The 72,089-nt window shown below is 29.7% G+C and overlaps 1 protein-coding gene and 2 non-coding genes across 3 annotated transcripts; all 3 read left to right on the plus strand.

The window, feature by feature from the left end:
* Positions 1-20,906: 20,906 nt before the first annotated feature.
* On the plus strand, positions 20,907-21,014 carry LOC112535537. Its single transcript, XR_003079648.1, has one exon. It is a non-coding gene; the product is annotated as a small nucleolar RNA R71 (small nucleolar RNA).
* Positions 21,015-32,401: 11,387 nt separating this feature from the next.
* LOC8275042 (phenylalanine N-monooxygenase CYP79D16) lies at positions 32,402-35,034 on the plus strand. Its single transcript, XM_002523392.4, has 2 exons — positions 32,402-33,596; positions 34,147-35,034. Exons 1-2 carry the CDS (start codon positions 32,544-32,546, stop codon positions 34,774-34,776), a joined length of 1,683 nt encoding a protein of 560 aa, XP_002523438.2. The 5' UTR covers positions 32,402-32,543; the 3' UTR covers positions 34,777-35,034.
* A 36,570-nt stretch (positions 35,035-71,604) lies between these two features.
* Positions 71,605-71,712, plus strand: LOC112535538. The gene has a single exon (XR_003079649.1). It is a non-coding gene; the product is annotated as a small nucleolar RNA R71 (small nucleolar RNA).
* The last annotated feature ends 377 nt before the right edge of the window (positions 71,713-72,089 follow it).

The following is a 72,089-nucleotide window of genomic DNA, read 5'->3' on the forward strand; positions in this document are numbered from 1 at the left end:
ATAGTGATCCCTTACTGTCCTAAATAAAGTAAATAACTTAAAAGATAATTATCTAATAATTACATCACAATTACTTAAATCCTCCTTCTTAGGCCTTAATGAATTCGACTAGACCCAACCTATTGATAGCCTACGTGTCTGATTTCGAGCCTTTTACAGCCACAGTCCAATTAAAGCCCATTAGTGCGTTTTTAGCTTAAATTCTCATCTTTCATAATTATTTCCTAAAATTAGATAAGAAAACTAAAGTGAGGTAAGAACACATGTTTTCACCATATTATATATCGAAATATACCATTAAAGCTCTAAAATACTCTTAAATATATATATACAATTTGGACCGATCAACACTTTGTTATTTTTGGCTCCTTTATTCCACATTGAAAAGCTAAAAAAAAAGAAGTAGTTCCAAGGTTATATATATAGTGGGCCTTCTCTCCTTTTCTAAGTGTTAAGAAAAACAATGGGCCTTATATTTCTATGGCCTAAATTGTATTTCTCTTCTTTCTCTTCTTATTAATAATTCTTTGTAATTCTATTGAATTAAAAAATATTATTTTGGTAGTGCCCGAGGAAGTAAGCATAATTTTTGCTGAACCTCATTAAAGTTCTGGTGTTTTTTTTCTTATTGTTTATTTAATAGCTTATTTGTCGATGGAAACTAACCCGATTTCCACAACAATTGGTATCAGAGCCAGGTTGCTGAGTGGTTGCAGTTTAAATTGATCTTTCATATCATAAAAGAATCTGAGTCATTCCGCATTATATTTGAAAGCTATTAAATATAGATTGAAGCAGAAATGGTTGACGGTGAAAATACCTCTACACCAACCATAGTAGTAGCACCAAATTCGTCAATTTCAGTGAGAAATGCAGTGGCGAATTCCAGAATTGTGGTGGAGATATTTGATGGTACCGGTCATTTCGGTATGTGGCAAGGTGAAGTTCTAGATGCCTTATTCCAGCAAGGTTTAGATATTGCCATTGAATATGAGAAACCAAACTGTATGGAGGAGAAGTAGTGAAAAATAATTAATCGATTGGTATGTGATACAATTCGATTGTGCTTGTCCAGAGAGCAGAAATATGCATTCTGTAAAGAAACTTCTGCTAGTAAATTGTGGAAAACACTGGAGGAAAAATTTCTGAAAAAAAGCAGTCAAAATAAACTCCATATGAAGAAAAGATTGTTTAGATTCACATATGTTCCTAGTACCATAATGAATGATCACATAACAAACTTCAATTAGCTTGTTGCTGACTTGATGAATTTAGATGTGACATTTGAAGATGAAGATTTGGCCTTGATGTTGTTGGGATCTCTTCTAGAAGAATTTGAATTTCTTGAGACTATTTTACTCCATGGGAAGGCTGAGGTGTCTCTCAGTGAGGTTTGTGCTGCTTTATATAGTTATGAATTACGAAGAAAAGATAAAAAGGGTAGCTATAGTGGTGTAGCGAAAGCTTTGGTAGTGAGAGGCTATTCGGAGAAAAGAAGTAAATGGAAGAAGGGAAGATCGAAGTCCAGAGTTGGTAAAGACCAATGTGCTTTTTGCCGGGAAAAGGGGCATTGGAAAAAAGACTGTCCGAAGCTAAAAGAAAAAGCCAAAGGAAAAGTTGTTGCAGAAACAAATGTAACTGAATGTGATTCTGATCTTTCATTAATAATGATGCCATCAACCAGCAATTTGGGAGCTTGGATTCTGGATTCAGGTTGTAGCCACCATATGTGTCTCAATTGGGAGTGGTTTTCTGATTTCAAAAAAACAGAGGGTGGAGTTGTCTACATAGCAAATGACAACACTTGCAAAACTGCTGGAATTGGTTCAGTTCGGTTGAAGAATCATGATGGATAAATTAGAATTCTGACTGATGTTAGATATGTGCGGAGTTTGATAAGAAACCTTATTTCTTTAGGAGTTTGGGCAAGAAAGGGCTTCACTATTGTCATTAAGAATGAAACTTTTATCTGTAGGGCACTTGTTGTGATGAAAGGTGTTTAGCAAAACAATAACTTGTATTACTATCTTGGTAATCCAGTTATTGGTACAACAGCTGTAGTTTCTAATTATAATCAGGAACTAGAAGCAACCAGTTTGTGGCATATGCGCTTAGGACATGCAGGCGAAAAATTCTTGAAACTTCTGGCAAATCAAGGATTATTGCAGGAAATGAAAATCTGCGAATTGAATTTCTATAAACATTGTGTCAAGGGGAAACAAACAAGAGTGAAGTTTGGTACTGCAATCCATAATACTAAGGGTATTCTGGATTATATTCACTCAGATGTATGGGGACCCTCCAAGACAGCTTCAATGGGAGGCAAACATTATTATGTTTCCTTCATTGATGATTTTTCCTAGAGAGTGTGGGTGTACACTATGAAGACAAAGGATGAAGTGTTAGGAGTTTTTCTCACCTGAAAAAAGATGGTAGAAACTCAGACGGGCAGAAAGATCAAATGTCTCCGAACAGATAATGGAAGAGAGTATACAAGTGATCCTTTTATGAAAGTCTGCCAAGATGAAGGTATTGTGAGACATTTCATTATTAGAATTATACCACAACAGAATGGGGTGGCATAAAGAATGAACCGGACTCTACTGGAGAAAGTTCGATGTATGTTGTCCAATGCTGGGTTAGGCAGATAGTTTTGGGCTGAGGCTGTAACATACGCGTGTCATCTCATTAATCGTTTGCCATCAACTGCTATCAACGGTAAAATACTTTTAGAGGTATGGTATGGAAAACCTGCTAAAGATTATAATTCCTTACATGTTTTTAGTTCCATTGCATATTATCATGTTAAGGAATCAAAGTTGGATCCGAGAGCAAAAAAAGCAATTTTTATGGGATATCATCAGGTGTAAAAGGATATCGCCTATGGTGCCCAAATTCAAATAAGATAATCTTCAGTAGAGATGTTATTTTTGAAGAATCTACTATGGTAAAAAAAGTAGAAGAGCAGGAAACAAATGGAGCTTCACAGCAGGTGGAGCCTTCTCCTAAACAGGTGCAATTTGATAGTAGTAGAAGTATTGAACCAACAATAGATCAATTTGATAAATCTACTCCTATAGAAGATGAGGAGTTAGAAGATGAATCAGGTGATGAAGTAAAGGTTCTAGCACAAGAACCTTCACGGCAACATGAGTCAATTGCATTGAGTAAGCCAAAGAGGAACACTAGAAAACCTGCTCATTTTGAAGATTTTGTAACCTTTGTGTCTTCAAATGTCAATGTTCCGGCCACTTATATTGAAGCTGTACAGAGCTCTGAGGCAGATAAGTGGAAAATGGCTATGGAGGAAGAAATGCAATCCCTTGAGAAAAATCAGACGTGGAAGCTAGCTAGTCTATATAAAGGAAAGAAGATAATTGGTTGCAAATGTGTATTTGCAAAGATAGATGGATTTCCTAACAAGAATGATGTTCGCTACAAGACAAGATTGATAGCTAAGGGCTATGCTCAGAAGGAAGGGATTGACTACAATGAAGTTTTTTCTCTAGTGGTGAAGCATTCCTCCATTAGAATATTGTTGACCTTAGCAGCACAATTGAATTTGGAACTATTTCAAATGGATGTAAAAAATGCATTCTTGCATGGTAATCTGGAAGAGAAAATCTACATGGATCAGCCTGAATGATTTAGGGTTGCTGGAATAGAAAATTTGGTGTGCAAATTGAACAGATCGTTGTATGATTTGAAACAGTCACTGAGGCAGTAGTACAAACGATTTGATAAGTTTATGATGAGGCAAAAGTACAAAAGAAGCAAATATGATCATTGTGTATTCTTGAAAAGGCTATATGATGGATCCTTTATCTATCTTCTCCTTTATGTTGATGATATGCTTATTGCATCAAAGAATATAGGAGAAATAAAACAGTTAAAGGCTCAACTAAATCAAGATTTTGAAATGAAGGATTTAGGTGAAGCAAGAAAGATTCTTGGTATGGAGATAAGCAGAGACAAAAAATTGGGGAGACTTTGTTTAACTCAGAAGAAATATCTGACAAAGGTACTAAAGCGGTTTGGAATTGATGAAACAACAAAGCCTGTCAGTACACCACTTTCTTCTCATTTTAAAATCAGTGCTTCTCAATCTCCAAGGAATAATGAAGACCTGACATTTCACAAGCAGTCAGAGTTGTGAGTAGGTATATGCATGATCCTGGAAAAGGATATTGGCAAGCTGTGAAATGGATCCTCAGGTATATTCAGAATACTGTGGATGTTGGATTAATGTTTGAGCAGGATGAGAAGTTTGGTCTGAGTGTGGTTGGATATTATGATTCTAACTACGCAGGTGATTTGGATAAATGTCGGTCAACTACTGGTTATGTGTTTACACTTGCAAAAGTACTAGTTAGTTAGAAGTCTACTTTTCAGTCAACGGTTGCTTTGTCTACAATAGAGGCAGAGTATATGGCAGTTGCAGAAGCTGTAAAGGAGGCAATTTGGCTTCAGGGATTGGTGAAAGACTTGAGAATTGATCAAAAGCACGTCAAAGTGCATTGTGATAGTCAGAGTGCTATCTGTTTAGCTAAAAACCAAGTCTATCATTCAAGGAGAAAGCATATTGATGTTCGAGAGAAATTCTTGAAGAAGGTGAGATACTTCTTCAGAAGATCCCAACTGCTGAAAATCCTGTAGATATGACTACGAAAGTAGTAACTGGTTTTAAGCTCCAACATTGTTTGAACTTGATAAATGTTTTGAAAATTTGAAGATAGGCACTTCAAGCACATTTGGAGGCATTGCTAAATTTGTGATGAGAGAAAACAAAGAATGTTTGATTGGGCTTAGGAAGTCTCCAAGGTGGAGATTTGTTATTTTTGGCTTATTTATCCTACATTGAAAAGCTAAGAAAAGGAAGAAGTAGTCCAAATGCTATATATAGTGGGTCTTTTCTCATTTTCTAAGTGTCAAGAAAAATAATGGGCCTTATATTTCTATAGGCTAAATTGTATTTCTCTTCTTTTTCTTCTTATTAATAATTCTTTGTAATTCTATTGAATTAAGAAATATTATTTTGGTAGTGCCCGAGGAAATAAGTATAATTTTTGCCGAACCTCGTTAAAGTTCTGGTGTTTTTTTTCTTATTGTTTATTTAATAGCTTATTTGTCAGTGGAAACTAACCCGATTTCCACAATACACCTAATATTAGGCTGATACATATTTTAAAAAATTGACAAATTTGTATCCTAATCATAAAACCATTTAAACCAAATTACTATCCTAAAACCTAGCCTAACCCAATTCCAACCCAGTTTCTTTAGAATATAAGATGTCACTTTATCTATTTTTTCTCAATACATTTAAGCTTTTTAAACAGAAAATAAATTCCTAGATCCATCTTGAGCCTAAAGCTCTCGTACTATTTCAAAAGGTAGAGGATGTCTTCAAGCTCGTATTTCTATTCTACATCGTATAGCTCAAACCGATCATGTTTAAGAAAGATATAGGCTCACGTTGATCAAATAAATTATATTGGCGGTCTCTAAATTTTACACTTTATAATAAAAAAATATCACATTTTTTATTTATAATTAAATAGTTGCTACATTTTAATTTTAATAATACCGATCTGGCACACCTAGAAAGTAAATTACATATATAATCAATAAGTTTTACACTTTGTAACAAAAATGTATTAAAATTTTAATTCATTATTAAAAAAAGTACCATATAGATATCTTTTAAGATGAAAATTTATTAAAAAGATTCGATCTTAATTTGAACTAGTTATAAATAAAAATAAATTTTATATCGTAATAAGTTATACATTTTAAAATTTTATCTTAAAAAATCTTTCTCTATATAATAATATTTGTATATATATTTTAAAAATATATGTCATGCTATTTTTTATCTTATTGTATTATTTTTTGTCTTATTAATCATATTTGTATATTATGACAAGATATTAGCGTGCCTTATTTCTAGTTGCTATTATTTCATCAATAAAAATAAATATTAAAGTAAAAAAAAAAATTAGTATTCAAACCTTCATTAAATTATAAAATTTTTATAATTATAAATTTTATTTAATTTCAAGTGCATGAATATAAAAAGATGTTAAATTATTAAGTATATTTTTAATAACTGTCTCAGGACTAACATAAGCTGCGTATTATTAGAGGTCGTTAAAGATCATCGGAAGTGATTTAGGGTAATTAATATATGAAAGGATATATATATATATATAATTAGTTTTTTGAAAAATATTTTAAATATCACCAATAGAAAATGGCTGTTTTCTATTTTTAAACGAAATATCATTGTTTTTAGAAAATGGCTGAATGTTTTTTGACCCCAAAATTCTTTTCATAAACTTTTTAAAATGTACTAAAAACAAAAAAGAAATTGAAAATGCTTTTCTAGAATATATTTTCTATAAAACAGACAAAATGCACGAGTTACAAAAGCGCATAATATATTTTTCATGGTCGGGTTGGCAAACTTTTGCTGAAGATTTTATGAAAAAACGTGCCTTTCAAGCTTTGATGCTAATATAAACATGCATACTGTAAACATGTTCTGACAGTGAGCCGATGTGAACCACTCGTAGTGGGGAAGAAACCCACTTAAAAATCACATACATTGCCCGGAGTTGGACCACGAGCCATGAAGGCATCAATGCACCATATAATTTTGATATATAAAATATAATTTTAATATATATAAACATAGTCATATAAAAATAATATAATATTTTTATTTATTTATTTAATTATGAAATTTTAGTTTATTTGGATTAAAGTTTAGTTTAGTTATTTTTATAAGTAAAAATTAATATGTTGTATTAGTAACTAAAATTAATATAAAAATTTATCATTAAAATAAAACTAAATATAAAATTTAATAGTTATTTATATTATTATTTTTTATAATTAAAAATAAGCTACATTCAATTATAATTCTAAGTTAGTATTATTATCTAATATTTTTATTATCAATTTATCAACCTTTATTATTAACTTTCACTTAATATCAATTCAAACGTTTTGTATATTTAAGAATCTCGAATTTGTCCAGTGGCCCATTAGAAAAGTTAAAAATTCACATGAAGTTTGAAATATTGATAGATGGCATTTCTTTATGTGGTCACCAAATCGAGAAAGGTTAACCAAATTATTGCGGTGCTGCTGCCTTGCTCGCTGACGCTAGCCGCTTCATCGGCCAGTTCTGCCGCACCCAGATGGTCGACCATCGACGACCGCGCAGCCTCCCCCGCTCGATCTCCTCTCTCCCCGATCTCCTTCTCTTTTTCTTTTTCTCTATATCGACTTTTGGTCCCTGAACTTTTTTTTTACTATTTAATCCCTCAACTTTTAATCACTAACAATTTCACCCTGCAAAATTTCCGATTAACTTTTAGACTTTTCTTTAGTTTTTCAATTAAGCCCCTAACTATTTAATTTGAGCCAAATTAGAATTATTGAAAATATGGAATTTCTTGTTTACTATTGCTTTTAAATGTGAAAAATTATTAAAATTTTAAATGTGAAAAGTTATTAAAATGCCTCTGCCGACACTTTTAATTACAAAAATATCAACCATACAAATTTTCATTAAAATCCCAATATTAATAAAATTATATTTTTAACCCTTATTTCAAAATTAATTATCAATTTAATCTTAACACTTAATTAACTTAATTAATCAATTTGCTAACTATTTTTCAATTAAAAATTAACACAACTTGCTAATTAAAATTTATCATTCCCCAATAAATTCTTTACAAAAATATTATTTACTATTCCTTTCACGACTTTCAAATATAGAAATTAATTCATATATTCATATTGGAAAAAAATTAAATGACAAAAAATATAATTTATTTTTCAAAAAATTTACTTAATTAATTTCTTAAAAATCAAACTAATTAGATATAGAAAATACTCCCTTAGTTTGTCTAGAATTAAAATTCTATTTTAATCATCCCAATTAAATCAAATAAACATAAAATAAAATAAATTTAAATAAAAACTCGTTATTAATTATTACTAATACTATTATTATTATTAAAAGAAAAATTTTGAGTATTACACCATTAATCAGTTTAACCGAAGTACATCTTAAAACATACTGAAAACAGTCCAACTCTCGCGATTCGTTAGTCCTTTTAGGTTCTCTAACCAACCAAGCACTCTTTTTTCTTTTATTTGGTTCTTATTTTTTCCTAAGGTGCCTCTTGGTTTTCACCTAATCGAACCGCTATAACTTTTGCTTGGACTGCTTTTTACGCATTCTCAATCCAACAGGCTTATTCATTTCATTCATTTTTTTATTCTATTATTATTCTTTTATTATATGTAATATTGCTTGAGCCTGTCTATATTGATTGGTTGACTAAATTCATTGCCCTCGAAGTCTAATAATATTGTTGCTCCTTTAGAGAAGATCTTCTCAACTAGATACCAGCCTTTCTAGTTTGGTCGGAATTTATCTAAACGGTTCAGAATTACCGGTTTTCTCTTTTTAAGGATTAAATGACCCATCTTTAAAGGTCGAGGCTTGACATGCTTGTCGAAAGCTCGAGAAAGCCTTTATTGGTACAGTGTGTGTGATACATGGCCTTCGTTCTGGTTTCATCGATCAAGTTGAGTTGATCGTATCGGCCTCTTGCCCATTCAACTTCGAGTATCTCAGCTTCCATTATTACTTGCAACAACTTGATTTCAACAACAAAATATTTTCTTTGTTTTTTCAAAAAAATAAAATATATGAAAGGTTATATATATATATATATATATATATATATATATATATATATATATATAATTAGTTTTTGCAAAATATTTTAAATATCACCAATGAATAGAAAATGGATATTTTCTATTATTAAACGTAAAATATCATTGTTTTCAGAAAATGGCCAAAAACAAAAAAGAAATTAAAAAAACTAAGTGCTATTGGATTGAGATTTGGTTAAGTTAGTGAATGGTCATGTTTACTATAGAATTTGGTGACCTTACGTCTACCCATTCCCTAATTCCGGTCACAGGCCCACAAATCGGATCGTGATAATACTTTTCAAGAATATATTTTCTATAAAACAGATGGAGCAAAATGCACGAGTTAGAACAAGCTCCATCATCAGCTTTTTCATGGTAGGGTTGACAATCTCTTGCTGAACAATTATTTCAACCTGAAATTTTATGAAAAAACGTCCCTTTCAAACTAATTTTATAGTTTATCATACTAATTTTATTTTTTCATTTTCTTCCAAACACATAAAAATAAAAATAATAATTATATATATATATATTAATTAAACTGTAGAAATATAAAACTTCTTTTATCTATTGATTGAAGAGCTATTAATATGCTAATGTATCGATGTATAAATATATTATCAATTTATCGACCTTTATTTCTAACTTTCACTTAATATCAATTCACACGTTTTGCATATTTAAGAATTTTGAATTTGTACAGTGGTCCATTAGAACAGTTGGAAATTCACATGAAATTTGAAATATTGATAGATGACATTTCTTTCTGTGGTCACCAAATCGAGAAAGGCTAACTAACTGCTATGGCTATGAATACTATAATATTATCTGTAAAAATTATTTTAAATATTAAAATAATGTATTCTAATAGTAAAACAATGATTAAGGAAATCATCCGTATACATATTAGTTATTTATAATATAAATAAATTAATCATAGTTTATCATATTAATTATATTTTTTCATTTTCTTCCAAACACATAAAAATAAAAAAAAATTATAAATATTAATTAAACTGTATAAATATAAAACTTCTTTTATCTATTGATTGAAAAGCTATTAATATGCTAATGTACCGATGTATAAATATATCAAATCAAGAACCTTAAATTGGAAACAAAAAAAGGTTGCAACACTAAACACTAAAAGAAATAATAGAGAAAAGAATGTAAAAAGAATTCTTAGTTGGTTGACACAATGCAAAAAATACCAAAGGTAAATTTATTTATTTCTTTCCTAAATTGAACTGAATTTGAGGATAATTTTATTTATTTATTTTTATATTTTATAAATTTTAATATTATTTATATTAATTTTTAATATTTAGATAAAAAATTTATAAATTAAATAAATGGAATTAGATTGTCTAAAAGAAAATTGAAACCAGGTTAAAATTAGGAAATTACTTTATGATCAATTTCTCCTTAGCTGGAACCAAAACTATTAAATATAACTCAAATTTATAAAAAATAATTTATTTTAATTAATTTTTTATTTTCTAAAAATTGATTAGAACTAGCAAGAATCAGAATTATAAACGGGAACCGTCTGGCTCCATTGCTAGAGCATAAACCTACAAGTAAATCTAAATGAGGACTCCTTATTTAACGAGTACTTTAATTAATCAAATTACTTTTAAGCAATTAATATGTTTTTTTAAATAATTTAAAAATATATAGAACTAGTCCTATTTTATAGATTTTCATTCTTCAAATATCATATATTCTAGATGACTATAGTAATACTATTATATGATCCTTCCAAACCTAGTCAAAGTGGCAGAAATTATTACCTGCATAAGAAGTTATTTTGTACCTTTTATAAATTAAGGACTTGAAACTATTAACAAAATTAATTTAATACTTGAACTTTATACAGCATTTAATTACATATTCTATTAATAAATTATATATTGTATTTATAAATTAATTTTATATTCATATTTTATAACTAAACTTATTATATCTTATATAATAATTATCTTATCCATTTTTATCTAAATTATTATAATTTCTAACAATATATATGTTAAATATCTTCTATTAATATTAATTTATATATTAAAAATAAATATAATAACTATCCTAGCATCTATAGAAGCATACATGAGTATCACCTTCTATATTAGGATATTCTGTATTTTGAGTGAAAATTACAAAAGCCGATTCGAACATGTTACTGTCTATATTTGGCTCAATAAAAATTTATTAGTGACTGAAATTAGCTTGAATTTTAGTTTTTAATTATTAGTATGAAATACAAATAAAGAATAAAAATAATATGTAAAATAGATTACTATTAAGCTTATTTTGGATATTGGAATCAAATTCTTATTATTAGTGGTATCTTTAGTGTCCTTTTATTTTAACGCAAATAACTTTAGTATCCTTATTTCATGTTTGACCTAGATGCACCAAGAAGAAGGGTTGAATTGGTGTTTAAAAAATTGATAGGTAATTAAAATTTGCTCAAGAGATTAGATAAAAAGGGAAGAAAAATCAATACCAAAGAGTTATAATAGTTTAGATATTAACTAACCCTACATATACTCCTCAATTTTCAATTGGTATTTTACTATTGCTGATTCTTTTTACGGTTGAAAGATTGAACTCAAGTATTTTACAAGCTCACACTCAAACCTATACATGAGAACTTTTTTCAAGCTCATTTCCAAAATTAGTGTCTAGGCTCACATCAAACTTCACAAGAGTTATTTTACCCGGGCTAACTCTCAAACTTTTTTTTAAGTATTTGTAGGTCACACTCAAATCCTTACATAAAGATAAAAATGATACACAAATGTGAGAATTAAAGGATTAATAAATTATGTAATGTGAGGTTGTTCATCATTCATAAATATTCTAGGAAGTATTTATATTTCCAAACTACCAAAGAACCATTACTCACGTAACTCTTACCAATCTTCTTTTTCTTAGCTCAAGCTAGTGCAAAAACACATTGTCAGAGCTGTTGCAGTCACAACTGAAGAATAGTGGTTGCGCTTGCTCAATATTGAACGCGCTTGCTGAATTGCTGCTGCAATTTTTAAAGTTACAATGGCTCTTTTCCATGCGGCGATTCTGAGATAGCAGTCGCAAAATTCATCTTCCTCAGTGAATTTTAATAATTAACGACAATCCATAGTAGCAATTTAATATTTACGCTCGGTTTAAAGTAGCAATTTTTTTTTTTTCAATGTAGTTGTATATAATCCTAGAGCAATAGCATGATAAATCAAGAAATCTTCATGCCTTATTGTTAAAAATAATGAATTATTATTTTCATTATAACCAGCCGAGCAACCATATGCTTCGCCTTGTAAATGGGAGAGAGGTTATAGTGAAGATTATTACATCGTGTAACAAAAAAAAAAAAAAATGGAGAAAATAGCAAATGAGATAAAAAGAGCCGAGAGTTTGCCAAAAACTGCATCCTGCAAAGTGTGCAAGCTTTCCCGTTCTAGTCAATTATAAGCACCATATCGAAAGTCAAGAAAACCAAAACATCTGTAATCTTAATTATTTTAATATAAATTCAGATACTTAATTATTTTTACATAATTAATATAATTTTATTTATTGGCAATATTAAAATTTTTATTTTTAATTAGAAAAATAGTGTAAAAACGTTCTGCAATGCCATTTTGGGGCTGTTTCATAATTAAAACCATTTATATCTTTATGTAAGTGTTAATGAAATTTACTCAATAGTCAATCAATTCATTTTTCCGTAGGTTGATGCTTTGTATCAAACGCTTGTTATATTTGTTTATATAGTTAGAAAAAAAAGTATAACTAACTGAAAGCGCCTATGAATTAGTTTCAAGAAAGCGGCCGTTCACGTCAGGAATAGAAGTTGATGTAGTTGCCTTGCTTGTACTTTCATTGAGATTGGGTTGGTGTTCCGTTTTTTTGAACTATATAAATGAACTCTCAAACAACTATTTTAAATGTAAAAGAACTAGATTTAAGATATTTAACTAAAAAACTTTAATTAAATAAAATTGTCAAAAAATATGAAATTATAAATTTAATTATGTAATTTCTGCACATAGGGTGATCGAGGATGGATGATTGATAAATAGTGGACAAGACCAAGACTCATTGTTACATGGCTCCCTCTTGAGTCTTGATAACTGGCTTAAATCCTTAAGAATCACATAAATTCAGCAAGGTAGTCTAGAGCCGAGTCCACTACACTTTCTTCATACTTTCTTCTATCATGATAGTCTTAGAGTCTAGTCCGCTACTCGATGTACCACCTTATACATTAATTAGTCTTCAACTCATTTAATTAATAGGAGTTTAACAATATTAACAATATAATTGATTATCAATTAATAATTATATATAACTAAATACTTTAATTCCTTGTTATAAGTTTTATAATTCATATACTATATGTTAGTGGATACAGCGCTGGTCGTCGGAGTCCGATTGATTATTCGATAATACTAATAGACTTGTAATGATACATAGATTACGAATCAAATGTGTGATCCTTCATTCAAGTTACCGATCAACTCTGAAATAGTCAAACATTTTTTGCCATCAATTTGTTAAAGGGGTCCGACCACTATAAAACTGGTGTAAATAGAAAGTTTATGAGGAGGAGATTTTATTGTTCTTTCATTACCAAAGCACATCAGAATTGGATGAAATCTGTTAAAATTCAAACTAGCTTCGTTTTCTTTCTCCATTGAGTCTCGTCATCTCCGATCAAAGTAAAGGCTAACATGATCATCACTTGAAAGCCCATGACAAGATGAGTTCAATGCCACTAGTTCCAGTCGCTGGCCCGACTAAAGGAGAGAGATCTACCAGTTGGAAGTTTTAGTGTCCTAAACTTACTCCTCCATATGCTGCCCACAGTCACTGAGTGACCTTGTTGTTACCACTTGGCGATTGTGGGCAGCGTATGGAGGAGTAAGTTTAGAACATTAAAAATTCCAACTAGCGGATCTCATTCCTTTAGTAGGCCAGTTATTAGAACTAGTGGCATTGAACTCATCTTGTAGTGAGCTTTCAAGTGATGACTATGGCGGCCTCTACTTTGACTGGGGATTATAAGACGCAGTAGAGAGAGAAAACAAAGCTAGTTTGATTTGTAACGGATTTCGTCTAATTGTGACGTGCTCTGGGTAACTAGAGAACAATAAATTCTCCTTATAAATTTTCTATTTACACCAGTTATATAGTGATATGACTTTCTTGAAAAATTGATAGCTAAAACTGTTTGACTATTTCAAAATTGATTGGTAACTTGAAAAAATGATCACATTGGATTCGTGATCTATGTATCATTACGAGTCTATTAGATTCATTGGATAATCGATCAGACTCCAATGACCAATGCCGAGTCCGCTAACATATACGCATATTGTTTAATTTTTACATAGTTAATATAAATTTCAGTAGAATAAATAGATAATTATTAATTAAAGATTATAACATTTTTGAAGATATATTAGTTAGTACTTATATTAAGGAATTAATTAATTTATTACTTTTATAGATTAAATGGACTAAAATCTATTGGTGGGCAGATGGAGAACATAAGAAAAATAAATATTAACTACGTTATGAATTTTATTATTAAATTATGATAATTAGTTTAGAATATGGTATATAAATTATAAAACTTATTGTAAGTAAGTGAGATATTTAATTATATATAATTATTGGTTGATAATTAATGATATGTTAATGTGATATTATAATTAATATCTTTAATACTCCTATTAATTAAATTGAAGTGTAATTAGTGGATAAGGTGGATTAGTTATTAAGATGATGATTATGTTAATTATAAAAATTAATGATTGTCAAGAATGAGATATTATATAGATAATAGAAGTTGTATAAGGATTGTTAGCAAAAAAATATTAAAATTATTATTAAAAATAGAGTTAAATGTTTAAATAACAATTTAAAGTTAGCAGGTTGTGTAAACTTATAGTTTGGTTGATGACTCGGTTAAAAGTCTTGCATGTGGGGAAAGTGGATAAAATTATAATATTGTATTTTCTTTACTTTGTTATTTATATAATTATGATCTTTTAAATTGTTTCTCATAAAAAATATTTATTTAAAGGTGATTTTAATTTAATTATTCTTTGTAAAAACTGAAAATGAAGAATAATATTTTTAATATTTTATATATAAATATAATTTTCTTTAGCTGGATAAATATACATATATTTATTTATATGATCTAAAATATCACATTTTAAATATGAGATGTCAAATAAAATATATTATTTTTTATGAAAATGCATATAGCTCAGTGTATACATTAAGTGGTTGCCTTTTGAGGCATTTATCTGTATATAAATGACTAGAATCTACACTTTTTGGTGATAGTATTTCTCGGTGGGGCAGACTGTTGTCTAAATAGATCAGGCCACCCTTAAATACTTGGTTGTAAATTCTTGCACAAAATCGTACAATTTTTCTTTCTTCGAAATAACAACGTGCTTCAATTGAGGGATATGATTGATAAATAGAGGACGGGACCAGTATCAAGCCCTATGTCTCAGTTGGGGTGAATGATTGGTCAGTAGAGGACAAGACCAAGATCAAGCCTTATGTGTCATGGCTCTCTCTTGATTCTTGATAACTGGGCGTTAAATCCTTAAGAATCACATAATATTATTTTTGCCATTGCAAGTGGACAGTTTTTCATGACAAACAGGGAGGAAAATTCAAACTTAATAGTTATTTATATTGAAACATATATATATCATCAAATTAAATTTATAAATGCAACTCATATAGTATTTGACATCTCGAGTTTTCTACAACTTAATATATAGATATTTTGTACAATTTAATACTAAAAATAAATAATAAATTAGTACATATAAATTAGAGGAATAATAATAATAATAATAATAATAATAATCTCATCTTAATCAAGTAATACGCATTTCATATATTCAAGTAATGGGCATATGATTTATGATTTTGAATAATGTGACTGATGTTTCAAATATAGTATTCGTAAGTGTACGAACTGAATGATAGTATGAGTAAATTTATCAGAGGTCGATCTTACAAAAAAACTGTAAAGCATATATTATAAAAATTAATTATCACACAAAACACCTAAAATTAAATCTGAACACTCTAAGCAAATGTTTTGAAAGTTTATGGAAGAAATTAAATAAATATGCAAATGAAATGTTTAATGTAAACTATATGATAAATTAGTATTTAGTATAGCTTATACTTAGTAATCCCTTATTGCCATTTAAGTCCAAATCTAATGAATGAGATAGTGATGTGCCTTTTTTCTAAATCACTGATAGGTCATAAATAGTTATACTTATTGAATTTAATTCCCTTACGTTTTGATTAGATATGTGCTTAATTGTGAAAATTGTATTTATTCTGATCTACACGGTGAAATATCAAGAATTGAGTGAAATTCAGCCTAAAGACATATTTTAAGGCATCACTTGTCAGAAACTAAGTCTTTTGGAGGAAGAGCAAAAATTTGGACAAAAGATTATTTTCAATAAGGCGTGACCACGTCTTACATGAGCTACCGGAACCTGCAGAAGAAAGCTTCAAATTTTTCAAGATAAATTCATGGTGGACCCATCTTTAGATAATTTTCTCTATTTTTGGAAGTGCTGGATAAAGAAAACTTTCTCCCATGTATTTAGAATTTTAATATATTTAGATTACTCTGAGTACTTTGGGATTATTATTCGTATTCTTATCCTTCTTCTACTCTCTGCAATTCTTGTGAATTCTTACTCCACCATGAGTGGCAAAGTTTTTAGTTTCTAATTCAAGAATGAATAAATTCCAATTATGATTTTGTGAGGCTTTGTGTTTAACAGAATTCTTCTTCAATTCAAGTATTCTTTATTTCTTATTCTTATTATTTATGAATTATTGATATTGATTGAATTGACGACTCAATTTTGATATTGATTTTTCTATTGCTAAACTTTTGAGTTTGTGATCCGTAATTGTCATAAACGATTGACACAAGTAGCAAGGAGCTGGCTCATGTGTGTGTGATTACGGCTTATTCGAATTACATAGCTTGCATGATAGGCTCTAGGGAAATACAGGAATATAGTTAATTCAATTGCAGTTATTTCAATTAATTAATGTTGGTTTAGTCATTCTCATTGTTCTTAGTGCTATCATTAAGTTGATATGAAACGCTATCATGCCCAGTTAACCAATGGTAAGTTTTGATTTGGATGTTGGGTTTGAGTAAATTATATTAGGAGAATTACACTTATTGCGGCTTTTTTGAATAAGTAGACTAAGTATTTGAATAGAAGAATTGATATTTTAGCCTATGATTATGATTACAATTGGATGGAATTAGCACTCTTGAATTGGAAATTTGTTAAGATTGATTTTTTTACTCTAATATTCAGTCTTCATTATTTTCTGTTTATTTATAATTTTGATTCAAACATTCAAAATCCCACCTTTTATTTTACTTTGAGAAGCTATCCACATTGGTTCCCTTGGGATTCGACCTGGTTTCACTATTTCTACAAGTTAGTTTAGGAAAATCAGTAATTTATTTTGAAGGGCTTCGACAACCCATTCAAATTTGGCGCCGTTGCCGGAGAACCTATTTTAGTTTCTCATTGATTAACTTATTTATTTATTACTCGTTCTTCTCAAGATATTGATTTGCAGTTTAATCCTGAAATTGAGAAGACATCGCGTCAATTAAGAAAGGAGACTAGACAAAGAAAAAGTTGTCTCACAGAGGAGTTGGAAATAGATTTGGCTATTGGTGACACATCTATTTTTCATGAAGTTGTAGAAAATATGGAGAACAGAACTCTCAAAGAGCTAGCCGTGCCAGATTTGAATCAACAACCTTTATGCATTACATTTTCTAATATTGCAGTTGATTTTGAATTAAAATCTGACTTAATTCACTTACTCCCTTCTTTTTATGGATGTGCAGGTGAAGATCCTCATAAACACTTGAAAAATTTCCATATTGTATACTTTTGAATGAAGCCACATGCTGTGGCAGAAGAGCAAATAAATCTTAGAGCTTTTTCCTTTTCTTTGAAGGATAAAGCAAAAGATTGGCTCTATTATCTACCCTCTGATTCAATAACAACATGCAATAAGATGAAAAGATTGTTCTTAGATAAGTTTTTTCCTGCAACAAGAGCTGCCAACATCAGAAAAGAAATTTGTGGCATAACATAGTTCACTGGAGAAACATTGTATGAGTATTGAGAAAGGTTCAAGCAACTGTGTGCTAGCTGTCCCTATCATTAAATTTCTCAGCAACTCTTAATCCAATACTTCTATGAAGGTTTATTGTCAATGGATAGGAGTATGATTGATGCAGCAAGTGGTGGAGCTTTGGTAGACAAGACACCTGAAGAAGCCAAGCAATTGATTTCAAACATGGCTGAAAATTCTCAGCAATTTGGTATAAGAGCTGATGGAGCTACAAGGCGAGTTAATGACGTAAGCACTAAAAATTTTAAAAATTAAATTTCTGATTTAACTGCTTTGGTTCGTCAAATGATTGTAGGGCAATTGCAAATAGTAAAAGTTTACGGAATATGCTCAGTTCAAGGATATCCCACCGATATGTGCCCAACATTGCAACAAGACTCGATGCAAGAGGCTAATGCTCTAGGTAGATTTACCGGTCAACCTCAAAGGAAGTATGACCCTTTTTCCAATCATTATAATCCTGGATGGAGACATCACCAGAATTTGAGCTATGGAAACTAAGAAGGACAACAAAATTATCCTTCCCAGAATTTCATTAGACCACCTCAAGTTCTCCAAAAACCTCAAGCTTCAAATTCAGGTATGTCTTTGTAAGATATTGTTAAAAATCTTGCTAACTAACTCTTCAATTTCAACAGGAAACAAGGTCAAACATTTAGAATTTAGGCAATCAAATTACTCAATTGGCTATATCGGTTAGTAAATTGGAGGCTCAAAATTCTGGAAAACTACCTTCATAACCAGAGATAAATCCAAAGGAGAATGTTAGTGCAATTTTTCTAAGAAATGGAAAGGAGATTCCTTTAGGGTCGATTCCACTTAAGAAAAGTGAACCGAGCAAGGAAAAGGAAGAAGAAGCTTCCTCTAAAGCATCACGTGGGGTAAAATTCGATCCTCCTCTATCTCTTTAATTTCACACTCCATTACCTCCTTTTTCTAGCAGATTAGCTAAGCCAAAAGAAGATGAGCAAGAAAAGGAGATCTTAGATATATTTAGAAATATGGAGATAAATATTCCATTGTTGGATGCTATCAAGAAAATTCCTAAATAAGTAAAGTTCTTGAAGGAATTGTGCACAAACAAAAGAAGGATGAAGGAGAAGGAGAAAGTGGTGGTAAGTAAGAATGTGTCGGCCATCTTATAAAAGAATATGCCAGAAAAATACAAGGATCCAAGTATGTTTTCATTACCTTGTGTTATTAGTAATACGAAAATTAAGCTATGCCATGTTAGATTTAGGAGCTTCCATTAATGTCATGCCATTTTCTATCTATAAAGAGTTGAAACTAAATAACTTGCAAAAGACTGGTGTAATGATTCAATTAACTGATCACTCTTATATTCATCTCCTTGGAGTTGTTGAAGATGTTTTGGTGCAGGTTAATGAGCTTATATTTTCTGTCGACTTTTACATTTTGGAAATAGATCGATTCCTTATTAAAATCAGCTTCGATTTTATTAGGACGACCATTCATGAAAACTGCTAAGACAAAGATTAATGTAGATAAGGGTACTCTCTCCGTAGAGTTTGATGGAGAGATTGTTAAATTTAATATTTTTGTTATAATGAAATATCCTAATAATTTACATTCTCTTTGCCATATTGATGTAATTAATCCAATTGTGCAGGAAGTATTTGCAAAAGAAAATATTAGTGATGAGCAAGAATTAGATGCACAATCTAATTTAGAAGTGGAAATTAGAAGCTTGGATTCGGATAAAATGTTAGTGATTGAACTGACGACTCGACTTTGATATTGATTTTTCTATTGCTAAACTTTGAGTTTGTGATCCGTAATTGTCATGAACGATTGACACAAGTAGCAAGGAGATGACTCATGTGTGTGTGATTGCGGCTTATTCGAATTGTTTAGCTTGCATGATAGACTCTAGGGAAATAAAGGAATATGGTTAATTCAATTGCAGTTATCTCAATTAATTAATGTTGGTTTAGTCATTCTCATTGTTCTTAGTGCTATCATTAAGTTGATATGGAATGCTATCGTGCCTAGTTGACCAATGGTGAGTTTTGATTTGGATGTTGGATTTGAGTCAATTATATTAGGAGAATTATACTTATTGCAGCTTCTTCGAATAAGTAGACTAAGTACTTAAATAGAAGAATTGATATTTTAGCTCATGATCATGATTATAATTAGATGAAATTAGCACTCTTGAATTGAAAGTTTGTTAAAATTGATTTTTATTTACTCTAATATTCAGCCTTCATTATTTTCTATTTATTTATAATTTTGATTCAAACATTTAAAATCCCTCCTTTTATTTTACTTTGAGAAACTATCCACACTGGTTCCCTTGGGATTCGACCTGGTTTCACTATTTCTACAAATTAGTTTAGAAAAATCAGTAATTTATTTTGAAGGGCTTCGACAACCCATTCAGTCACTCAAGCTAATGATATAACCTAGGGTATCTGTGGTGGGTTTTGATCATTATTTCTCTAGGAAAAAATTTGGATGGTTCCTCCATCCTGGATTGTAAGTGTTGGAGTATGAATTATTTCTAGATTGCCTAGGCTGATAAGATTCTATCATTAACTTGTTCATAATTACTTCCTGCATAAATCTCATAAGATGAGTAAACATTAGCACCATGACCATAAACACCACATACCTCAATACTTGGTACATTCCTAACTGAAGTAAGTATCTTTAACTTATTTAGTTAATTCAGCTATTTGTATAGCCATCTCATTATTAGACACAACTTCATTCCCTCCTAATCTTTTTGTTTTCACACTCTTTTATTGTGAATTGGCTCCTAACATCTCAAAGATATCATAAACCTCATCAACAGTTTTTTCTAACATAGCACTCCCAGCTACATTATCAACCATATATTGATATTGTTATGTTAAACCATCATAGAATAATTTGTCAGTCACAGGAAGTGGGTATCCATGGTGTGGGCATTGCAGTAAAAGTGATTTGAAGCGATCTCATGCTTTATGAAAGGATTCAGTATCCTTTTGATAAAAGTTGGAAATTTCAGCCCTTAACTCTTTGGTATTTTGATGAGTAAAATTTACTCATAAATTTTTGATAAACTTCATCTCAAATTCTCAGAGAATTAGAAAGCAAGGTCATTAACCAAGTCTTTGCTTTCTCTTTTAATGAGTAAGGAAAACATCTCATGCTTAGTTCGTATTTATTTAGTCTAGATAATGGAATATATGAACTATAGCATAAAATTTCTAAACAAATATTAATTCACCTTCACTAGGCATACCATAGAATGAAGGAATCAATTTTAAAATGAATGTTTTTAAGTTTATAATTCTTAAATGCATCACTTAAAATTATGCATGAAGTAGTGTTACCAGTTATGGGATTAGCATAATCTTTCATAGCCATTTGCCTTTAAGCTGCAACTTCTCTTTTGGTCATTAGCCATTATTTCAATCTCTTCTTCAAATCCTTGTTCTAGCTTTTCTTCAAATTATTTTTCTCTTAGAGGTACAAACTCACTCTCTACTTCTTGGTCTCCTTCTGCCTTTTTAACAGCTGATCTCAAGTTGTAGGTATTTTGAGTTGATGAATCACCCGTAGAGCATATATTATAAAGACCAACTATCATACAAAATTATCTAAATATAAATCTAAACACTCTAAGCCAATGTTTTGATAATAGTTTTGGAGGTTTATAAAAGAAATTAAATAAAATAGAAAATAAATATGTAAATAAATTATTTAATGTATATGATAAATTAGTGTTTAGTCTAGCTTATACTTAGTAATCCCTTTATTTTCCTTTAGGTCCAAATCTAATGAATGAGATGGTAATGTACCTTTTCCCTAAGTCACTCAAGCTAATGATGCAATCTAGGTTTCTTATACCAACATAGATTAAAGTAAAAATGATATTTCTAATACTTTTAACCTAAAGATTTTCATAACACATTATTACTATTAAAATTGATTTAATGGTCAATCAACAATAGTAGATGAAACTAATACATGTATGAAGGTAAAGAATTTATTTTTTAAACTCATAATATATAAGATTCATACATAAGTAGAAAGTCAAACTAAACACTTATGGAACTTAGCCTGACATATTTAATTCAACGGTTCTTGTAATTAAATAGAAAGATATAAGAAATACAAAACAAAGAATTAAAGCTCTCTTAAAATCCAGAAGTTCTTCAAGGGATGAAGAAGATTGATCCTCACTCTCCACGTCCTGAAAAACTTATATGATCTTTGAAAGAATAATGCAAAACTAACTAAATGTTGTAGAAGACGAACTATAGAGAATTTACAGAGAGAAGAATAATAGAATGATGCTCTCCTTGTTTAACTGCTCTACTTCTTGTAAAGATTCTTTTTTCAGAGTCCTTCTCTAAACATAACACTGCTATAGTTATCTCTTAACTACCCCAAACAAAATAAACAGCTCAAAAAAGATAATTTATCTTAATTACATCATAATTAATTATTTTTCTTCGTGAATATTGATAAACTCGGCTAAGCCTACAATTTTAGTAGTCCACGTGTCTTCATTCCGAGCCTTTTATAGCTGCAGTCCAATTAAAGTCAATTTATGCATTTTTGGCTGATATTCTCTCTCTTTGGCTATTGTTACTTGAAGTTAGACAATAAAGATAAAACGAGGTAATAAGCACATATTCTTACATATTATGTATATAAAATATACCAATAAATTACTAAAACGATATATATATATATATATATATATATATATATATATATATATATATATATATATATATATATATATATATATATATATATATATATATATATATATATATATATATATCGAGTTCGGCATACATTAAATACGTTGGTTAAGAATCAAATTTATTGCATCTTCCATTTTAGTAACTGATTTCAACAAAGCTAAATATCAACTGGTGAGTTTTTTAAATGAATATATCAAATTAAGCGTGCATGACCAACTAATTTCAATAATTAAATATCAACTATCAATTTTTGCAGGAAATATTGATGGCAGCAGTGCTAAGTAGTTTAATTAAATATACTAAAATTTAGTTTAATAATAAATAAAATATAAAATATAAAAATAAAAGAGATTTGTAATACGAATTTTTTTTGAATGGAATTTATCATATTTGTTATTCATAGAAATAAACATATACTTCTTGACACATAATTGTATCACAATGAAAAAAATTTAGAAATATAAAAATAAAAAGGATAAAATAAATTTCTACTTAAAATTTCTTCTCGGTTCTATATGCTTCTTTTTTTATAAATTTAATGTAATAACATAAAAACAAAATATTGTACTGATAATATATTTAAAAACTATAAAAAAGACTTCACCAGAGAGAAAGTGAAGCTAATAAAATTATACAGATAAAATTAAGAGAAATATAAAAATAATTGTGTCAGTTGAATTTATTTATAATAATAACGCTGATAAAATTAAAATATTTTACCAAATTTGAGTACTAATAATAATAAAATAAACTAAGGTCTATAATAATAATAATAATAATAATAATAATAATAAAATATTCAAAATATTTTTTAATTAAAAATGATTGAATTAATACTACTAACTAGGTAAATGAGTGGATAAAAATTTATATAAATTATATAAATCTAAATACCCATATAAACTTTAAATGGATCATATATATAAATCAATGGGTTATTTAAGATCATTCTCTTGATATTCAACTCAAGCCTATCCATACTATCCATTTGCCACCTCTAAGTATATATTGCTGATAATTAAAGAGACGGCCCATGTCAAGAATTCGATGATTAAAATCAAGGAGATTAAATAAATATATAAAAAAAATCATTTATTATTCTTTTTGAATTGGAAAACATTCCAAAGAGAGCTGGAAATCATGTTGCACAGCGTATTGAATGCAAGCAGGATCGCCAACAATACAGGTTCTGTTTGAAGAATAGGATAGGCCCAGCTTAGCAAGGTGGTGAGCTACAGAATTGGGGTGGGCATCCAGCAATTCCTTCACTTCAGAGATAATAGATCCAATTCAGCCAGTATCGGGATATCCGAGTGTATCAGCTTAACGATCTCAGACGAGTCAGATGCAACAATCGCTGATAAGCAGTTAACATGAGCAGCTAAAATAATGCCTTCCTTTACAGCCATTGCTTCAACAATATCAACTGGAAGGAGCTGAGTTATATGATGAGAACCAGCTGCTAAAAATTTCCCTGGACTGTCACGAACCATAAGACCAAGACCAGAGAGACCTTGAGTTGGTTTTGCAAGAGCAGCATCGGTATTGATTTGAAAGATCCATCCAGAGGGGCTTAAAGATGGCAATTTGCTCCGTACCTGTGAATAAACTCATAACCTGATCTTACTGGAGCGGGAAATATCTGCTCTGCTACTAATGACGGGGAGAAATGGGTTTAAGCCACTCTGCCCCTTTCCGTCTTATAATTTATTATGAATTATACATAAAATATATAAATATATATTCTATTTATAAATTATAAACAAATAAATATAACTTTAAAAAAATAAAAATAATTTAAATCTAGATTTTATTCTTTTAAAAAGTTATAATAATAATTAATATATTAAATAAATATATTTAAAAAATTAATAAAAATATAATTTTAATATAAAATATATAAAATAAATATAGCAGATATTATCCGATCAAATCTTATTTTAAAAAGAAAATCTAGGAGGCCAAACCCGCCCCCCTCCAACCATGCAGGATCCTCTACTTGGTGTACCCCTGTCATTCCTTGCCATGTCTACAGCCCACTCCGCTGCACTTTCTTCTGTCATGATAGTCTTAGAGTCCAATCCGTTACTTGGTATACCACCTAATCCACCGATTAATCTTCACCATTTAATTAGTAAGAGTATTAAAAATTTTAGTAACAAATCACTTTATCATATCATCAATTATCAACCAATAATTATATATAATTAAATAAATAACTATAGATCTTATAGTTAGGAATTGAGGTATTTAATTATATATAAATATTGGTTGATAATTGATGTTACGATAATGTGATATTATTATTATTATTATTATTGTTAATACTCCTATTAATTAAAAGTTGAAGTCTAATAGTGGATAATGTGGATTAGTTATTAAGATAATTGACTAAGTTAATTATAAAAATTAATGATTGCCAAGAAGGAGATATTAGATATTAGATACTAGAGATTAGATAAGCATTGTTAGCAAAAAAAGGTTACAATTATTTCCAGATTATATCTGTACGTGATTTATAGAGTTAAATGCTTAAATAACTGTTTGAAGTTAGCAGATTATGCAAGATTATAGTTCGATTGAGGATTCGATTAAGAGTCCTGTATCTTAGGGGAGTTGATAAAATTATGACATTATATTTTTTTTACTCTACTATTTATATACTTATGATTTCATGAAATGTTTTTCTTAAAAATCATTTATGTAAAGGTGATTTATAATTTAATTATTCTCTATAGAAATTGGAATTGAAGAATGATACTTTTAGTTTTTCTTAATATATGCATATAATCTTTTTTAACCGGATAAATGTGTATATATTTATTTATGTGATCTAAGATATTACACCTTAAATATTAGGTGTCAAATAAAATATACTGTCTTTTGGACAACATGGAATATATATGTATTGCTTAAGATGTATACTAAGTGGTTGTCTTTTGGGGCATATTGTCTACATATGTATGACTAGAATTACACCGGGTAAAAAATGCCATTGCAACCAGAATTGCTAGTTAGTAGGATAAATCTATTATTATGTATTATTATGTTTGATTTTATTTTGATTTTGGATTTATTAGTCATAATTTTGCTTGAAGATAACTTTATTTGATAAGTGAATGAAATAATTAAGGATTATATTTTTTAGTACATAATATATTTAAAACCTTATATGTTCCACCTTGTTATTTATTTATCTTCTGATATTTATTCATCTTTTTTTTATCCATCAAAGTTTATGCAGGACATTTAGGGTATGTCTGATTTTGCTGTTGGGTATTAGAAAAGCAGATCTATAATTTTTTTATTTAAAATATTAATTTTTAAAATTTTTTATAAACTATTTCTTTCATTGCTTTTGAAAAAAATTATATCAATCAATTTACTTGTTCTTTATAAAAGTAATTTGAAAAATAAAATGAAATAATAATTGAGAATGGCACCATTAGAAGTTAGATTGAAATGCTTGGGATGCTGATGTGGAGCTCCGCCCTTTACATCATAAGAAATTAAACAGATTTTGAATAGACACCATTGTCTATAATGGAAATTAAAATTTTGGTATGAAAAAGAGAAAACTTAAAATATTGATACCAACTAAAAACATAGACCAAAATCTTAGTATCAATAGAACTATTTACCCAATAAAATCTCATATTATTATACTTCACAATTCAATAAAATAAAAAAATAAGTACAAAAAAATACCATATAGTTTCATTAGTTTATAACTACTAGTATGTGTTTTTAAGACAAAAAGATATATAATTATAAATCATGAAGAAAAAATGTATTTAATTATCATTATTATGCTGCTCGTATTTGATAAAAAAAATTTAAAATTTAACAATTCCTAATTTTATTATTTGACTATTAAATCGATTTCATCAAATCATTGAATATATGATTTAATGGTCAAAAAAAGAAATTATGAACTTAAATTCTAAATTTATATTATTGAATTCAAATAACATGTTAATTGTAATAAATATATTTAGATTTTTAAAAATTAAAATGTTTTAACAATAAATTTTCTTTTCATAATTGTAATCACATATTTTATTTTATTTTATTAATATATTACATTAAAAATTTGAAAATAATTTTTTGTACATATCAATAAAGCAGAAGATACTTGTAGAGCTGTTATCTCTATGGATCAGGTCACCCTTAAATACTTGGTTGTTATTTCTTACACGAAAACGTACAATTTATTTTTTTCTTTCTTTCAAATAATAACGTGCGAAGTGCTTAAATTGGGGGAAATGATTGATAAATAGAGGACAAGACCACTACCAAGCCTTATGTCTCATGGCTCGTGCCAAGTACTTAAATTGGGGTGAATGATTGATGAATAGAGGACAAAACCAAGACCAAGCTTTATGTCCCATGGCTCGTGCCAAGTGCTTAAATTGGGGTGAATGATTGGTCAATAGAGGACAAGACCAAGACCAAGCCTTAGGTCTCATGGCTCCTTCTTGATTCGTGATAACTGGGCCTTAAATCCTTAAGAATCACATAATATTTATTTTTCCCATTACAAGTGGATGAAGTTTCTCATTAGAAATGGGGAAGGAATATCCAATCTTTATATTTTACTAATATTGAGATATATATATATATTGTTAAATTAAATTTATAAGTGTGACCTATATAATATATAACATTCTAAGTTTCTTTAGGATTAATATATACGATTTAATCCTTGAAAATAAATAATAGATTAGCACATATAAATTAGAGGCAGAATAATAATGATAATAATGATATCATATTATTCAAGTAATACACATATAATATATTCTAGTAATGAGCATATGATTATGATTTTGAATAAAGTGACCTATAATTAAAGGTGCTATTTAAAGATTTAACTTTATTATTAATAATAATGTGATATTTATTGGCTTTATTTATTTGATTTATGTAAGTTTTATTATTTAAATAAATAATATAAAACTACAGGGCTTAATAACGGATTTAGTTTAGTATTTATAGTGTTATGTAATAGTAATAATTTGAGTATTTAGATTTTAATGTATTTGACTTAGTAAATTAACCAAAGGATTAAACTAATATTTATTTATATAAAGGAGGTTAAAATAAAAGTTTGATTTTAAATATTGGATTGAGATGCAAAAATATCACGCAAAACTTAAAAAAATATATTTTAATGATTCTAATCTATCCCAAATATAAAAAATTAGTGGCTTTATTGAAAGGATAAAGCAAGTTGGTGGTTTAAGGGTAAATAACTAGGGGTAAGTGAAACAAGAAGAAGAATAAAAGGAAACGACTAGTAGGGAGAGGAAGGAAGGTTGTTGTTCGAGGCTGCAGCTAGGGAAGAGAAAGAGGGTAGAAGAGTTGTCGATGAATTCAGCGATAGCAACAGTGACGGCAGACAGTGGTTGTGGGCTGTCAATAGAGGAGCCAAAGTTTTAGTGACTAAAACTTCCAATCACGGAATCTCTCTCCTTCAGCGCGTTGGCATGTAATGACCCTGCCCAAATTAGAGCTGAGCATGAATCGGTCTAATTCGATTATCTATAAATCATCAGCACCATACAAAATCTCAGTTTTTTTAAAATTGAAGGTATGAATACCGTACCAAATGTAAATGCACCCGTACAGTATTATTTTAATTTTTACGGTTGAATACAATTCAGTTCGGTGCTATTTTCAGTTCTAAAAAATTAAAAAAGCATTACTTTAAATCTCATATTTAATCAAATACGTTTAGAGAAAATATAATTACCAACCTAAAAAAAAAGCATGAAAATCTGAATTAGAATTATAATCACATTCTTAAACAATCTGTTTTGCAATTCAGTCACTTGCAAGTATAATAATTCATTCAATGTTCAAATGTATTTGATACTGCTACCGTAAAAATATTTTGCAGACAACAATCATTAAAAAGAATAAATTTACAAACTTTATGTAGCACTAAAATATAAGTCCAAAACAATATAGGTGCGGCGGTGGCTGTTGTAGTATGTGGTAAGTAAAAAAAGTATTAGGATTTAAGTTAGTAGATAGTAAATTACAAATTTAGTATTGTAGTATGTATACTAGTATTACTACATTATATAATATATTAATATATATAACTTATATTTTTTATAGAGTATAAAGTATATTATAATATTATATTTATTTTTAATAGGTATTGTTTTTATATATAAATAATTATTAATAAATGTAGCTAAAGAATTTAGTTAGAAAATTCAAATAAACAATCTAAAATAGTGAAAGTTGACAAACCGACAAACATAAACGCAATTTGAAACAATCTTCAAAATTTCAACTAAAAAAAAAAATGAAACAGAAATAGAAATCCATATATAACCAAAATACCAGACTTTGCTTACTCATAGACAATATTAAAGAAATAATATAAAGCATTGAAATTTAGAAATAAAAACAAAAGTAAGAGACAAATTAGAAGTAAAAACAAAAGTAAAAATAGAGAAGTGTTCTTACCTGTAGGAAACAGAAAATTGGATAGTGAAAATCTTTGAATGATTATTTATACATATAAAAAAGGTGATACAAAAGAGGGCTTTGTTTTTTATTTATTTTTTATTTGTTAGTATATGAGAAGTATAAAAAGAAGAGTTTTAGATGAAAATAAATATCTTTTTATTTATTGTCAATTATTGAACGCGAAGCAAAATTGACTCTTTTTTATGTTCCTTTCCTTTTCTTATTATGTAAAGAAAATAAATTTTTTCCTTATTTCAATAATAATTGCTTGAATTATATAAAATCATAAATATAAAATAATTTTTTATAGAGTATAAAATATTTTCTAATATTATAGTTATTTTTAATAGGAATTATTTATATAATATAAATAATTATTAGTAAATGTATGTAAAAAATTCAGTTCTACGGTTTGGTTTGGATCAGTACAATACGGATCGGTTCTGGTACGGTTATAGTATAAATTTTTTACTAAAGAATCAGTACTATACCGTAATAGTAAAAATTCGGATCAGTTCAATTCGGTTATAAAAAATTTTGATTATTTCAATTTTTATATTTTCTGGTATAATTATTTGATTCAGGCGTGAATTACCGAAATCCATGCTCAACCTTAGCTCAAATTAGGCCAACTATTTAATTTTTTATTTTTTTTTTCAAACCGTAGAATATATAGTAATGTAAATCTCAATCCATTAAGCTATAAGAATAACAAAGATGGACTAGTTCAACCACATCTGGTTGGATAAATGAGTTTAGTTATGAAATCAAAAGAAAATAAAAATAATACCTTAAATAATTTGAAATAAAATAAAATAATAATAAAAAGTTATGGGTGTTACAAGAAGTAAAATAGACAAATAAAATAACTGCTGCGTGGCAAAAAGTAAAAGAGATAAATGAGGTTAGTTATGAATTCCATAACTAAATGTTATAGAAAGAAGATTTAGTAAAAAGTTAACTTATGCTTTTAATAGTATAATCAATACAGGTATTAAATTATTAGTATAAAGTACAGATCCCTCGTCCTGTATTATTCTGTTGTAGCAACTAATTGATTGCTAAGTAATAATATAAATATTTTTAAAGTTTTCTCTTTCATTTTCCACAAATTAAAATAAATTGGAGCCAGAAAAAAAGATTTTAGGGGGCAAACTTTTCTATATTGAGATATTTCATTCATAATAAATTAAAATAATTTGTATTTAAAATGCATTAACAATAGATAAAGCTGGAAAGACATAAGGTATTCAAAGAAATATTTTAAATTTTAAAATAATAAAAATATCAATAAAATCTTAAAATATAATATATAACATATCTTACATGTTTTAAAATTAAAAATACTAAATATATGTAATTTTTCAAACTCTGCTTATTTTATCTTTTTTAGTTTTATAGTACGTATTTTGTAATAAAAAATATTGATTCACAATGTATATATTGATGAATGATGCACTAAGCTTGCTAAATCATCTAGAAGACAACAAAGTCTTAAGCCTCGCCAATTCCTTTATGGAGCATACCATGAAAAATATACCAACCTAAGACAAAAAAAAAAAAAAAAAAAAAACCCAAGGATTTGTGTTTGGTCCAACTAATACTAAAATCACAAGAACTAGTAACTTTGGTCCATCTTTATGAATTATTGTTATCTCTTATTCTTTAATAATGTGAGATTTCTAATACTCCCCTTCAAATACAACAGATATTTGACTGTGACATCTAGTTGTCACTTGAAATTGAAATCACTTCTTTAAAATTTGAATTGAATTGAAAGAGAGCGGCAACATCGGACCGGATCGTTAAATTAGACATTCAGATAAAAAGTTAGAAAATTAAGAAATTAGACAAACCTGCTCTAATAGAATATTATAATTTAAATTTATTTAATTAGATGGGAGTTAAATAAATCATAGAGTGCAGAAGCCAATTAATAAATTTGAATTTGAGTCAGACTAATATTAAAATGACTAGAACTAATCTTTTTATTAGTTAGACCTTCATTTTTATAAATTATTATTATCTCTTTTTTTTTTTAATAATATGAGATCTCTAACATAATTTTGTTTTTATAAAAAAAGAAAGTATAAAAAAAAATGAAAACACCTATTTAAGGCAAATGAGAATTTCAAATCATCAATGGACCAATATTTCTTCGTAGCAAGAAGAATCATAGTCGGGCAAAAAAAAAAAAACCTTTACCTATATATATATATATATATATATATATATATATATATATGATAGAGCGGTGGGGGCAACTGTCCCCATTGCCCCAATTATTCATGTTCATTTGTGATGTTGAATGGGTTCACATTTATGCAAGTGAGTCCGGTAAATATTTAAAGAAGAATTGGAGATTTCGATGAACAAGCATTGTCGATGATTATACATATTGTATTTCGTTGCTATATTGAATGGAGAGATAGCTAGGCACTACTTATAGGTTAATCCCTTTAACTATGGGAGCTGGTCATGCCGAAATCGTTGCACAGTATATATACTATAACTAATAGAAGAGTGATATATATTAATGAGTGTTTTATACTTTGGTATTTAATGATTGACATATACTTTATTATTTAAAACTAATAAATATTATCTACCGGTTTAATATATAAGAAAAGACATATATCAAATTTAGATAAAAAAACTTTGGACTTAAAATTGCCACTCTGCAATCCTTTTATTCCATCTCATCCGTTATTTTTTCATATCTTTAGCTCGTTTTAACTTAATTTTGATCGCTTGTTAAAGGGGATCATATTACGAAAATAGCTCTAGCATGTATATACATGAATGCATAAATGAAGTTAGTTATGAAATGATAAGGAAATAAAAATGATACCTTAGATAATTTGAAATAAAATAAAATAAAATAATAATAAGGAGAAATAGGGTGTTACAAAAAGTTAAACAGACAAATAACATATATGTTGTATGGCCAAATTAAACTTGAATTCCATAATGTGTAAATGGTATGTATAAATGTATAGAAGAAGATTTAGTATATAGTTAACTTATGATTTGGATAAATGTATAAATAAAAGCAAAAATATATGGTATATACAGTATAAATAAATGCATAAATACGGATCCCTCGTCCTGTATTATTCAGATGTAACAAACATTCTATTGCATTGCTATATTGAATTACATCGTAGATTTTGGATTCAGCCCTATAAATGGGAGAGGTTATAGGGTTAATTATTACATTGTGTAAACAAAAAAAGAAGGAAAAGAAAAAATCAAATGAGATAAAAGAGCTGAGAGTTTGCTAGAAACAGCATCCTGCAAAGCATGCAAGCTTTCCAGTTCTAGTAAATTATAAGCAGCATGTCGATGGACAGTTTTGTGGCCATGCAGAACGCTATCTCTGTAATATCTTGCACTAGGCTAGCTTCTCTTCATTGCACACCAGATTTTGCAGGAATTGGCATTAGCTTTCTCGGAACATTGTTGAACTCCTGTTCCCTAGTTCTTCTCTTGGCGTTGGCCTTAATTTACTTGACCAAATTCCAAAAGCTAGAAAGCCAAAACGCCAAGCAACTCCCACTACCTCCTGGCCCAAAACCTTGGCCTCTTGTCGGATGCCTGCCAACGATGCTGGCAAATAAGCCGACCATTCGATGGATACACAAGCTCATGGAAGAAATGAACACTGAAATTGCTTGTATCCGTCTTGGAAACGTTCATGTGATTCCTGTCACTTCTCCTGAGATTAGCCGTGAATTCTTGAAAGTACAGGATGCTGTCTTTGCAAGCAGGCCGTTAACCATGTCCACCGATCTCACTGCAAGAGGTTATTTGACAACAGGTCTTGTGCCCTTAGGAGAACAATGGAAGAAAATGAGGAGAGTGCTGGTAACGCAATTTCTTTCTGCCGAAAAATGCAAGTGGTTTTACGGAAAAAGACTTGAAGAAGCTGATCACCTTGTTCGTTATGTGTATAACCAATGCAAGACTGCCGAGGAAGGTGGATCAGTTGACGTGAGAATCACAGGACGGCACTATTGTGGAAATGTAATAAGGAAGATGGTGTTTAACAAAAGGTTCTTCGGGGAGGGAATGAAGGACGGAGGGCCTGGTGTCGAGGAAAAAGAGCATGTTGATGCGATTTTAACAGCCCTTGCTCATACCTATGCATTTTGTGTGTCTGATTATATGCCATGCTTGATAGGGCTTGACTTGGATGGTCATGAGAAGATCATGAAGGATGCTATTGGAATCATAAAAAAATATCAAGATCCCATAATTGAAGCGAGGGTCAAACAATGGAGGGATGGCACTAAGAAGGAAGTGGACGACTTGCTTGACGTTTTCATAAATTTAGAAGATGCCAATGGCAACTCTTTGCTGTCAACAGAAGAGATTAAAGCTCAGATTACTGTAAGCTCTGTCTCTCTCACTCTATCGCACATGCATACTATTGAAAATGTAAACTTCAATATTTGATATTATTGTTTTAAGAATGATTAGTTGTTAAAGAGCTCTAACTATATGAAAGATTAGATTATTAAATGTCATGAATATCAATAATTAAAGTTATAAATAAAAAATCATATAAGTATTATAAATAACTTACAATATTAGTAGGGGTAGAAAGCTATCTTTTGTTAAGAGATAAAGTGTCTTGTATATTTTAATTATAGAAATATATATCCGTGATATATCTCAATCTTTAATAAATTTTTTTACTTGTATCGTTTTTATTATATTTATTTACTTCTTCTCTCCGATGAAAGTTGTCCAACGTATACAACACATCCCAAATATAACATTTTTCTGCCTGATTGATGAAATGGAATTATGGAAAATTCCATTTGCTTGTTCTTTTCTTGCAAGAAGTTCATTTCGTCATTTTCAGTTTGGTATATATTAAATATGTTGGTTAAGATTCAAATTTATTGCATCTTGCATTTTAATAATTGATTTGTAGGAAATAATGCTGGCAGCAGTGGATAATCCATCAAATGCTTTAGAATGGGCACTTGCAGAGATGATAAACAAACCGAAACTTCTTGAGAACGCAGTAGAAGAATTGGATAGAGTTGTTGGAAGGGAGAGACTAGTCCAAGAGTCAGATTTCCCACAGCTCAATTACATAAAAGCATGTGCTAAAGAAGCGTTTCGCCTCCACCCTATTGTCTTCTTCAATGTTCCTCATGTCTCCATAGCAGATACAACTGTTGCTGACTATTTTATTCCAAAAGGTAGCCATGTCTTGCTTAGCCGAGTCGGCCTCGGCCGGAATCCCCGGATTTGGGATGAACCACACATGTTCAAACCAGAGCGTCATTTCAAGAAAAATGGATGTCAAGTGATGCTGACGCAGCCTGATTTGAACTTGCTTTCATTTAGTACAGGACGAAGAGGTTGTCCAGGCATCATATTGGGAACTGCAGTGACTGCTATGTTATTTGCTAGGCTTCTTCAAGGGTTTAGCTGGAGCGTGCCCCCTAATGAGACAAGCATTGATCTTTCAGAGTCTAAGAATAGTTTGGCACTTGCCAAACCATTAGTTGCACTCGCAAAGCCACGTTTGCCTGCAAATTTGTACCCGGCATAATCACATGCATGCTTCCAAATTAAACATATTAGACTAAGTATTGAAAATAATGGATTTGCAGACAACTTGGCAAAGGCAACTGTTACAAGAGAGTGACTTTGTCGCGTGCGTTTTATGTTTTATATTATCTTTGTTCTTGTAGCGTTTCATTTTCCATTTTTTGTTGATATGGGTGGTCAGTTTTTGTACTGGGTACCTTACCCAAATTCTGCTTTAATAAAGTCTTGGTTTGTGAAAAAATTGTGATTAATTAAGAAATCTACTGAAACCAACCTTGCAAAGGGATGATGTTAAATGTGATGTTTCACCATAACTGATGTCTAAGCAATTTTATCAATTTTTAGTTGCAGTTTCCTTCACTTAGTATATAAATACATTTTAGGGTAATATTATCAGTCACGCTTATTATATTTTACACTTTGTAATAAAAATATAGTAAATATTTGATTTATAATTAAATAGTCGCTAAATTTTAATTTTAGCAGCACACGTTTGAATGGTAAATTATATAGATAGTTACTAAATTTAACATTTTATAATTAAAATGTATTAAATCTTTAATTTATTACAAAAAAGAATACTGGTCATATATCTTCTAAAATCGGAATTTTAATAATTTTTTTATTATAACATGTAAAATTTGGTGACTGTTGATGTAATCTTCACATTTGTTAAAAAAACTAATTAATGTTATTAAAATTGAAGATCATTGATCATTTAGTTATATCAAAGATTTAATATATTTTTAAAATGCATAATTTGGTACCTCCAAAATCTAATTTACCCCTAATACTATTAGTATAAATACTGATCTCTCGTCCTGTATTATTGTGTTGTAGCAACTAATTGATTGCTCAATAATAATATAAATATTTTTAAAGCTTTCTCTTTCATTTTTCTCTACCAACTTTACTGTAGTTTTACACAAATTAAAATAAATTTGATAAAAATAATAAGGAAAAAATCGAAAAACAAGTAGGTGAAAGGAACGAAGGGACTGGTGCGGATGCAAGTGCCACGTCTTGAAAATATGTAGAGAAGTACACGTGTCGAAGTGGGTGAGGATTCAGCACGTGTGCTTTATGGTCTATTATAATTTTTCATCTGTAGTTTTTATTATTTTGTAATTCATTTTTCTTTTACTCTTTTTAGTCTAATAAAAAATTCTTTGCAATGATTATAAGTAGAAAAGAGGATGAGAAATGTTATTAGTTAACAAGAACTAATTATTCTTGTTTATATTTTTCATTGTATAACTCAAAAGATGATAAATTGGATGAAAAAGTCGGTCCACCAATATTTTTAATGAGCATTATTTTGATGCAGATAATATGGGAAGACTATGTTATTAATATTCGATAAGCATAATCATGCCACTTTTTAATCTTGGCGACAGTCACAATTATTAGTCATCAAGTCAGACAGGGATGCGGCAAAGGGATTTTCTTATAAGTATGTTTCCTCTGGTATATAGGAACAATTGGAGCCAAAAAAAGATTTTAGGTGGCAAACTTTTCTATATTGTAGAATATTGGAGATATTTCATTCATAATAAATTAAAATAATTTATATTTAAAATGCATTAACAATAGATAAAATTGGAAAAACTATTAACAGGAGTTAAATAAATTATAGAGTAGAAACTAATTAATAAATTTAAATTTGAATCCAACTAATATTAAAATGATTAGAATTAATCACTTGATTAGTTAGACCTTTATTTTTACAAATTTTTATTATCTTTTTTTTTTCTTTTAATAATGTGTATCTCTAACATGACTTTATTTTTATAAAAAAAAACACCTATTTAAGGCAAATGAGCATTTCAAATTATCAATCAACCAATAGATTCTTCGTAGCAAGAAGAATCTATCTTGCTATTAAAAAATTTAGTATTATTAAAAATAATTAGTGGGACAAAATAAAAAATAACTTGTACCTATATATATATATATATATATATATATATATATATATATAGAGCGGTGGGGGCAACTGTCCTCATTACCCCAATTACCCATGTTCATTCGTGATATTGAATTGGTTTTACATTTATGCAAATGGGTCTGGTATATATTTAAATAAGAAATCGTAGATTTCGATGAACAAGCATTGTCAATGATTATTTACGTATTGTATTCCGTCGCTATATTGAATGGAGAGATATCTAGGCACTACTTATAAATTAAGCCCTATAACCACTATGGGAGCTGGCGATGCCGAAATCGTTACCTTAGCAGCAAGGAGGGGAATGCCGAAGACAGGATTATTCACTAAAGTAAAGTTGTAATAAAGTAGTCGCACTGAAAGGTGCGGTTGGATCACTTCAATTTTTAGAAAGAAATAATGCTTGTTGAGTATTTTGGTTTGACACCGCTTTACTTTAAAAAATAAATCTATGTGAACGGGTTGTTGAAGTCCTTCAAAATAAATTACTGATTTTTTTAAGCTAATTTGTAGAAAAAGTGAAACCAGATCGAATCCCAAGAGAACCAATGTAAATAGCTTCTCAAAGTAAAATAAAATGGAGATTTTTGAATGTTTAAATCAAAATTATAAATAAGCAGAAAATAATGAAGGCTGAATATTAAAGTAAATAAAAATCAATCTTAACAAATTTTCAATTCAAGAGTGCTAATTCCATCCAATTGTAATCACGATCATAGGTAAAATATCAATTCTTCTATTCAAGTACTTAGTCTACTTATTCGAAAAAGCCGGAATAAGTGTAATTCTCCTAATACAATTGACTCAAACCCAACATCCAAATCAAGACTTATCATTAGTCAACTGGACACGATAGCGTTCCATATCAACTTAATGATAGCATTAAGAATAATGAGAATGACTAAACCAACATTAATTTAATTGAGATAACTGCAATTGAAATAACCTTGTTCCTTTATTTCCCTAGAGCCTATCATGCAAGCTATGTAATTCGAATAAGCCGTAATCACACACACATGAGCCAGCTCCTTGCTACTTATGTCAATCGTTCATGACAATTACGGATCATAAACTCAAAGTTTAGCAATAGAAAAATCAATATCAAAGTTGAGTCGTCAGTTCAATCAATATTAATAATTCATAAATAATAAGAACAAGAAATAAAAAATACTTGAATTAAAGAAGAATTCTGTTAAGCTTAAAGCCTCACAAAATCACAATTGGAATTTATTCACTCTTAAATTAGAAATTAAAAACTTAGCCACTCATGGTAGAGTAAGAATTCACAAGAATTGTAGAGAGTAGAAGAATAATAAGAATATGTATGTTTATAGGTACTTCCAGCCGTCCTTATATAAGAAGTAAAACCCTAAACCCTAATAGAATCCTTATCAGAAAGAAATAAGCTTCCTATTTAATCTTATCCCTACAAGAAAGGATAAGATTAAAAGTGATCTAAATAAATTAAAACCCTAAATATATGGAAGAAAGTTCTATTAATCCAACACTTCCAAAAATAGAGGAGATTAACTAGGGATAGGTCCACCACAATGAAAACTCTAAAAATTTCGAAGCTCTCCTTCGCATCTTTTAGCAGCTCATGGGGCGCAAGGCGTGGTCACGCCTCGTTGACAGTAGTCTTCTGCACAGATTTCTGCGGAGCTTATGGGCTGTAAGGCGTGGTCATGCCTTGTCGACAGTGATCTTCTGTGTAGATTTCTGCACTTCCTCCAAAAGACTTGGTTTCTGATAAATGATGACTTAAAACATGTCTTTAGGCTGGATTTTGCTCCATCCTTGATATTTCATCACCTAACTCAGAGTAAACATAATTTCCATAATTAAGTACATTATTCAACCAAATCGCAAGGAAATTAAACACAATAAATATAACTATTTGTGACCTATCACTATACTAGCGTTGAATACTATCTAACGTAGATTGATGGTAATTCATAATAGCGATTCAATATTTATGTTCGATGTAAAATAATGATTTATTTTATTTCAATGTGGTTGTATATAATCCTAGAGTAATAGTATAATGAATCAAGAAGTCTCCGGACCCTATTGTTAAGAACAATGAATTACTATTTTTATTAATAGTATTTAACCGGCCGAGCAACTATATGCTTCGCTTTGTAAGTGGGAGAGAGGTTATAGTGAAAATTATTACATCGTGTAACAAAAAAAAAAAAAAAGGAAAAAACAGCAAATGAGATAAAAAGAGCTGAGAGTTTGCCAAAAACTGCATCCTGCAAAGTGTGCAAGCTTTCCCGTTCTAGTCAATTATAAGCACCGTATCCAAGGGACAGTTTTGTAGCCATGCAGAATACTACCTTACCTCTGTAATCTCTTGCACTATGCTAGCTTCTCTTGAAGGTGTTAGTAATTTATGCCAGAAATTAATTACATTTTAGTTAAATGGTTAAATTAAATAATTAATTTACATTTATGAAAAGAGGTAAAAAGTAGAAGTTAAAAGAAGTTTTAATTTATATATATATATATAGAATAGTTATTGTTTATGTGGACAATGCAATATACTCTTTTAAAAAAGAACATTGTTGAGATTTTGATTGCTGTAAGAAAAAATAAATCTAAAAATTGGTTTTGGTAAAAGGGTTTGACTGAGAAGAAAATCAAATCTCTACAATATTGCCTCTATGTCTCCGTGTGGACAGACTAAAAGCTCTATAGTTAGAGAACTAGAAGACCAAGAAAACCAAAATATCTGTTTCACTAGATTTTTGCGCTATAATAGATAATTTTAATTATTTTAATATAAATTCAGATACTTAATTATTTTTATATAATTAGTATAATTTTATTTATTGGCGTATTAAAATTTCTGTTTTTAATTAAAAAATAGCATAAAGATATTCCGCAATGGCATTTAGGAGCTGTCTTATAATTAAAACCATTTATATTTTTATGTAAGTGTTACATAAAATTTATTTTTTTAGTATTTTTTCAATTAATTCTTATGTTTGAAATGAAATTTCAAACAAATATTTTAAATTTAAAAATATTTAGATTTAAGATATTTAACTAAAAAACTGTAATTTGTCAAAAAAGTTGAAATTATAAATTTAATTATGTAATTTTTGCATATAGGGTGATCGAGGATGGATGATTGATAAATAGCGGACAAGACCAAGGCTCATTGTTATTAAGTTTAGAGAAGTAGATGATTTTGTATATATTGATATTTTAAAGAGTACAGCTCTAGATATATCTATAGATTACATAACAACTATTGAAAATAAGATATATGGCTGGAATATCTAATAATATATCTTATACAAACTATAATTTGAAATACAAGGGAAGGTTTTCAGGCAGTTAAGCTAGGGTTTACTTGATACTTGTCGGCAAGCTAATGGTGGGTGAGGTTGAAGACGAAGATGAGAGCGATGCTGCTGAAACAATCTAACACCCAGTGTACCAAGTTGATCATTGGAAGAAAGAAAACCAATTTGGATGATGCTTAACGCCATTTGTTCCCTTAAAAAATAATAGTCGAACTCAATATGCTTAGTACGAGCATGAAAAACCGGATTAGAGGATAAGTAAATTGCTCCAATATTGTCACACCACAAGGTAGCAAGTGAAGAAGAAAGCATACCAATTTCTCGCAACAGAGATTAAATCCATAAAAGTTCAGCAATGGTATTGGCATGAGCCTTGTACTTTGAATGGGTTGTCGAAGCCCTTCAAAATAAATTACTGATTTTCCTAAACTAACTTGTAGAAATAGTGAAACCAGGTCGAATCCCAAGGGAACCAATATGGATGGCTTCTCAAAGTAAAATAAAAAGGGAGGATTTTGAATGTTTGAATCAAAATTATAAATAAGCAGAAAATAATAAATGCTGAATATTAAAGTAAATAAAATCAATCTTAACAAATTTCTAATTCAAGAGTGCTAATTTCATCCAATTGTAATCATGATCATAAGCTAAAATATCAATTCTTCTATTCAAGTACTTAGTCTACTTATTCGAAAAAGCTGCAACAAGTGTAATTCTCCTAATATAATTGACTCAAACCCAACATCCAAATCAAAACTTACCATTAGTCAACTGGGCACGATAGCGTTCCATATCAACTTAATGATAGCATTAAAAATAATGAGAATGACTAAACCAACATTAATTCAATTGAGATAACTGAAATTGAAACAATCTTGTTCTTTTATTTCCCTAGAGCCTATCATGCAAGCTATGTAATTCGAATAAGCCATAATTACACACATGAGCCAGTTCCTTGCTACTTGTATCAATCGTTCATGATAATTACGGATCACAAACTTAAAGTTTAGCAATAGAAAGATCAATATCAAAGTTGAGTCGTCAATTCAATCAATATTAATAATTCATAAATAATACGAACAAGAAATAAAGAATACTTGAATTAAAAAAAAATCTGTTAAGCACAAAGCCTCACAAAATCACAATTGGAATTTATTCACTCTTGAATTAAAAACTAAAAACTTAGCCACTCATGGTGGAGTAAGAATTTACAAGAATTGTAGGGAGTAGAAGAAGAATAAGAATATGAATTATATGCTCAAAGTATCTAGCCATCCTTTTATAGAAAGTAAACCCTAAACCCTAATAGTAGAATCCTTATAAAAAAAAAATATGCTTCCTATATAATTTTATCCCTATACGGAAGGATAAGCTTAAGAGTGATCTAAATAAATTAAAACCCTAAATACGTGGAAAAAAGTTCTATTGATCCAACACTTTCAAAAATAAAAGAAATTAATTAGGTATAGGTCCACTACAAATTAATCTCTGAAAATTTCGAAGCTCTCTTTCCCATCTTTTAACAGCTCATGGGACGCAAGGTGTGGTCACGCCTTGTTGACAGTAGTCTTCTATACAGATTTTTGCGGAGCTCATGGGCTGTAAGGCGTGGTCACGCCTTGTTGACAGTGATCTTTTTTGCAGATTTCAGCCTCTCCTCTAAAAGACTTGGTTTTTGATAAATAATGACTTAAACATGCCTTTAGGCTGTATTTTGCTCCATCCTTGATATTTCATCACCTAATTCAGAATAAACAAAATTTTCATAATTAAGTACATTATTGAACCAAATCGTAAGGGAATTAAACATAATAAATATAACTGTTTGTGACCTATCAAATTTCTCCACACCTAATTTATGCTTGTCCTCAAGCATACCTCAATTCAACATACAAATTCTCCTTTTAACCTTCCTTTTCATCTCTTTTAATCTCCTCAAATACCAAACAAATTAAACATACATTAATGAGCTAAATAATAATGACAATCAAGAGATTAGCACTCATAGGATAAATTTTATAAAAAGAACAGGTATCTCAATAATTCATCAAAATCAAAGCAACGAGATTTAACACCCTCACATGGTTTCACTTAATACTCTCAAAGTGTTTAGGGTGGTGCATTTACTCTCAGAATCAAAACATAGCATGTTATTACCATAAGCTTGCTAATGAATCAAGTCTTCACCACTACACATGAATTAGATGCAAAAATCAAAGGGACTTTACAAGGGTTGTAATGGGGCTTAGGAAATGGTGTGATAAAGGAAGAGCTGAAATGTTTCATAATTAAGACAAAAAAAAATTAGATTCTTGCATGATAACTTATGCGACATCCATAAAACATACTACAAAAATTTCGAAAGTTGATATTTATTCCCATATTTTATATGAGAACTTGTGAGGAGTAACAATTTAATTCAGTATATTTGATGAATACTTCTTCAATTCTCCTCTTCATGAAAGGAATAGATATTAACTTTCTTTTCCTCTTCTTCTTCCTTTTTTTTTTCTCTGTTTCTTTCTTTTTCTCTTTTTTTTTTTCTGTTTCATTTATACCATGCAACACTTCCCTTCTTATCTTGACAAGGTTAGAAAAATAGAGGTAACAAATGAAAGGTCTTGGGTTAAATAACATGTGTTAAAAACAAGAAAAAAAAGAAGAAAATAAGCTCAAAGTGGCTGACTAAAAGAAAAATCAATAGGGTAAGTCTTTAAGAGTCTAAGAATAGATTAATCCTAATTTCCCTTATCATATTAAAGCATCAATCCAAAAATATAGTCTCAACATGAATTCAAAAGCAAGTTCTAGAATAATCATACTAGTTTGATAACACTCATAAAAAATAATCAGAGCAAAATATAATGCACTGCTCTAAGGATCAAAGCTCACTTGAATATTTACATTTGTATCAATTCTTGTACATTTTTCAATCAATAAACTAATGAGATACCTTCGGATAGTTTTAAAGATACACTAATCATGCTTATCCCATTTCATGCATTGAAATTCAAACCAAAAATGTATTTCTAATTTACATGGTATTCCAGGTTATCAAAATAAAACTCAAGGTTGCAAAAGAAAAAGTAGCACGTATGAATTAAAGCATACCTAATTAAAAGCATAAAAAAATATTTTCAAAAAGAAAAGGAAATCATGTAATTATCATATTCCTTCCCTACACCTAAACTATACATTGTCCTCAATGTATCAAAAAGAAAATGGCTCAGAAAAAAAAAATAAAAAGAATTATGAAACTCCTCTGATTTGCAAAGCAACTCGGACTGAATAGTCAATGGTGATGGTGGGAAAGGAGGTAGAACCGCCCAGTGAAAATAGGAAGTTTTGGTGATGATTGCTGCCAAAGAAAATAAAACGTTAGTGGCTATGCAAAATAAAACGTTCTCGTTTCTTTTCTCTCTCTCTTTTTTTTTAAGCACAAAAATAAATAATAATAATAAAAAAATTAAAATAATAAAAAATTAAAAATTAGGAAAATTAAAAAAATAAAATAATAATAATAAAAAAAATAATAAAATAAAATAAATAATAAATAATAATAAAAAAAAGAGTGGTTTGAGATAAGGCGTGGTCACGCCTTATAAGAAACGAGCTTCTGTAAAATAAAGTAAAGAAGTCAAAACAAAGCTAAAATAAGGCGTGGTCACGCCTTATAAGAAACGAGCTTCTGTAAAAAAAAAAAAGAAGTCAAAACAAAAGGCGTATTGAAACAAGGCGTTGTCACGCCTTATAAGAGACGAGCTTCTGTAATCTTGAGGTGCAGTTTTTCAAAACAAAACAGAAGGTATTTTGAAACAAGGCGTGGTCACGCCTTATAAGAAGCGAGCTTCTGTAAGAGTAACAGTAGGATTTTTTTTTTTGTTACAGAACAGAAGATGTTTGGGAACAAGGCGTGGTCACGCCTGGTAGAAATTAGTCTCCTGTCAGAAAAAAATTTGAATTTCTTTATTAAAAAAATTAAAAACTAAAAACTAAAAATAAAATAAACTAAGTGAAAGAAAAAAAATAAAAAAAAATAAAGTAAGTGTTTGGGTTGCCTCCCAATAGCGCAATTGTTTAACGTCGTTATGCTTGACGAAATGATAAAATATTTGAGTCATCTAAATAAGTGGGGTGATTCGAAGGAAAACTAATGAGACATAAAGCAATTTCACCCTCATGGAAGATCTTCAAACTATGACCATTCAGTTTGAAAATTTTATCCAAATCCAATCTTCTAATTTCCACTTCTAAATTAGATTGTGCATCTAATTCTTGCTCATCACTAACATTTTCTTTTGCAAATACTTCTTGCACAATTGGATTAATTACATCAATATGGCAAAGAGAATGTAAATTATTAGCATATTTTATTACATTGAAAATATTAAATTTAATAATCTATCTATCAAACTCTACGGAGAGAGTACCCTCATCTACATTAATCTTTATGTTAGCAGTTTTCATGAATGGTCGTCCTAATAAAATCAAAGCTGATGTTAATGAGGAATTACCATCCACTTCCAAAATGTAAGATTCGATAGGAAATATGAGCTCATTAACCTGCACCAAAACATCTTCAACAACTCCAAGGGGATGAATATAAGAGTGATCGGCTAATTGAATCATTACACCAGTCTTTTGCAAGTTATTTAGTTTCAACTCTTGATAGATAGAAAATGGCATGACATTAATGGAAGCTCCTAAATCTAACATGGCACGCTCAATTTTTGTATTACCAATAACACAAGGTAATGAAAACATACCTGGATCCTTGCATTTTTCTGGTATATTCTTTTGCAAGATGGTTGACACATTCTTACTTACCACCACTTTCTCTTTTTTCTTCACCCTTCTTTTGTTGTGTACAATTCCTTCAAGAACTTTGCTTGATAACATCCAACAATGGGATATTTATCTCCACCTTCCTAAATGTATCCAAGATCTCATTTTCTTGCTCATCTTCTTTTAGCTTAGCTAATCTGCTAGGGAAAGGAGGTAATGGAGTGTGAGATGAAAAAGATAGAGGAGGATCGAATTTTACCCCATGTGATGTTTTAGAGGAAGCTTCTTTTTTTTTTTTCCTTGCTCAGTTCACTTTTCTTAAGTGCAATCGACCCTGAAGGAATCTCCTTTCCACTTCTTAAAAAAATTGCACTAACATTCTCCTTTGGATTTATCTCTGGTTGTGAAGGTAGTTTTTCAGAATTTTGAGCCTCCAACTTACTAATTGATGTAGCCAATTGAGTAATTTGATTGCCTAAATTCTGAATCCTTGACCTAGTTTCCTGTTGAAATTGAAGAGCATTGTTAGCAAGATTTTTAACAATATCTTCTAAGGACATACCTGAATTTGAAGCTTGAGGTGGTCTATTGAAATTTTGGGAAGGATACTTTTGTTGTCCTCCTTAGTTTTCATAACTCAATTTTGGGTGATCTCTCCATCCAAGATTATAATAATTGGAGAAAGGGTCATACTTCCTTTGAGGTTGACCAGTAAATCTACCTAGAGCATTAGCTTCTTGTATAGAGTCTTGTTGCAATGTTGGGCATATATTGATGTGATGTCCTTGAACTGAGCATATTCCACAAGCTTTTGCCATTTGCAATTGCCCTACAACCATTTGACGAACCAAAGTAGTTAAATCAGAAATTTGATTTTCAAAATTTTTAGTGCTTACCTCATTAACTCGCCTTGTAGCTCCATCAGCCCTTGTACCAAATTGCTGAGAATTTTCGGCCATGTTTGAAATTAATTGCTTGGCTTCTTCAGGCGTCTTGTCTACCAAAGCTCCACTACTTGCTGCGTCAATCATACTCCTCTCCATGGGCAACAATCCTTCATAGAAGTATTGGATTAAAAGTTGCTGAGAAATTTGATGATGGGGGCAGCTAGCACACAATTGCTTGAACCTTTCCTAATACTCATACAATGTTTTTCCAGTGAACTGTGTTATGCCACAAATTTCTTTTCTGACGTTGGCAGCTCTTGTTGCAGGGAAGAACTTATCTAAGAACAATATTTTCATCTCATTCCATGTTGTTATTGAACCAGAGGGTAGATAATAGAGCCAATCTTTTGCTTTATCCTTCAAAGAAAAGGAAAAAGCTCTAAGATTTATTTGCTCTTCGGTCACACCATGTGGCTTCATTCCGGAGCATACAATATGGAGTTTTGTGTTTATGAGGATCTTTACCTGCACATCCATTAAAAAAAGGGAGTAAGTGAATTAAACCAGATTTTAATTCAAAATCAACTGCAATATTAGGAAATGTAATGCATAAAGATTGTTGATTTAAATCCGATGCAGCTAGCTCTTTGAGAGTTCTGTTCGCCATGTTTTCTATAATTTCTTGAAAAATAGATGTGTCACCAATAGCCAAATCTATTTCCAACTCCTCTATGAGACAACTTTTTCTTTGTCTAGTCTCCTTTCTTAATCAACGCGCTGTCTTCTCAATTTCAGGATTAAACTGCAAATCAATATCTTGAGAAGAACAAGTCATAAACAAATAAATTAATCAATGATAAACTAAAATAGGTTCCCCCGACAACGACACCAAATTTGAACGGGTTGTCGAAGCCCTTCAAAATAAATTACTGATTTTCCTAAACTAACTTGTAGAAATAGTGAAACCAAGTCAAATCCCAAGGGAACCAATGTGGATAGCTTCTCAAAGTAAAATAAAAAGGAGAGATTTTGAATGTTTGAATCAAAATTATAAATAAGCAGAAAATAATGAAGGCTGAATATTAAAGTAAATAAAATCAATCTTAATAAATTTCCAATTCAAAAGTGCTAATTCCATCCAATTGTAATCATGATTATAGGCTAAAATATCAATTCTTCTATTCAAGTACTTAGTCTACTTATTCGAAAAAACCGCAACAAGTGTAATTCTCCTAATATAATTGACTCAAACCCAACATCCAAATCAAGACTTACCATTAATCAACTGGGCACGATAACATTCCATATCAACTTAATGATAGCAGTAAGAATAATAAGAATGACTAAACCAACATTAATTTAATTGAGATAACTGCAATTGAAATAATTTTTTTCCTTTATTTCCCTAGAGCATATCATGCAAGCTATGTAATTCGAATAAGCCATAATCACACACACATGAGCCAACTCCTTGCTACTTGTGTCAATCGTTCATGACAATTACGGATTACAAACTCAAAGTGTAGCAATAGAAAAATCAATATCAAAGTTGAGTCGTCAGTTCAATCAATATCAATAATTCATAAATAATAAGAACAAGAAATAAAGAATACTTGAATTAAAAAAGAATTATGTTAAGCACAAAGCCTCACAAAATCACAATTAGAATTTTTTCACTTGAATTAGAAACTAAGAACTTAGCCACTCATGGTGGAGTAAGAATTCACAAGAATTGTAGAGAGTAGAAGAAGAATAAAAATATGAATTATATACTTAAAGTATCTAGCCGTCCTTATATAGGAAGTAAAACTCTAAACCCTAATAGTAGAATCCTTATAAAAAAGAAATATGCTTCCTATTTAATCTTATCCCTATACGGAAGGATAAGATTAAGAGTGATCTAAATAAATTAAAACTCTAAATACATGGAAGAAAGTTCTATTAATCCAATACTTCCAAAAATAAAGAAAATTAATTAGGGATAGGTCCACTACAAATTAATTTCTAAAAATTTCAAAGCTCTCTTTCGCATCTTTTAGCAGCTCATGGGACGCAAGGCATGGTCACGCCTTGCTGACAGTAGTCTTCTACACAGATTTCTGCGGAGCTCATGGGCTGTAAGACATGGTCACGCCTTGTCGACAGTGATCTTCTTTGCAGATTTCAGCATCTCCTCCAAAAGACTTGGTTTTTGACAAATGATGACTTAAAACATGTCTTTAGGCTGGATTTTGTTCCATCCTTCATATTTCATTACCTAAGTTAGAATAAACAAAATTTTCATAATTAGGTACATTATTCAACCAAATCGCAAGGGAATTAAACACAATAAATATAACTATTTGTAACCTCTCATACTCACTTTCAGTTAATGACCTAGCAATTGTAGGTTGTTTCTTGGCACTCCATGATGCAATATACTTTCCAATGTAAATGGCATAGCCACTAGTAGACACCACCCCGATTTTGAAACTTCATTTTCCATGATGGCCGAAAATTCTTCTGTGAAGGAGGCAGTGATTGTGGTGGAAAAAAAGTTGGTGTAGACAAAATCGAGGGCTTGTAGAAAAGATTAGCCATATAGTTTGATTGTTGAGCTTTAAGAAGAATTTTATGAGCAAAAAGACGACTATGAAGCCTACAAAAATTGTTTGGTTTTAATATGGTATTGAGAGTGCTTATAATTCCTTGAAATTCAGCACCAATATTGTGGACAATAATTGCATTAAACTCGACTTCATTAATTGGACAACCAGCAGTAGTTAATTTATCGGCCAATGCTTTAGCTTTTAGTAAATAATCCTTCATAGAGAGATCATTTTTCTTCAGCTCTTATAATTTGATATGAAGTTGAAGCTGTTTATTTTGAGATACAGCACCAAATGCATTTTCTAGAGTTTTCCAAGCTGAATAGGATGAGGAAACTCCATTGATGTAGGGAAAAATTTCTTCAGTAAGAGAAGAGAGGATCCAGGACAGAAGCATTTGGTCTCCATGAAACCAGATAGAGTAAGCTGAATTCAGAATGGTTCGAAGCGGAGTATCATTGCTGAGAATTGTTTTAGATGGAGCTGAATAACTACCATCTATGAAGTCGATGAGATCTTGAGAGTGAAGAAGAGGCATGAGCTGAATTTTCCATAAGAGAAAATTGTTAGAAGTGAGTCTGATAGAAAAATTGAGTTGAGCAGTAGAAGAGGAAGAAGAGAAAGATGGATTTCCATTAAGATTCATGATGGTTTGCTCTAATACCATATTAAGTTTAGAGAAAAATATGATTTTGTATATATTGATATTTTAAAGAGTACAACCCTAGATATATTTGTAGATTACATAACAACTGTTGAAAATAAGATATACAGCTGGAATATCTAGTAATATATCTTATACAAACTATAATTTGAAATACAAGGGAAGGTTGTTAGGCGGTTAAGCTAGGGTTTCCTTGATAATTGTCTCATGGCTCCCTCTCAAGTCTTGATAACTGGCTTAAATCCTTAAGAATCACATAAATTCAGCAAGGTAGTCTAGAGCCGAGTCCACTGCACTTTCTTCTATCATGATAGTCTTAGAGCCCACTCCGGTACTTGGTGTACCACCTTATCCACTGATTTGTCTTCAACTCATTGAATTAATAGAAGCTTTAACAATATTAATAATAATATCATATTATCATATAATCAATTATCAACTAATAATTATATATAATTAAATACTTTAATTCCTTTTTATAAGCTTTATAATTCATATACCATATATTAGTAGACACGGCACTGGTCGTCGGAGTCCGATTGATTATTCGATGATACTAATAGACTTGTAATGATACGTAGATTACGAATCAAATGTGTGATCTTTCATTCAAGTAACCGATCAACTCTAAAATAGTCAAACAGTTTTGGCCAACAATGTTTTAAAGGAGTCCAACCGTTATAAAACTGGTGTAGATAGAAAGTTTATGAAGAGGAGAATTTATTGTTCTTTGATTACCCAAAGCACGTCAGAATTGGATGAAATCTGTTAAAATTCAAACTAGCTTCGTTTTCTTTCTCCACTGTGTCTCGTCATCTCCGATCAAAGTAAAGGCTACCATGATTATCACTTGGAAGCCCATGAAAAGATGAGTTCAATGCCACTGGTTCCAGTCGTTGGCCCTACTAAAGGAGGGAGATCTACTAGTTGGAAGTTAGTGTCCTAAACTTACTACATATGCTGCCCACAGTCATTGAGTGACCTTGCTGTTACCACTTGGCGATTGTGGGCAGCGTATGGAGGAGTAAGTTTGGAACACTAAAAATTCCAAATAGCAGATCTCCTTCCTTTAGTTGGCCAGTGATTAGAACTAGTGGCATTAAACTCATCTTGTAATGGGCTTTCAAGTGATGACCATGGCGGCCTCTACTTTGATTGGGGATGACGACATACAGTAGAAAGAGAAAACAAAGCTAGTTTGATTTGTAACGGATGTCGTCTAATTGTGACGTGCTTTAGGTAATTAGAAAACAATAAATTCTCCTCATAAATTTTCTATTTATACCAATTTTATAATCAAAACTATTTAACTATTTCAGAGTTCATCAGTAACTTGAATAAAGTATCACATTAGATTCGTGATCTATGTATCACTACAAGTCTATTAGATTCATTGGATAATCCATCAGACTCCGACGACCAATACTGAGTCCGCTAACATATACGTATATTGTTTAATTTTTACATAGTTAATATAAGTTCCAGTAGAATAAATAGACAACTATTAATTAAAGATTATAACATTGTCGAAGATATATTAGTTAGTACTTATATTAAGGAATTAATTTGTTTGTTATTTTGATAGATTAAATGGAATTAAATCTATAATTGAGCAGATGGAGAACATAAGGAAAATTAATATTAACTACATTATGAATTTTATTATTAAATTATGATAATTAGTTTAGAATATGGTATATGAATTATAAAACTTATAGTTAGGAATTGAGATATTTAATTATATATAATTATTGGTTGATAATTAATTATATGATAATGTGATATTATTATTAATATTTTTAATACTCCTATTAATTAAATGAGTTGAAGTGTAATCAGTGGATAAGGTGGATTAGTTATTAAGATAATCGATTATGTTAATTATAAAAATTAATGATTGTCAAGAATGATATATTATATAGATATTAGAGGTTAGATAAGGATTGTTAGCACAAATATTAACATTATTTTTAATTATATTTATACGTGAATTATAGAATTAAATGTTTAAATAACTGTTTAAAGTTAGCAGGTTGTGTAAAATTATAGTTTGATTGAGGATTCGGTTAAAAGTCTTGCATATTGGGAGGGTGGTATTGTATTTTCTTTACTCTATTATTTATATACTTATGATTTTTAAAGTGTTTCTCATAAAAAATATTTATTTAAAGATTATTTTAATTTAATTATTCTCTATAAAAACTGGAAATGAAATGTGGTACTTTTAGTTTCTTATATATAAATATAATTTTCTCTATATGGATAAATGTGCATATATTTATTAATGTGATCTATAATATCATATTTTAAATATTAGGTGTCAAATAAAATATATTATTTTTTAGACAATATTTAAAACCCTTATATGTTGCATCTTATTATTTATTTATTTATTTTTATACATCATTTTTTTATCCATCAAAGTCATGCAAGACATTTCGCTATTGGTATTGAAAAAGCACGTTAAGAATTTCTTTTGATTTAAAATATTAGTTCTTATAATTTGTATAAACTGTTTTTCTCAACTTTTACATGCTTTTTACAAAAGTAAGTTTCAAAAAACTTAAAAAATAAAATAAAGAAATAATTACATAAAAGTATTATATGGTTTCATCATTTGACAATTTCCAGAATGTGATTTTCTTTTTCAAACAAAAAGAGGCTTGTAGTTATAAATAATGATAGAAAAGATATCTCACAGTTAAAAAGTCTCAATTTGTAAGGATCAAGCCATCTTTACACCGATTGACCATCAATATCCTATTGTGTGTGTGTTTGATAATGTGAGTATGGAGTTTAACAACTCCTAGTTTTAAAATCTGATCATTAAATCATGATTTAGGAAGTCATTGCTCCAATGATAAATTGATTTAACAATCCAACAATGATGTTTTGAGTTGTTAAACTCTAAACCCATATTATCAAACATGAAAAATATGATAATGATGATTGATCGGAGTGAAAATGGCTAAATCCTTACAAATTGAAACTTTTTAATGGTAAAATATTTTTTTTTGTCGTGATTTATAACTGTATTTCTTTTTTTTATTGTTTGGAAAAAATAACACACTGAAAGTTGTCAAGTGATGAAACCACAAGGTACTTTTATGTACTTATCTCTAAAGAAAATTAATAACTGAGAATGACACCATTAAGAGTTAGATTGGGTTAGTGATGTGGATCTCTACCCTCAATATCATAAGAAATTAAACGAATTTCCAATGGATACCATTGTATATAATAAAAATTAAAGTTATGATATTAAAAAGAAAATAATTAAAGTATTGGTACTAACTAGAAACATAAGCCAAAATTTTAAAACCATAGCTATTTACCTAATAAAATCTCATATTATTATGCTTCACACTTCAGTCAAGTAAACAGATAAATACAAAAAAAAGTACTATATAGTTTCATCATTTTACATTTTTTAGCATGTGTTTTTCAGACAAAGAGATATGTGATTAGTAATGATGATGAAAAAATGTATCTCGACTTTAAAAAGTTTCAATTCATAAGAGTTTAGCCATTTTACTTCTGATCAGTCATTGTTATTATGTTGCTCGTATTTGATAATGAGAATTTGGAACTTAATAACTTCTAATCTCATTATTTGACTGTTAATTTCATTTCATCAAATCACTAAATATGATTTAAAGGTCAAATAATGAAATTATAAACTATTAAGCTCTAAACTTATATTATCAAATACAAACAATATGATAATGATGGCTTACTGAAAAAAAGATGATTAAATTATTAAAAAACTAAAATTTTAAAAAGCAAAATACTTTTTTTTTCCTCATAATTTACAATTATATATTTTTTTTATCTCATTAATAATATTTATATTAAAAATTTTAAAATAATTTTTTTTACTTATCAATAAAGTGAAAGATACTTTAGATAGTATTGCTTGGTGGGCAGGCTGTTATCTCAATGGATCAGGCCACCTTTAAATACATATTTTAAATTCTTGCAAAAAAACGTACAGTTTTTTTTTTTGGGTAAATTATTTTATTGATATCAAATTTTTGGACTTAATATCCAACTGAGACTAATAGTTCAGTTATTTTCTTTTTGGTACTAATACTGTTAATTTTTGTTTCCATTTAAATTATCTAATACTTTTTCAGCCTATTTTTGCTGATATGGTCATTGGAAATCAGAAATTCTTAATTGATTTATCGTATCGAGCAAAATGATGTTAGACAATTACGCCATTGGAAGGCAACCCAAATGCCTTCTTTATTTTCATTTATACTTTTTATTTTCTTTCACTTAGTTTATTTTTTTTTTTTAGTTTTTAGTTTGTTTTAATGAAGTTCAATTTTTGGGCAGAAGATTAATTTTAATAAGTCGTGACCACGCCTTTGAGCTTTTATATTTTTTATTTTCTTCCTCTATTCCCTACAACTCTTGTGAATTTTTACTCCGCCATGTGTGGCTAAGCTTTTAATTTCTGATTCAAGAGTGAATAAATTTCAATTGTGATTTTGTGTGGCGTTGTGCTTAACAGAATTTCTTCAATAATTCAAGTATTCTTTATTTCTTTTTTTATTGCTTAACATAATTTCTTCTTTGATTTTTCTATTGCTATCCTTGAGTTTGTGATCCGTAATTATCATGAACAATTGACAAAAATAGCAAGAAGTTGGCTCATGTGTATGTAATTGCGGTCTTTCCGAATTAAATAGCTTGAATGATAGGCTCTAGGGAAATAAAGATACAAGATTAAATCATTACAGTTATCTTGATTAATTAATATTGGTTTAGTCATTCCCATTATTCTTAATACTATTATTGAGTTGATATGAAACGCTATCATGCCCAGTTAACTAATGGTAAGTTTTGATTTGGATGTGGGGTTTGAGTCAATTATATTAGGAGAATTTATAATTTTTACGGCTTTTCCAAATCAGTAGACTAAGTATTTGAATAGAATTGATATTTAAGCCTGTGATTAGAATTACAATTGGATGGAATTTGCACTCTTGAATTGGAAGTTTGGTAAGATTAATTTTTATTTACTTTAATATTCAGCTTTTATTATTTTCTTGTTTATTTATAATTTTAGTTCAATCATTCAAAATCTCCTATTTTTATTATTTAACATTGAGAAGCTATTCACATTGGTTTTCTAGGGATTCGACCTCGTTTCACTATTTCTACAAGTTAGTTTAGGAAAATCAGTAATTTATTTTGTAGGGCTTCGACAACTCATTCAAAATTTGACCACCATTACTGGGGAGCTATTTTAGTTTCTCATTGTTTAATGTATTTGTTTACGACTCGTTCTTCTCAGGCTATTGATTTGCAATATAATTCTAAAATTGAGAAGACAATGCGTCGATTAAGAAATGAGACTAGACAGAAAAAGTCATCTCATAGAGGAATTAGAGATAGATTTGGCTATTGGTGACACATCTATTTTTTAAGAAGTTGTAGAAAATATGGCAAATAAAACTCTCAAAGAGCAGCCGCGCTGGATTTGAATCAACAACTTTATGCATTATATTTCCTAATATTGAAGTTGATCTTAAACTAAAATTTAGCTTAATTCACTTACTCTCTTCTTTTCATGGATGTGGAGGTGAAGATCCTCATAGACACTTGAAAGAATTCCATATTGTATGCTCCAGAATGAAGTCACATAGTGTGACCGAAGAGCAAATAAATCTTAGAACTTTTTCCTTTTCTTTAAAGGATAAAGCAAAAGATTAGATAAATTATCTACCCTCTGGTTCAATAACAACATGGAATGAGATGAGAAGATTGTTCTTAGATAAGTTTTTTCCTGTAACAAGAGCTGCCAACATCAGAAAAGAAATTTATTGCATAACACAATTCACTGGAGAGACATTGTATGAGTATTAGGAGACGTTCAAGCAATTGTATGCTAGTTTCCCCCATCACTAAATTTCTGATCAACTCTTAATTCATTACTTCTGTAAAGGATTATTACCAATAGCTAGGAGTATGATTGATGCAACAAGTGATGGAGTTTTAGTAGACAAGGCACATGAAGAAGCCAAGCAATTGATTTCAAACATGGCTGAAAATTCTTAGCAATTTGGTACAAGAGCTGATGGAGCTATTAGGTGAGTTAATGAGGTAAGCACTAAAAAATCTTGAAAATTAAATTTCTAATTTAACTACTTTGGTTCATCAAATGACTGTAGGGCGATTGCAAATGGAAAAAGTTTATGGAATATGCTCAGTTCAATGACATTCCATTGATATGTGCCCTACATTGTAACAAGACTCGATGCAAGAGGCTAATGCTTTAGGCGGGTTTACTGGTCAACCTCAAAGGAAGTATTATTCTTATTCCAATCAATATAATCCTGGATGGAAAGATTACCCGAATTTGAGCTATGGAAACCAATGAGGACACTTCCCATAACTTCATTAGACCGCCTCAAGTTTTCCAAAAATCTCAAGCTTCAAAATCAAGTATGTCTTTGGAAGATATTATTAAAAATCTTGCTAACAGTACTCTTCAACTTCCATAGGAAACAAGGTCAAGCATTTAGAATTTAGCAATTAAATTACTCAATTGGCTATGTCGGTTAGTAAATTGGTTCAAAATTCTGAAAACTGCCTTCACGACTAGAGATAAATCTAAAGGAGAATGTTAGTGCAATTGCACTAAGAAGCGGAAAGGAGATTCCTTCAGGGTCGATTCCACTTAAGAAAAGTGAATTGAGCAAGGAAAAGGAAGAAGAAGCTTCCTCTAAAGCATCAAATGGGGTAAAATTCAATCCTCCTCTATCTCTTTTATCTCACACTCCATTACCTCATTTTCCTAGCAGATTAGCTAAACCAAAAGAAGATGAGCAAGAAAATGAGATCTTAGATATATTTAGGAAGGTGAAAATAAATATCCCATTATTGGATGTTGTCGAGCAAATTCCTAAATATACAAAGTTCTTAAAGAAATTGTGCACAAACAAAAGGAGGATGAAGGAAAAGGAGAAAGTGGTGGTAAGTAAAAATGTGTCGGCTATCTTACAAAAGAATATGCCAAAAAAATGCAAGGATCTAGGTATATTTTCATTATCTTGTATTATTGGTAAAAAGAAAATTGAGCGTACCATGTTAGATTTAGGAGCTTCCATTAGTGTCATGTCATTTTCTATTTATCAAGAGTTGAAACTAAATGACTTACAAAAGACTGGTGTAGTGATTTAATTAGCTGAACGTTCTTATATTCATCCCCTTGGAGTCGTTGAAGATGTTTTGGTGCAGGTTAATGAGGTCATATTTCCTGTTGACTTTTATATTTTGGAAATGGATGGTAATTCCTCATCAAAATCAGCTTCAACTTTGTTAGGATGACCATTCATGAAAATAGCTAAGACAATGAGGGTACTCTCTCCATAGAGTTTGATGGAAAGATTGTTAATTTTCATATTTTGGATGCAATGAAATATCCTAATGGTGTACATCCTCTCTGTCATATTAATGTGATTGATTCAATTTTACAGGATGTATTTGCAAAAGAAAGTGTTGGTGATGAGTAAAAATTAGATGCACAATCTAATTTAAAAGGAATTGATTATGAGATTGGTGTAGAAGAATTATTTTCAACAACATTATCTGAACCAATAAATTTCAATACTGAAATTTCTAATACTAATAATAAGATATTACCTTCAATTGTGCAGGCACCAAAATTGGAGCTAAAAATTTTACCGGATCACCATACGTATATTTAGGTGATGGTGAAATATTGCCTGTCATCATCTCAAAAGAACTAACAATGAATCCAGGAAGAAAGAATTGGAGCCTTCGTTTAGATGATGCTCCTTGGGCTTACTGAACGGCTCACAAAACTCCTATAGGAATGTCCCCTTATCGGTTAGTTTTTTTGTAAAGCATGTCACTTACCGGTAGAAATCAAGCATAAATCCTATTGGGCAGTTTGGCGGTGCAATATGGACATAGACAAAGCTGGGATATCAAGGCTACTGCAATTGCAAGAATAGAGGAGTTGCGATTGAATGCTTATGAGAATTCGAGAATTTATAAAGAAAAATTCAAGTTATTCCATGATAACATACTTAATAGGAAATAATTTGAGATTTGTGAAAAATTATTATTATATAATTCTCGATTGAAGCTTATACCTGGTAAGTTTCGTTCTCGATAGATCAGTCCATTTGTTGTTACTAATGTGTTTCCCTATGGTGCAATAGAAATTATAAGCTTAGATTTGGATAAAATTTTCAAAGTGAATGGTCATATATTGAAGATCTTCCATGAGGGTGAAATTGCTCCATGTCTCATTAGTTTTCCTTTGAATCACCCTACTTATTTGGATGACCGTAACGTTTCATCATTCCGCTGAGCAAAACGACATTAAACAATTATTCTATTAGGAGGTAACCCAAATGTTTTCTTTATTTTTATTCATACTTTTTATTTTGTTTCACTTAGTTTATTTTATTTTTAGTTTTTAGCTTTTTTAATGAAGAAGTTCAATTTTTGGGCAGGAGATTAATTTTAATAAGGCGTCAGTCTTTTACAGCTTTTCGAGATGTATCAAGCAAATGTCTTTTTCCAGAAGATCGTTCTTGATAAGCCGTGACCACGACTTATATCAAACCACCTTCTGATTTTGTTTTGAGCAATAAGCCTTGAGAATTTAACTTCTTTACTTTATTTTCTTTAGGATATTTTATTTATGATAAAAAATAAAAAATAAAAATAAATAAAAACATTTTATTATTATTATTTTCTACTTTTTTTCCCACTATCCTATTTTTTCTAACATTTCTTTTATTTTTATTTTTTCCAGACCTCTGATGATTCAACTGAACTAGATTTTGAAGCTCATTTGGGAAAAGGTGGAACATAAAATTTCAATGATTGAGAGAAATTTGGATGCCTTGATAAAGCATAGGAGGGTTCTATCTCCTTGCCCACCATCACCATAGACTACTCAGCCCAAGTTGCTCGCAAATCAGGAGAGTTTCATATTTCTTTTCATTTTTTTTGTGAGCCATTTTCTTTTTGATACATTGAGGATAATATATAGTTTAGGTGTGAGGGAAGAATTTGTTAATTACATGATTTCCTTTTATTTTTGAAAATTGTGTTTTTTTATGCTTAGAATTAGGTGTGCTTTAATTCATATGTGCTAATTTTTCTTTTGGAACCTTTTTTTTTCTTATAACCTAGATTTCCATGTAAGTTAGGGATACATTTTTTGTTTGAATTTTAATACATGAAAGGAATAAGCATGATTAGTGTTTCTTTAAAATTATTTGATGGTATCTCATTGGTTTATTGATTGAAAAATGCACAAGATTTGATGCAAATTTGAACATTCAAGTGAACTTTTGAGCCTAAGAGCAGTATATTATATTTTGCTCTAATTGTTTTTGTTGAATGTTATCATACTTAGTGCGCTTATTCTAGAACTTGCTTGTGAATGTATATTGAGACCACATTTTTGGATTGGTGCTTTAATATGATAAGGACAATTATGATTAAGCAATTCTTAGACTCTTAAAAGATCTACTTTGTTAATTTTCCTTTTAGTTAGCCACTTTGAGCCTATTTTTTATTTTTTTCTTGTCTTTAACACATATTGTTTAGCCCAAGACCTTTCATTTATTACTTCTATTTTTCTATCCTTGTTAAGACAAGATGCAAAAGTGTTAGATGGTATAAAAAGAAACAGAAAAATGCTAAAAAGAAAAAAAAATTAGTAATGGAAAGAAATTCGAAAAAAATGAAAAAAATAAAAAAGAAAAATAAAATGTTGAAAAAAAAAGTTGATATTTATTCCTTTCATGAAAGAGGATAATTGGAGAAGTGTTTATCAAAGATGTTGAACTGAATTGTTATATGTTATTTCTCCAAACATTTTAGTGCTAATATAAGATGTGGAGATAAAATTCAAAGTTTTTATAGTGTATTTTGTGGTTATGTGGCATAGTTATCATGCAAGTAAATGACTTTTTGTCTTGATTATGAAACACTTTAATTTTTTTCTTTTATCATACCCTTTCTTAAGCCCCATACAACCCTTGTGAAGTCCCTTTGATTTTTGCAACCAATACATGTGTAGTGGTGGAGACTTGACTCATTAGCAAGATTATGGTAATAACATGCTATTTTTTTATTCTGAAAGTAAATGCACCCTAAACACTTTGAGAGTATTGTAAAACCATATTAGGGTGTTAAGTCTTTTTGCATTTGATTTTGATGGATTAGTGAGATACTTATTTTTTTTGTTACAAAATTTATCCTATGAGTGTTATTCTCTTGATAGTCATTATGATTCAACTCATTGATGTATGTTTAACTTATTTGGTATTTAGGGATATTTAAAGAGATTAAAAGGAAGTAGAGAGGAGAATTGATATGTTGAGTTGAGGTATGCTTGAGGACAAGCATGAATTAGGTTTGGAAAAATTTGATAGATCATAAATAATACTTATTGTGTTTAATTCTCTTATATTTTGATTGGATATTGTGCTTAATTGTGGAAATTGTGTTTGTTATGATCTAGATGTTGAAATATCAGAGATTGAGCAGAATTCAGTTTAAAGACATATTTTCAAGCATCACTTGTCAAAAATCAAGTCTTTTGGAGGATCAGTGAAAGTTTATGCAGAATATCATTTTCAACAAGGCGTGACCACTCCCTGCAATCTATGAGCTGCTGAAATCTGTTGATGAGAATTTTAAATTTTTTTAGTTAAATTCATGGTGAGTCCACTTTTATGTTATTTCCTTTATTTTGGAAGTTCTGGATAAAAAAAGATTGTCTCCTATATTATTAGGATTTTATTTATTTAGATTTCCCTTTTTTTTTAGCTTTCCATATGGGATTTGAATTATATAGGAAGTTTATTTCTTTATGGATAGAGATTATTTTATTAGGATTTAGGTTTGACTTTCTATATAAGGAGGCTAGTTTTACAAAAGGGAACGACTTTGAGCTTTTATATTTTTTATTTTCTTCCTCTATTCCCTATAACTCTTGTGAATTCTTACTTCACCATGCGTGGCTAAGCTTTTAATTTCTCATTCAAGAGTGAATAAATTCCAATTGTGATTTTGTGAGATTTTGTGCTTAATATAATTTCTTCTTTAATTCAAGTATTTTTTTTTCTATTATTATTGTTTATGAATTTTTGATATTGATTAAACTGACGACTCAATATGATATTGATTTTTCTATTGCTATCTTTGAGTTTATGATCCACAATTGTCATGAACGATTGATATAAGTATCATATTGAAAAATATACCACTTTTTTGGGGTTGTTTTCTCATGTTGAAAGATATACCCCTCTTGCAGGGTTGTTTTCTCATATTGACAAATATACCCCTCTTACGGGGTTGTTTTCTAATATTGAAAAATATACCACTTTTTTGAGGTTGTTTTCTCATTTTGACAGATATACCCCTCGTACAAGGTTGTTTTCTAATATTAACAAATACACCCCTCTTACGAGGTTGTTTTCTCATATTGACAATTATACAATTTTTATGGGGTTGTTTTTTCATTTTGAAAGATATACCACTCTTATGGGGTTGTTTTCTAATATTGACAAATATACCCTTCTTACAGGGTTGTTTTCTCATATTGACAAATATACCCCTCTTACGGAGTTGTTTACTCATATTGAAAAATATACCATTTTTTTAGGATTGTATTATCATGTTGAAAGATATACCCCTCTTACGGGGCTGCTTTCTAATATTGACAAATATACCCCTCTTACGGGGTTCTTTTCTCATATTGACAAATATACTACTTTTTTGGGGTTTTTTTCTCATGTTTAAAGATATAACCTCTTACGGAGTTATTTTCTCATATTGACAAATATACCCCTCTTACGGGGTTGTTTTCTAATAAGGAGTTAGCTTGTGTGTGTGTGATTGCGGTCTTTCCGAATTACATAGCTTGCATGATAGGCTCTAGAGAAATAAAATAACAAGATTAATTATATTGCAGCTATCTCGATTAATTAATGTTGGTTTAGTCATTCTCATTATTCTTAATGCTATCATTGAGTTGATATGGTACGCTTTCGTGCCCGGTTGACTAATGGTAAGTTTTGATTTGGATGCTGGGTTTGAGTCAATTATATTAAAAGAATTTACACTTGTTGCGGCTTTTCCAAATAAATAGTCTAAGTACTTGAATAGAAAAATTGATATTTAAGTTTTTGATTAGAATTAGAATTGGATGGAATTTACACTTTTGAATTGGAAGTTTGGTAAGATTAATTTTTATTTACTTTAATAATCAGCTTTTATCATTTTTTTATTTACTTATAATTTTAGTTCAATCATTCAAAACCCTCTATGTTTATTATTTAATTTTAAAAAACTATTCACATTGGTTCCCTTAGGATTCGACCTGGTGTCACTATTTCTATAAGTTAGTTGAGAACAATCAGTAATTTATTTTGAAGGGCTTCGACAACTCGTTCAGAAAACAAAGCTAGTTTGATTTGCAATGAATTTTCTGACGTGCTTTGGGTAATTAGAGAATAATAAATTCTCCTCATAAATTTTCTATCCACACCGGTTTTATAGTGATATAATTTCTTTAAAAAATTGATAGCCAAAACTATTTGACTATTTCAGGGTTGATCGGTAACTTGAATGAAGGATCATATAGATTCATAATTTATGTATCATTACAAGTCTATTAGATTCATCAGATAATCGATCAGGCTCCAATAACCAGTATCGAGTCCACTAACATAGATAATTGTTTACATAGTTAATATAAATTTTAGTAGAATAAATAGATAATTATTTATTAAAGATTGTAACATTTTTGGAGATATATTAGTTAGTACTTACATTAAGGAATTAATTTTTTTTATTTATATAGATTAAATGGATTAAAATCTATAATTGGGCGGCTGGAGAACATAAGGAAAATGAATATTAACTACATTATGAATTTTATTATTAAATTATGGTAATTAATTTAGAATATAGTATATGAATTATAAAACTTATAGTAAGGAATTGAGGTATTTAATTATATATAATTATTGGTTGATAATTAATGATATGATCATGTGATATTATTATTAATATTTTTAATACTCCTATTAATTAAATGAGTTAAATTGTAATCAATGGATAAGGTGGATTAGTTATTAAGATAATTGATTATGTTAATTATAAAAATTAATGATTGTCAAGAATGAGATATTATATAGATATTAGAGGTTACATAAGGATTGTTAGCAAAAAATATTTAAATTATTTTTAAATTATATTTATAAGTGAATTATAGAGTTAAATATTCAAATAATTATTTAAAGTTAGGAGGTTGTATAAAATTATAGTTTGATTGAGGATTCGGCTAAAAGTCTTGCATATTGAGAGAGTGACATTGTATTTTCTTTACTCTAAGTGTTTCTCATAAAAATTATTTATTTATTGGTGATTTTAATTTAGTTATTCTCTATAGAAACTGGAAATGAAGTGTGGTACTTTTAGTTCTTTTATATATAAATATAATTTTCTTTAGGTGGGTGCATATATTCATTTATGTGATCTATGATATCACACCTTAAATATCAGATATGTCAAATAAAATATATTGTCTTTTGGACAATATTGAATATGCATATAGCTTATTTGTACAGTTCTGGATTTATTAGTCATGCTTCTGGATTTTGCTCGAAGATGATTTTATTTGGCTAAGAATAATGAAATGTTATTTTTTATGTAGTTTTGATAAGTGGATGAATCATTAAGAATTATATTTTTTGGTACACCATATATTTAAAACCCTTGTATGTTCCATCTTATTATTTATTTATTTTCTCATTAATTTTTATTCATCGTTTTTCTATCTATCAAAGTTATGCAGGACATTTAGAATGCGTATAGTTTCACTATTGGTATCGAAAAAGCACGTTAAGAATTTCTTTTGATTTAAAATATTAGTTTTTATAATTTTTATAAACTGTTTTTCTCAACTTGCTCTAGAAGAAAACATCAATCAATTCACATGCTTTTTACAAAAGTAATTTTCAAAAAGTTTAAAAAATAAAATAAAAGGATAAATAAATAAAAGTATTATGTGGTTTCATCATTTGAAAATTTTTAAAATATGATTTTTTTCAGATAAAAAAAGACATATAATTATAAATAGTGACAAAAAAAATATCTCAAAGTTAAAAAGTAAAGATGATTAAATTATTAAAAACTAAATTTTTTTAAAAATAAAATACATTTTTTCTCATAATTTACAATCATATATTTTCTTTTTATCTAATTAATATATTTATATTAAAAGTTTTAAAATAATTTCTTTTTTGTACTTATCAATAAAATGAAAGATACTTTACATAGTATTGGGGCAGGCTGTTATCACAAGGATCAGGCCACCCTTAAATACTTGGTTGTAAATTTTGCACAAAGACGTACAAGTTTTTTGGGATAAATACTAACTGTAAAAATGATTTATATTATATATATATTATATATATCCATTTAAATAAATTAATGAATATTATTATCTATAAACGGTGAATACTTATATGAATAAAAAAATTATTTTAATATATATCATAAAAAAATAAATCTAACTTTTATAAAGAATCAACATCATTTTCATATGAAAATAAATATTTCACGATTATTTTAAAAACATATATAGATTTATAATTACTGAATTGACAATAATAAATTAATGAACATATAGATCATAAATGATGAATATCCTTCACTAAAATAATCACTATCTAAAAATTGATTGAATACAAAATGAACATTATTACAGTAAATAATAAGTATTGTCGTATGAATGATAATTATAAAAAGATAATACTTTTGATTATGAAATTATCAATTACGTATCGAGGAAAGATTTTAATTTATGAAATATGTAAAAATTAGTTTCATTCACGAATAATATAAAAATCTAGAATATAAAGAGTTGCTAAAAATTATATTATATTACTTTTAATAGATAATTTATTTTATAATTTACTGAAAGTATATTGATTTTTAATCCTCCAAAGTATGACTAATTGAAAATTTTAAAAATATATATTACTAATTATGTTAGTTTTTGAATTTTATTTACCTATACATATATATATATTAGATTTTAAGATATAAATTTTTTTAACACGTGTTAGTATATTTTGCTTAGTTTTTGAATTTTATTTACCTATACATATATATATATATATTAGATTTTAAGATATAAATTTTTTTAACACGTGTTACTATATTTTGCCACATTTTAATAGTTGTATTATTTTAAAACATAAAATTTAAGTTTGTGCATAAAAAAATTAAAAATGACACTTACAATATTTAATTTATTATTCATGGAAATATTATATTTACATTATTATTTAAGTTCAAAATAATTATGACAGTCGTATAACACACACATAAAAATTAATTTTATAAATATTAAAATATTTACTTAATATATAATTTATTTATAGTAATTTCAAATTTTTTTTAAAAAGTGCAAGACACAGTCCCACACGTATTTTCCTGCCTCCGACCCATAATACAAAGTGGACCAGGATGCAGGGTATAAATTGCCTACGTGGTGTACCCTAGTCATTTCCTGTGTGAAATTCAGCAAGGTAGCCTATAGCCCCGTCCACTACACTTTCTTTTATCGTGATAGTATTAGAGCCCAATTCGCTACTTGCTGTACCACCTTATCCACTGATTAGTCTTTAACTCATTTAATTAATAGGAATTTTAATAATATTAATAATAATATCATATTATCATATAATCAATTATCAACTAATAAATTATATATAATTAAATACTTTAATTCCTTGTTATAAGTTTTATAATTCATATACCATATGTTAGTAGACACAGCACTAATCATTAGAGTCCGATTGATTATCCGATAATATTAACAGACTTGTACTGATACATAGATCACGAATCAAATGCGTGATCCTTCGTTCAAGTTACCGATCAACTCCGAAATAATCAAACAGTTTAATATAGTACAAGTGTACTTAATGTGTCACTCATTTAAAATATTATCAAAACTAACAAGTGTCCTCTCTTCCTTCCCCGATCCTTCTTTTCTTTCTTTCAATATCGACATTAGGCCTTCGAACTTTTCCTTATTACAACTTGGTCCCTCAACTTTCTTAATTACTTACAATTTCATTCCGCAGAATTCCAATTTAACCCCCAAACTTCTTTTTAGCCTTTCAATTAAGCCCCTAACTATTTAATTTGGGCCAAAACCGAATTATTGAAAATACACAATTACAAAAATACCCCTGACCGACATATTTATTTATAAAAATACCAAGCTCACAAATTTCCATTAAAACCCCATAAAAATAACATTATACTTTCAATCCTTATTCCAAAATAAATTTCCAATTTAGTCCTAACACACAATTAAATTAAATAATCAATTTCCAACTTAATATTTAATACTACTAATCAATTATAATACCAATTTTTTTAAAATTCTTTTATAAACATCCTTTACAATTCTACCATAATTTTCCAATATATAATTTTACTTATATAAATATGCATTTGGGAAAATTTTGAATAACCAAAATATAATCATTTCTCAAATAATTTACTTGAATAATTTCTTAAAAATCAAACTAATTGGGTATAGAAAATAACTCATTTATTTATCTAACATGAACATTCAAAATTTGTATTTAAATCATTCCAATTAAACTGAATAAAAATAAAGCTAAAATTAACTTAAATAAAAATTCATTATTAAATCTAAAAAAAATTCCGGGTGTTACATTCTCCCCCCCTTAAAAAAAATTCGACCTCGAATTTTAAAAGAAAAGGGGCTACACTCTAAGATTGAAACTAATTAGGAACCTCTCATCTCCAACCCGGCTTCTCGGAAACTTTTCCTCGGCAGAAATAAACCACAAGACTCATCGACAAAACCCTTAAATAAAACTGGCGAACCTGAAAATCCGCGATCCTCACTTACTACTCCTCGGAAACCAAATCTTTACTTGCATTCATACACTGAGGATCCAACACGAGCAAAGGATCGAAAATATACTTCCTCAACTCAGACCTACGAAAAACTGGATTTAACCTCAGAGAACATTACTAATACTTGGCGGCAAGTCCAACTTACATGCCACCTCACCAACCTGCCGACAAAACCAAGGGTTCCCACAACCTTATTTTCTTACCAAACCACATCACTTATGACATACCATCCATCTAGTTTCCATAACCGACACAACTCATGCCATCCTGACACAAGATTCCTCTTTGACTGAAATCCAAAAGCCTCTCTTATAATCTAACATAGGGCCTACAGCTCCACATACTCACTCTCTCAACAACTCAACTCGTCATCCAGAAAATTCTCAAGCTAACACTATTTACTTTGAAAAATTACATCTTTACTTACTTTATAATCATCACTGATAAAAGCTTTATTATCTTGGAAAAATACTTTTATAAAATCGTAAAACCTTTAGCCATTTCTTTATATAAAATTTTACAATATCGCGCGCCAGGGTGATGATGCCCCTATCACCAAGGGTTGCAATGCACAATGTATGATGCATGTCCTAAAATGAATTTATGCATGCCTAACAGTGAAATGCCATAATGCATTCTTACGGGACTAGGCGCAATATTGTATTTCAAAAACACTTGTCCTACTTAGAAAAATAAATAATGTTCGCTTAAGTTTCTCTGGATTCCAAGCGTCCGAAAATACTTCTGCCATCTTTTTTAAGCTTCTTACAACCATAAAACTCAACCATAAAGCTCTGACATCCGCTCGACTTCCCAGGCACTACCTTAGGCGCTACTCAAAAAGGCGATGCCTGATGCGATGACGAGGCAGCTCATGACACGACTGCAATCACGCTCTACACTAAAACTGACTGCGGTGCCCACCATCGAAACAACAATCAAAGCTTCTAAAGGCGGACTGCACTAATCACTTGAAGAAACAACACGAGTCTATCGCGCTTCAGATCCTCCCATCGCTACAAAGCACATTCTCAGCACGGCACCAAAGACAAGCTCACAAGAAAGGAAAGACTGACTCTCTAACTGTGAAGGCTGAGACACTGGAGTCAATGAAAACAACAAGACAGATTTGATCCTAACTCCGCAGTACCAAGAAAAATCTTAACTTAGGTCGAAGGAAATCTAAACCTAAGCTCTGATACCAACTTTGTCATGACCCCACCTTGGGCCCGTGACCCATGACTAGGAATGGGTAGGCTTAAGGCCACCGAAACCCGTAGTAAGCCTGACACTCACTGATTTAAACAAATCTCATCTCAAATTAATATTATTAAAGCCACAATTTATCTTAAATGCTACACTTTACATAATTTAATCGGTCTGCCAGAAGAACTAGGCGAGACCTGAAACTCAGAAAATTTACAACTGATACATCTACTATTACTACTGCGGAGGATCTAAGATTTACCAATTTACATACCAAATCAAATACATCACCCGATGATGAAGGAGCTACCGAATAAGAGTCGCGGAGAACTAACGATCACGAATCAGAAAAACATAAATGGAGACTGGTCTAGAGTGAGTTAAAATCAAATAATCTAGAGACTATTGCTTCTTCTCGGAAAACATAGATTATTCAAATCAGATATCAAACCATACTATAATCATACCCTACTATTTCCTTCACATAAAATATTAATCATTCGAATCAAAATATCAACCATGCACGTAAATACAATCCATATTATAACCATACCATAATAAATTAATAAATAAATAAATAAAAATATATTTTTTACTTTTACGGGACGAGTGGCTCAATAGAACCCTAACCCCAAATTCTAACAGCCATTTTGGCTCTCTTAATCCAATAAGACTGGTGCCTAGAGAGCAAGCTCGATCAGGGTCCTTACCTCCAGACTGAACACTTGAATTCCAAATAAGCCGCCCGGAGAGCATCGCTCGATCGGGGACCTTAACTCGCAATCAATCGAACTCGTGAGAGCAATGCTCGATCAGGGCAAACAAATCCATAATAACCTTATGTCCATAATCATTACCGGTGCGCACGCGTTCCTGATGTAACCCATCAGACGGCATGTTCTACAAGCCACATTTCCCAATTCGCAATCATCACATATAATAAATATCATTATCTAATGAACTCAACCAACACATATCGAAATAAAGATTAAAGATTTAAGGTAAAACAACGTGCAATTTGTGAGGGGAAAAATAATAACGTTTATCTTATTATAACATACTAATAATAATATTTATATTATTATAAATATTAATAATCAAGTGAAATCATTTATTTTGCGATACTAATAATCATATTATGCATAAACTTTCAAAATAGCATATTAAATCAGACTTAGCAATAGTGCAATGATTAAATGACTTTAACTCACAGGATTGGGCGACCTCCTAGCTCTGCTCCGGTGCCTCAGTTGGAGCGAGCCAAACGAACTGACAATCTAGTCACGGAAAACAATTTATCAAAACGATGAAACAATTACAATAGATCCTAGGTCTAGATTCCTAGGACTGACTGTCTAAGAATCTCGACTCAGGAACTACCGAAAATTCGGCAGAACCTCCCCTACAACACGAGCATTACCCCCCGTAAAAACGGGTCCAGAACCTGCCAGAAAAACACTCTAAATATCCAACAATTAAAATAATGGGAGTCGGGTCCCCAAACTTCACTATTTCCCGACTCCGCCACACAGCACAAAATACGACTATGGCAGGCCAACTGACAGACAATTATTTTTGACTCATAAAAATCATCAAGTACACAATACCATCCAATAGACACAAATTTAAAATCAAGGATTTCTAAGATCAACGGCCAGAGAAAATTACCGAGACGCTCGATCGACTCGCCTCCGGCCGCCGGAGTCCGATCAACGATCTGGACACACCATCGGACTCACAACGACGCGCTGATGACGATTCCCGCTTCCGATTTTTCGATCTGACACCCGATCATCCGGAGAAATTTGCGGACGATCACGGCCGTCGATTCGCAAACGAAGCCCGATCGCCACGAAACCGGTGCCATCGCGAAGCTTGAGCAGAGGAGAGTCGGGATATGCCCTCCGATCGTCCATTCTGCCACCATTTTCTCTCTCCACCGGATCTTCCGATTCCGGCCACCACTGTCGACGCCGCCGCCGCCAAAACAAAGCCGAGGCCGAGAGGAGTCGATCGGCACCAAGGTCAACAGCCACCGACGCCGGAAACGCTCGCACGGCGGCAAGGAAGCTTCGGCCATTTTCCTCCTCGCGAGCTGCCGTCGCCCGTGGTGCCTGCGCTGCCGCTGGCCGACGGCCGGCCGCCACAAGCCACTCCGACGACGCACGCCACCGCAGCTCCTCCTTCTTCTTCGGCTCTCTCTCTCTCTCCTCTCTTCCTTCCCCGATCCTTCTTTTCTTTCTTTCAATATCGACATTAGGCCCTCGAACGTTTCCTTATTACAACTTGGTCCCTCAACTTTCTTAATTACTTACAATTTCATCCCGCAGAATTCCAATTTAACCCCCAAACTTCTTTTTAGCCTTTCAATTAAGCCCCTAACTATTTAATTTGGGCCAAAACCGAATTATTGAAAATACACAATTACAAAAATACCCCTACCGACATATTTATTTACAAAAATACCAAGCTCACAAATTTCCATTAAAACCCCATAAAAATAACATTATACTTTCAATCCTTATTCCAAAATAAATTTTCAATTTAGTCCTTACACACAATTAAATTAAATAATCAATTTCCAACTTAATATTTAATACTACTAATCAATTATAATACCAATTTTTTCAAAATTCTTTTATAAACATCCTTTACAATTCTACCATAATTTTCCAATATATAATTTTACTTATATAAATATGCATTTGGGAAAATTTTGAATAACCAAAATATAATCATTTCTCAAATAATTTACTTGAATAATTTCTTAAAAATCAAACTAATTGGGTATAGAAAATAACTCATTTATTTATCTAACATGAACATTCAAAATTTGTATTTAAATCATTCCAATTAAACCGAATAAAAATAAAGCTAAAATTAACTTAAATAAAAATTTATTATTAAATATAAAAAAAATTCCGGGTGTTACAGTTTTTTATATATAAATATAATTTTCTCTATATTTATTTATGTGATCTAAGATATTACACTTTAAATATGAGGTGCCAGAAAAAATATATTGTCTTCTGGACAATATTGAATACGCATAAAGCTTATTGTGTACTGTTATCTCAATATTGCTCGGTGGGGCAGACTGTTATCTCAATGGATCTTAAATACCTGGTTGTAAATTCTTGCATAAAATCGTACAATTTTTCTTTCTTCGAAATAACAACGTGCAAAGTGCTTAAATTGGGGTGAATGATTGATCAGTAGAGGACAAGACCAAGATCAAGCCTCTTGATTCTTGATAACTAAGCCTTAAATCCTTAAGAATCACATAATATTATTTTTCCCATTGCAAGTGTACAGTTTTTCATGACAAACATGGAGGAAAGTTCAAACTTAATTGTTATTTTTACTGAAACATATATTTATCATTCATGTTAAATTTATAAATGTAACTCATATAGTATTTGACATCTCGAGTTTTCTACAACTTAATATCTAGATATTTTATACAATTTAATATTTGAAAATAAATAATAAATTAGTACATACAAATTAGAGGAATAATAATAATAATAATCTCAAACTAATCAAGTAATACACATCTGATATATTCAAGTAATGGGCATATGATTTATTATTTTGAATAAAGTGACTGATGTCTCAAATTTAGTATTTGTAAGTGTACGATTTGAATGATAGTATAGACAAATTTACTACGAGATCGATCTCACAAGAAATTGTAAAGCATATATTATAAAGACCAACTATCACATAAAAATACTTTAAAATAAATCTAATCACTCTAAGTTAATATTTTGAAAAGTTTTGAAGGTTTATAAAAGAAATTAAATAAATTAGAAAATAAATATACAAATGAAATGTTTAATGTAAATTATATGATAAATTAACATTTAGTTATACTTAGTAATCCCCTTATTTCCCTTTAAGTCTAAATCTAATGAATGAGATAGTGATGTGCCTTTTTCTTTAAGTCACTCAAGCTAATGATGCAACCTAAGTTATTTGTGGTAGATTTTAATCATTATTTCTCTAGAAAAAATTTGGATGGTTCCTCCATCCTGGATTGTAAGTGCTGGAGTATGGACTATTCCTAGGTTGATAACATTCCATCAAATTAACCTGTTCATAATCATTTCCTGCATAAATCTCATAAGATAAGTAAACTTTAGCACCATGACCATAAACACCACATATACTAGATACTTTATTGCTTGGTACATTCCTAGTTGAAGTAAGTATTTTAACTTTTTTGTTAATTCAGCTATTACATAAGCATCTCATTATTAGACACAACTTCATTCACTCATACTTTTTTTATTCTTACACTCTTCTGTTGTCAATTGGCTTCTAACATCTCAAAAATATCATAACCCGCATCAACAATTTTTTTCTAACATAGCACCATCAACTGCATTGTCAACCATATATTGATATTGTTGTGTTAAACCATCATAGAATGATTAGTTGGTCACAGGAAGTGGGTATCCATGGTGTGGGCATTACATTAAAAATGATTTGGAGCGATATCATGCTTTATGAAAGGATTCAATATCTTTTTGATAAAAGTTGTAAATTTCAGCCCTTAATTCTTTAATCTTTTGATATGAGTAGAATTTACTTATAAATTTTTGTTAAACTTCATCCCAAGTTCTCAAAGAATTAGAAGGCAAGCTGATTAACCAAGCCTTTGCTTTCTCTTTTAATGAGTAAGGAAAACATCTCATCCTTAGCTGGTTTTTATTTAGTCGAGATAATGGGATATATTAAATAATTAAATAATTAAAATTAAAATTATATTATATATTAAATAATTCTATATTGAATATTAAATAATTCTAAGAAAATAATAATTATATAATTGAATATTTTTGTTTTATTTTTATTTTAATATAATTCAATATTAAAATTTTAGTATGATTCAATATTTTAATATAATTCAATATGTTAATATAATATAATATTATAA

The sequence above is a fragment of the Ricinus communis genome, chromosome 2 (assembly GCF_019578655.1).
Source record: "Ricinus communis isolate WT05 ecotype wild-type chromosome 2, ASM1957865v1, whole genome shotgun sequence".
NCBI lineage: Eukaryota > Viridiplantae > Streptophyta > Magnoliopsida > Malpighiales > Euphorbiaceae > Ricinus > Ricinus communis.

Bases quoted from the DNA above. Each gene is read 5' to 3' on its own strand.
- LOC8275042 (XM_002523392.4), top strand. From the start codon at position 32,544: ATGTCGATGGACAGTTTTGTGGCCATGCAGAACGCTATCTCTGTAATA. The intron at 33,597-34,146 runs GTAAGCTCTGTC...ATTGATTTGTAG, and splicing joins AGATTAAAGCTCAGATTACT to GAAATAATGCTGGCAGCAGT.